Source organism: Gouania willdenowi, chromosome 12, assembly GCF_900634775.1.
Source record: "Gouania willdenowi chromosome 12, fGouWil2.1, whole genome shotgun sequence".
In the NCBI taxonomy this organism is placed as follows: domain Eukaryota; kingdom Metazoa; phylum Chordata; class Actinopteri; order Blenniiformes; family Gobiesocidae; genus Gouania; species Gouania willdenowi.
The window spans coordinates 29,910,366-29,982,454 of record NC_041055.1 but is presented as its reverse complement, the minus strand read 5'-3'; the positions used below and the strand labels follow the sequence as shown (position 1 = coordinate 29,982,454).

The 72,089-nt window shown below is 35.9% G+C and overlaps 1 protein-coding gene across 1 annotated transcript; it reads right to left on the bottom strand.

The window, feature by feature from the left end:
• Positions 1-13,677: 13,677 nt before the first annotated feature.
• Positions 13,678-42,873, bottom strand: LOC114472928 (disabled homolog 2-interacting protein-like). The gene is made up of 3 exons (XM_028462250.1): positions 42,243-42,873; positions 19,364-19,473; positions 13,678-13,791 (listed from the first exon to the last, which is right to left on the bottom strand). The coding sequence occupies exons 1-3, from the start codon at positions 42,364-42,366 to the stop codon at positions 13,726-13,728; spliced, it is 300 nt and encodes a 99-aa protein (XP_028318051.1). The 5' UTR covers positions 42,367-42,873; the 3' UTR covers positions 13,678-13,725.
• Between the last annotated feature and the right edge of the window lie 29,216 nt (positions 42,874-72,089).

Here is a 72,089-nt window from a genome sequence, read left to right as displayed (position 1 = left end):
TGTCATTTTCCCATTTTTTTTGTGTGTTTTTTGTCTCTATGTTTGTTATTTTGTGGTAATATTGGTAAATCTTTTCTCTCATTTGTCATTTGAGTCATTTTGTGGTTTTCTCTTGTTGTTTTGTGTGCTTTTGGAGGCTTATGTGTATATATATATTTTTTTTAAGTCATTTTGTGCTTTTACTTTGAAGGTTGCACAAAATTAGAACGAGGGCCGCATGTAGCCCCCAGGGACCACCATTTACTTATATCAACCCTAGAAAGTCACTGAACCCAAATCACATCAGATAATATTCTAAAGTTGCCCAATGTTAATTAATATAGAGGCATTACATTTTGGGATGTTATTGGATTTTTACGGGAATTATGCAGCGTGCCATTTTTATCTCTATGAAATGCACAGTGGTGGGCGAAGTCAGCTCCTAATAACACAAAACTACCCTGAGATCATGGTGCAGATGCATTGGAAAATGAGATGCTGAGAAGGGAAGGGTGCCAGAGAGAAAAGCAAAAAGAAGAAGCATCTCCCTAATTATATGGCTGCAATTAAAATGATTAAAACGCTGCTGTTGTTTTTTTTTTCCCACAAGATTGGCAAAAAAAATAAATATAAATGTGTGAGTACGCATACGAGAGTCTCCCTAGACAGGACCCAGTGTTCTATTATTACACTGTGCTAACGGAACGTGCAGATAAAACCATGAATAAATCTAATACACATGTGAGGATTATGGACTGATTATATAAATGCATCCAGTGTGCTAATGGCTTATTACACAGCTTAAAACTTAAAAGACCGGGTGTGAGTTAAGGTAATAAGCACAAATATGGTGATTTACAACAAGCATGGAGGTACTGCAGAAAGGAAGACAATGAACAGAATGTGTTATTTCCAATAGGATGAAAACTGCGATAGAAAATGTGCAAGGTAAGGCAAAATGCAGTGCTATTAAAAGACTGAAAGGAAAGGACTGATTTGATATTTTTAACATTTAGCTCATTTTTCTTTCATTTGAGACAGAATTTAATGTAAAACAGCAGGTTCAATATCATTGTTAAAAATGAGTAAATAAGACAAATAAATCTAAATGTAAGAGTTAAATATCACTGTTAAATGTAAATCTAAATGTTAGATGTAAATGTCATGTAAATCAAAATGTTAAAAGAAAAAATCTAAATGTTAAACCTAAATCTAAATGTTAATTTGGTGTAAAGCACAAAGCTCTTTAGAACTCTTTCGAGTGCGTCAATTTGGAGCAACCCCGCCATTATATTTACATTTAGATTTAACATTTACATTTTACATTTAGACTTACATTTTGATTTACATTTTACATTTATATTTATTTTTCATGTGTACACATACATTTCTCAAATGAAAGAAAACTAAGCTAAATGTTAAAATATGTAAACTATATGGGGACATTTATTAAGTATGCACGGTGGACACACTAGTCATACTCAACCGTCCCATGATGCATTGCAAGCAGAATGTAAAAATAGATCTGAAATTTCAAAAAAAGAAAAAGAAAATATATATTTTTAAAAAAAACAGACATTCCTAAAGGTTTACTAAAAGATTTTGATTCCAAAATGTCAGTAAATGAGTGAGAAAGGAAGGAACGGAGGATAGAGGAGCATTATTAGAGGTTAGATATTATAGTCAGATTACCAGGGGAATGTTTACAGAATTTAATAACTAAATGTCATGGCTTTATTGAATTTATGGATGAATGTTCCTCTTCCTCACTGTGCTGTAATCTTTCATCATTATCCATCGTCTCCACCTGTAACAACTGTGGAATGACACAGCATCATCTCCTGGGACAGACTCAATATATGATATAAAGATTTTTATAAACCAGGATATGGGTCGTCAGAAGGAAATGATCTAAGACATGTGTCAAACTCAAGGCCCGGGGGCCAAATCTGGCCCTTTAGAGCATCCAATGTTTTTCAGTTTAAATGTATGTATTTTTTTAGCACATTATTTTTCTGTCATTAAATAATTGCAATTAACATATTAAAGTCCCAGCTCTAAATATTATGAATTATGTGGCCTTATGTTTTGAGTATAAATGGAAACACTAAGTTTGAAAGTCTTGAACTTAGGAAGAAAAGATAATAAAAAATGGGTAAAAGTTAGAGATTAGTTATAGATGAGCTCCTTGATGTTTTTCTATATTTGTACGTTGAACTTCTCACAAAATATTGACTTGTTCCCTCATAGTTTTTCTTTATTGCTCCTAAAACTACACTGCAGTTTATTTGGGCACCAATTTAGAAATAATTAAGAAAACATGCTAGTTCATCTGTGTCAAACTCAAGGGCCAAATCAGGCCCTTTAGAGCATCAAATTCGACCCGCAAGACGAAGTCAAAAATACAGAAAACATAAATCATTGTGTAAAAATACCAAGTAATTAATTTGTAAATATCTCAGCCCTTACAAATACATAAATACAATGAATATCCTCATTATTTGCCAGGGTGTACAGTTATCCGACACTTTTAACTCATGACGGCAGTCATTTTATTTCGCAAATTGTTTAAAAATAAATATTTATCTTTTCCAGAATCGTGCAATTTTATAAAATAATTTTACACATTTTTCCCAAATTGATCACAAACTCAAGTAAATGTAAAAATTGGATATTGTCTGTAACTTCCATTATTTTACAGATATTAATAAGGCAGAATAATGTTGAATTTGCTTGTTTTCCTGCTTTCCCACTTGTGATCAAACTGGTCTGTATTTGGCCCTTGAACTAAAATATGTTTTACACCCCTGTCCTGGTTCATAATCATGCAATTATTGACTGTCTTCTTTATGGTTTGTAATACAAAGATTTATCAAGTTGTGACTAATATTAAACACTAAAATCTGAGTGCAGGGACTAGAATGTTGATTCTATTTGTCGTTTTGATCTCAGCGTTAACGTACGTATTAATCACCGTTCATTATTTACTTAACCATTCATTATTACATGACTTCTGACGCGTATGAGATCACTGTGTGTGCAGTAAATATGTATAATTCAGACTTTGAGTTGAGATGAAAAGGCTGCAACTCTGCACAAAGATGCATGAGTCATTGGTGGCACACACACACACACACACACACACACACACACACACACACACACACACACACACACACACACACACACACACACACACACACACACACACACACACACACACACACACACACGTACAAATATAAAAACAGAGAGCCACAGGAATGTGTGCGCTTAATATAATGGCTCAGAGGCCAAGGTTGCTGGGTGTGGTTAGATTTCCTCAGGTCAAAGAACCACATCCTGTTTGTGAACGTAACAGGTTCAAATATTCATTAAATAAATAAATAAATGATGCAGAGAAACTGAAAAAGTAGACGTTCAACCATTAGAACACACTAGAACCACTGGTTCTGCAGACTAACTGAGGTTTATTCACACAGGGCCATATAGCTTTGGACTATTTTATTCCTCATTAATAAAACCCTTCATTTAAAAACTGCATTTTGTGTTTATTTTTATGTTATCTTTGACCAACGTTTAAATTTGTTTGATGATCTGAAACATCTCAGTGTGGAAAACATGCAAAAAAAGTAAGAAATCAGGAGGGAATCAAACACTTTTTCACACCACTGTATATACAGTATTTATGGCTTGTTTTAGGAGTCGCTGCTTTCACTACTTCTCAGAACAGCATAAGTTAGATGGATTGTTGAGTGCGTTCTAACCCAGATCTTCATCTAAACAAGCTACACTACAGAACTCACTCACACATGCTGTCTCTTGGAGGAGAATAAGCCAAAATTGGCACATTTTGTGCAGCAGTTTTGAATTGTCTTTCTGGTCAGACTTTGAGGTAAAATGATCGTTTATATCATATATCGTCATTTTGAGAAGAAAATGTCAAGATATGAGTTTTTGTCCATATCGCCTAGCCCTAGTTACACCCCTAATATATGTACATACTGTATAAGCTAAGTTCATGGATGCATGTGAGCACCAGTAGATGCAGAGCTGAATAGTTGATATGAAATCTCACATTCAAGGCTGTGTATGAGAGTTCAGGGTATAGGAAATACCCCCACACCCCCTCATCCCCCCCATCCTGCATCTCATCATCTCATTTCCCTCCCCTGGTGATTCCCTGTCTTCTGCTGCACTGATTTCTGCCCCCATGGGGACAGCCTGTGTCTCCACTCACCCATTCTCATGCTTTTTCCCCTCATTCTTCACAGAAACAACTGTACATGTACAGCTATAATTATATCCATCACATGGACATGGAGATACAGCAGTCTGCTAGTTTCTACTGAGACTAAATATTCAGAAGCAAGAGAGCGATGGAGACAAAGCTCATTTTGTCCCGACGGCAGCGTGGGGACAGTTCACCATGTTCCACACTGAACAATAGGGAGTGTTCCTCCTGTGCTAGTCTGACAGTGACGCTAATGCCTCATTAAAAGTATGAAGAGAGCAAGTAACTCCGCTCCAACTTTTGAAATCAAAAGCTGTGGAGGATCTTTCTTTTTTTTTTTTTTTAAATAAAAGTGTCACAGATGGACAACCTGGCATTTGTCCCCACAGCGCAGATAATCAGGAGAAATGATCCGTGCAGAGGGTGATAGATGTAATCTGTGTGTGTGAACTCTGCAGGGATGGATCTAAAAGTAGGTACTGTTAAACAAAAGAGGATAGCACCTTTTTAATGGATACTCCAGGTTTCCTCAGTATTTCAAAAAAAATCACACCAAATCCCAACCACGTCTTATTTGCACTTTCATAAAAACAAAAATTCATCCCCCTCACTTTTTTACAGAGGGATTCATTGTTGAAAACATATTGGTTCAGTTAGATTGATTGAATGGTGATCGAGCCAATTGAGTAAACAAAGAGTGAACAGCGATGAGTAAAGTGTAAGTAAAATGACAAAAAATGAGTAACAGGTGGCAAAATATGGTCAAAAAGTGACAAAAGCAGGGCAAGAAAAGTGACTAAAATGGGCCAAAACAGTCAAGAGAGGCAAAAATATGGAACAAAAAGAGGCAAAATGTAGGGAAAAAGAAACAAGTGGTATTTTTTGGGCTAAAGGTAGCTTATTTGGTTGAAAACTGGTAAAAAAAAAATAAGAAATGAGCTCCTACCTGTCATTGTCGACGCTCCTGAAGCCAGGGAGGATGTGTCTGAAGCTGGAGTTACGGTCCAGCTTGGGTTGACTCTTGGTACGTTTTATTGAACCCTTCAACCGCCGACTCAGGAAGCCCTGATGAAGATGAAGGGAAAGAGTTAATGAGAGTTAATGTCACCTCTGGTTTGTAAATAGAAGCTCAGCTGTAGTCAAGATATAGAACAAAACATCTGGCTCCTCACCCTGATGTTAAAAAATGGCTCCAGCAAATTCATTATGTCTTATTTTTAAAAAAAATATATGTTAAGGTTACGTTTATTCAGACAATATTTGGTTTTTATTAAATAAAAAGCCAAACTAATTTATTTTTTCTTGCTTTTTCTTCAAAGCTATCCTAGAAAAAATTGAATACAGAGAAATACAAACTCTTGAGTTTTCCAGAATAATTAAAAAAAACAAGAAATTGCCTTTTTTTTGTTTAGTTTAGCAACAGTTTTTACAGTGTACCCAGACAGAACTCATAAAAACACATGAAAGGCATCAGAAAATGCTTTGATGCTTTCCTTATGACAGATCGGATACATCAAAGCAATCACCTCTGAGGAAGACTGGCAGCTGACAGTCGAAACATGTCAGAAGATAAAAATGTCCTGAAAAACCTTGTCTGAATAAACAAAACCTTAATATATATTTAAAAAATATGACTGTTGTTTATTGTTATTAAAACTCAGCAAACTAAGAACAAACACAAAACAGAGCTGAGAGAGATAAAAGTTAGCTACAATTTTCAAAAATATACATATATCAGTAGAAAATTATCACTACATACATCCCCCTTTTTTTGTTTAACACAAAACATATATTAGCAAAAATAAAATCAGATGCAAGCGGTGAGTTTTGGGGGAAATTCAGTATAAAATTTTATTTTAATGTAATTAATCAATAATTAATACATTTTAAAATCATCATATTTTAGGAAAACTGTTTTTTTTAATGTGATTTATGTATTTAAAACCATGGAAAATGCCTGCAAAGTGCATAATTCATTATGTCAGCAGCACGAAAACACATAACAGAAGTCTTAACAACTAAAAATAAATGACTTAATAATGGCTTATATTTAATATATATTTCTAGAAATGCATTTAATGGATGGAATGATTTTTCAATAAAGGACGCAGACAAAAGGGTGACAATAAAAAGCAAACATTTACAGTCAAAATAAATCTAATTATAAACATATGTTTATTTAAAAACATTATTGGCATTGTTGTGGTCATTATTATTATTATTATTATTATTATTATTATTATTATTATTAATCTTATTCTTATTGCTACAACTGTGATTTTTATTATTATATTTATTAGGGTTATTTTTATTTTATTCCATAAATATAATTTTAGTACTATTGTAATTGTTGCAATTTGTCCCAAAAATAATGCTATTTAAATCTATAAATATATAAAAATTCATTACAGACTGTGTAATTAATAAATCTTGATTAATCTAAATTAATCATATAATATCTGACACGCGAAGCAAAAGTTTTTCCAGTTTAAATGTATTTTGGTTTATGACTAAATCAAGGAAAACAATAAATGAGCTTGTGTTTATTAAATTGTGTTTATTATTTCCATCACTGAGAGCAAACAATGTGTAATATGAATAAAGAATATAATAATTGCATTGTTCACAAAGCACAAATTTAAATTTAACTAAGCTATATTCATGCTTCTCTGGATTTTTGTTGTAAACTTTCTAAAACAAATGTGTTTTTGTATTAAAATAATAAAAAAAATTATATATAAATTATACATTATATTTTGTAATAATACTAATTGGCTTATTATAAAACAAACAATAGAGAAAATGTGACTAATTCCAACTTCTTATGCCTTCACTTAAAGATGTGAACTTATGATGGTGGTGAATCCTGCAGGAAATAATAATAATTATTATTATAAAAGTGCTACACTAATTTGCAATGTTGATTACAAACAAACGTACATTATCCCGTGCACTAATTCAGAAGACGCACCCTACCATTAGGCTTCTCATCCTGTCTGATTTCGTGTGTTTTTGCCATTTCAAACATCTGCAAATCACACAATCCACCCCCCTCCCTAAAGCGGCCCGCTGTTGCCATGGCAACTGATGGCTGGCATTGAGAATATGAACAAATCAGACGAGGTGCAGAAAAAGGCAGGATGTTGCAAGCTTGAAAAAAAATTGCAGGAGAAAAAACACTCCCCAAAAAACACAGAGCTTGTCAGAAACACATTTAAGATGTCACGCAGTCACACGGCGGAGAAAACAAAAAAAACAAAACAAAAAAACTAGGAAACAAGTGGAGGTGGATTATAAAAATGTGAAGAAAACGCAAACAATAGTTTTCTGGTCCTGTTTTCATTCAGACTGTGGATGTTTTAGCTCGTATAAAGCTGCTCACCTTTTATTTTGTGGTGTTACGGTCCAAATAGCATCCAGATAACTGACTACCGATTGTAAGGCTGGTGTGAGGAACAATAGATGTTAGAACTTCTACCATTTGACACTTTTGCAAAAACAATTACAGATTATTTAAGGGCAGTAAAAATATATATAGTTTGCACGTTTTAATACCATTAGGCACTATTAGCAGACGTCAACACACATGGAAGTTGATCACAAGAAACAAGGAGCACCAGTAGATTCATTACACCACCTTTGGTTCCTTTAATTACATATCATGTACATGCTTTATGTAACATCCACGTTTTTTTTTTAAATTTATTTATGGATTAATGACAATTCTATTCACCAGTTCATCAGTAATGTGACTTATGCGTTGCTCTTTTTTTTTTGTCCAGGAGTAAAAGTCCGCCCCCCTGTGTGTCTCCTCTGTGTGGTGAGATTGAAACATGAAGCTCTCGTCCTAGTTTCCCTGTAAATATCCAAATATTTCACAAACAGAACAATATTTAATTTTAAAACAGAAAAATGTTGCTTGTCTGGTTTTTGATTTTTCTGTATTTATGTTTAAGTTTTAAGTCAGTAAAACAAAATAACCGCATCATTTTTTTTGTTGTTTGGTTGTAAAACGGAATAACCAAAGAACAAACAGTACACAAGTTGAATCTGCGCAAAAACAATAGGGCCTTCGGACTGAAATCTGTCACTTATTGCTTTAATATTATCAGTGTCATTCATATTTTCAATTTTCAATTCCATTAGTTTATAGGGGGACGTGCAAACTAGAGCACAATAATGATAAACATGCTCCGTATTTGGCCCCTGAACTAAACCAAGTTTGAACACCCCTGTTCTACCAGTAGCAACTCTTTATTTCCCAACTAATCCAGAAGAGTTCACACAAATCACCCAAACCTTTCCCCGTTATTCTACATCGTCCCGTAACAGCAGCAAACATGACTCATCAGTTTTAATAATAACTTTAAAGTGTGTGGCGGTGTGTAACATGGCAGAAAAGTGGGCTGTAAATGGCTCCACGATTACTACCTGCCACTGGTGGAGCGTTTCTCCAAATCAAAGAAGGTTGAGTCACTGCTGTGCGTCAGCCAAACGCCAACACCGACGCTGCTGCCAGCCTCACTTCCCAAATCAAACTTTCTCTTTTCACAATCCGCCTTTTTGCCATTTGCATAAAGACGACTGTGTATGGGCGTGTGTTTAAATATGCACAGATGCTCCAACAGAAATGATTGAGACTTTGTTCTGCTCGACTCCTTAGAAATGCTAAATAGAGACAGCAGTGCAGGGGGAAATCAATGATAGCCTAAAAATGTCAAAACAATAGCAATCAATTTTATTTGCACATATTCAATCTTCTTCTTAAGCATAATTCTGCTTTTTTCCCCCTATATATTAGAGAATTGGGGTTAATTACATGTCTCAATAATAATTACATGTTTAATTACAACTCACTTATAATTAGGGTGACCAGCATATTTTTCAATTAGGCCTACAATTAAAATCTAAATTATTACTGAAAGTCAATTACAAGTATGTTGTCAATTAAAGTTCAAATTCAATTCATCTCAAATACTTACTGCATTCAGAGATTAGATATAGTTCTTTTATGATTTGATGAGACAAAAATAAGTATATGGGAAACATTTTTTTATCTCATCAATTCAGAAAAACCGAAAACCATTTCCTGTAAATATTTACTTATTTTAATCTCATCCTTAAAAACAGAAAAACAGGGACAATTTTAATTATTTACTTATTTGTATCTCATCAATTTAGAAAAACTGAAAACATATTTCCTATAAAACAGAAAAATGAGACCAATTTTCATTATTTCTTTATTTTTATTTCATCAATTCAGAAAAAACTACAAATATTTCCTATAAACACAAAAAAACGAGACCAATTTTCTTTATTTACTTGTTTTTATCTCATCAATTAAAAAAAAAAACAAAAGTTGTTTTTCTTCACTGAATGCAATACATAATTATTGATCCCATCCCTAATATAAAATTTCTCCTCAAGGTGAAACGTGGGTTGATAAATGGCTGTAATTTCCTTTTTGTTCTGGTGATGAATGGATTTGAAACAATGACAGAGACAGAAATTCAACACCAAACCTTTTACTGAGCTTATTTCGTGCATTCTCCTGTTTTCACGTTGGAAACCTGTGTGACATTAAACACACTCCCATATAATTCAGTCAGCCTGTCAACGCTTCTGCAGAAATATTGGACAGTGTAAAGGTCAACGGATACAAACAAGCTATTTCTACACTCGCAGTCGGCCCGTCGGAGGAGTAAAAAAAAAAAGTCTGATATTAACATCTGATAAACAAGGTGCGAGACACAGCGAGAATGCAGAGAAAATGTTAGCACCTAATCCACCTTCAGCACTTCTTCATGTGAGATGATTGAGGAAAAAAATAGAAAATAAAGCAGGTTGAAGAAAAAGGAGACACAAATAGAAGACGAGGCCAGTGGAATAATTTAGACAATAAGAGTGAGGGAGGGGTGAGCTACAGCAGTAGATAGATGATGAATGCAGGGCATGGGTTGATAGAGCAGAGCTATGCCCACTCTAACAGTGATAGATAACTCTATGATCTTTATACCTACGGAAGTCATCAAAAATAACTAGAAAGAGTTAAAAAGCGAGAAAAAAAATATATCATTTTTATTTTTGCATGCTGCATGCTAGTTTGTACTTTAAAATCTCCTGATATAGAAATCAATCTATCTATTAATCAATCAATCATCTACATCTATCTATGTTGACATCTATCAATCTATTTATCTAAATGTATACATCTATACCTATCAACATATATCTATGTAGACAACATCTATCAAGTATACATCTATCTATATATCTGTGCATAAATCTATCTATTTATGTATACATCTACAGTATCTATCTATTTCTCTATCTATCAACATATCTATGTAGACAACAAAGCATCTACAGTATCTATCTATCTATACATCTATCTATTTATAGATCTATACATCTATCTATGTATACATCTATCTATCTATCTATCTATCTATAGATCTATACATCTATCTATCTATTTATAGATCTATACATCTATGTATACATCTATCTATCTATGGAAACTGGAGTTTGAACCTTCTTGTTATCAAACATCAAACCTACAAACTGCATCTACTGTCTGTGTTCCAGTATATTATTAAAAATCTATGATATTAATGTAAGTTGAGAGGTCTACAGTATGTTAAAGTAATGTCCTAATCAGCATTAAATAAGGCAGAAACCAGGAAGTAGATTATTATATAGACTTTAAAAGACAAATTAAAATGAAAAAAATGACCAAGTTTATAAAAGTGTCGTGAGTGTGATACAGGATGAACTTTGGTTCTTAATTTAACACTCTATAGTTCTCTGCAAGCTGTCAACACTGTATAATTAATATGTCTATTTTCTTTTAGATATATTTTGTTAAACAAGGTTTGAAAATGACTCGGGAAAGAGAAAAAAAAAACACACACACACACACCCGGTGGTTTCATCTTTACAAGTGTTTATTTTGCTCATGTTTATTAATGCTTTGATTCTACATTAAACTGTGGTACATGTGTTCTATACTGTAATGTCTACAATACTCCAGAGAGTTTAAGCATTAAAAAATGGGGTTTTATAATGTTTATTTTAGTTAAAAATGATAATCATCATAAGGATAGTGGAAATGATCTTGATTAGATTTATTTTCCAATAAAAAATAATTTAAGATTTAAATAAAATGTATTATTATTATTATTATTATTAATAATAATAATAAAATATGGAATTTTATAATGCTTATTTTCAGTCAAAAATGATAATCATACTATATAATACTGGCAACTCACAAAACGACAACAAAAAGGGAAAATTTACTGAAGAATAAAAAGAACAGACAAACAACAACAAAATACAAAATACATGAAATGACACCAAAAACACACAAAATGATAATAAAATGATATTGGTTAGAACATAAACTTAAAATGCAAAGGTCAGTCTGGGTCCCACATGAGGAGGTAAATGAACATAATAAAAAAAACTAAAGGAACGTCACGCCATCACGCCATCTGGAGCAGCCATCTTGACGGAATAGAAAATGCCAAACCATCTGTGATTCTACAACTTGTCGCAAGATATTCCAATCATGTCGGTGCTCCAGGAACGGGCGCGGTGGCTCGATCTTTCTGACGGGGAAAGAAGCGACATCCTGGACATGCACATAGTCCCGGAGGGGATCTTTGGCTCCACGCTGGCCTCCATGTGAGGCTAAAAATGACGACGCAGCCCTCCACCTCGGTCTTCCTGTCTCCACCTGTGCGACGGAAGGCGTTCCCACAAGGTGCTCCTCAGGGCCTGCAGTTCAGAACGCCGAGATCGTCCGATTCTCGGCCCGCCCCGTCACCTCAATGCGGTTCATCCGGCTGGCCGGCACAGCCCGCTCCTCGCACCCAGGCTAAGAAGAAGAAGAAGAAGAAGAGGAGGATGGCCTGACCGCTCTCCTCTCCTCAGGTGAAGCTGCTGGATGTTCCTCGTTCTCCAGCTCCACCTGTTCTGTAGTAGTCTCCCCGCTACGGCATGTTCTACAGGAAGTTTGGCTGTTGCCCCCCTCATGTCCACAAACACACACACACATACACGTTCCAATAAAAGTGATGTGTGCCCCACTGACGCACCCAGGAAGAAGACCAAGGGCACAACAATTGAAAGCAAAATCTGCCACAATAAGCAACGCGGTGACGGCACCTGCTGTCCCCCCTCAGTGCCCTCGGTGTTGTGTGACTATTTAGAAAAAGTAAACTGCTGGATGAGTGAAAACTTCCTTCAACTAAACCATGACAAGTTGGAGGTGATTGTCTTTGGTAACAAGGAAAAGAGGACTATCAGCAAGTATCTGAGTCTCGATCTTTAAAAGCTAAAGACCAGGTCAAAAACCTTGGTGTTCTGATTGACTCAGATCTGACATTCAGCATCAGATCAAATCTATCACAAAAACATCTTCTACCACCTAAAGAACATCTCCAGAGTGAAAGGTTTAATGACTCAGAAAGATCAGGAGAAACTGGTCCATGCTTTTATCTCCAGCAGACTGGACTATTGTAATGGTCTTCATCAAACATCTACAGCTGGTTCAGAACGCTGCAGCTCAGGTCTGAACCAGAACAAAGAGGTCAGAACACATTAGTCCAGTTTTAAAGTCTTTACACTGGCTCCCAGTCAGCCTCAGAATAGACTTTAAAGTTCTGCTGCTGCTGGTGTATAAATCTGTGAATGGGTTTGGTCCAGAATACATCAGTGACATGTTAGTCAGGTATGAACCCAGCAGGTCTCTCAGATCTATGGACACAGGTCAGATAGTGGAGCCCAGAGCTCTCAGTAACCATGGTGATGATGCGTTTAGTTGTTATGCTGCAAAGAAGTGGAACAAACTGCAGCAGAGCTGAAGTCAGCATCACATGTGACCATTTTTAAATCAAAGTTAAAGGAACTTTTTTCTCTGCTGCGTATGATTGAGAGGGAGATTATTGGTCATGTTGATGATGTCATGTGTTTGTTGATGATGTAATTTTACTGATGATTTTAAATGTTCTTGTTGATTTTAAACAGTTGAATGGTTTATCATGTAAAGCACATTGAGTTGCCTTGTGTATGAAATGCGCTATACAAATAAAGTGCGATGACATAACTTGACTCTGAGTCGCTGACAGACGTATTCCATCAAAATGGCTTCTTGCGGCTTGAGGTCACGTGACTGGGAGATCCCTATAGAAATAAATATTTCCACAAAATACTGTCTCATTTCACTTATTTATAAAATTAGATTCTTGATTATTCCATAATTATGCTCCATAGTTGTTTTTTCACAGAATTCTGAGTAAAATGTTGTCGTCGGACAAAGGGGGGACTTGGGCACACATGGTCAACAGTTTTCAATTAAAATGACATTAGAAGTTTAGCTCAGTTGTGGGCAAACTCAAACTTGTTTTAGCCATGAATTTAAAACAGATGTTTGTAACAGGTTGAGTTAAGTCTATTCCCCTCCCTCGGTCCCTTAATGGGAGCTGATAAAATCAGTGCCTTGGCAATCAGCGGGGCTTCTCGGCTGATGTGTTCCCGACTTCTACATCAACCTTGTCCTTCTCAAGCACACCCTGTTGAAAACAAGAGACATATCGGTTCAATTAGAGCCCCTGCTTTCAACCCAGCAGACGATAGGAGGCAGTGGATCAAGACCTGGATAAAGATCGACCAGCTTAGCTTCTGTGCGTTTTCAGCTAGAATTGGAAATGTCTGACCTTTCTTTATTGCTTAGAATATTCAGATCCAACTGAATTTACAAGGAAACATTGAGTATTGAGGATCTTTTTTTTATTCTTGGAAGTGTTGAGGACACGCTTGGGAGTGTGTGTGCACATGAAAACGACTCAGACTTTGCACCAAGTCTCTACAAAGACCGTGTGAGAGAAACATTTTGACAGATTTAGCTCAAGGCCTGGGAGGAGCCTTCACATGCCTCTTTCTGTTCAGACGAGGAAGAAAAATAAAGTGTGTGAGTGCATTGTTTGTCACGTCAGAAAACACAACGTGAAAAGGAATCAGAACCATTGCTCTTTGTCTTACCCAGCATCTATCTATCAGTGGAAGTATAACTTTATTCCATCTCTGAAGGTGGTTGAACACAGACATTAACATTGAAGAACAGTCATGTGGAGACAGGACCATCTATAAGGGGGAATAAAGGGGAGAGATTTTTGGGGTCCATCCTTAAAGTCAGCAAAATGATGGTCCATTGTTCTATGAATCTGTGATAACCACATTTATTTATTTATCTGAATAATATCCACTGTTATTCAAAAATTTTATTTTCGCCGCAGTATATAGACATTGTAAAGATGTAAATCTTTGTTTTAATCAGAAATAAAATGGGTTAAAAGGTACCAAAAATGGTGGAAAAGGTGGTGAAATGTGATTTTAAAAACCACAGAAATTGGTTAAAAGTTGAAAATTTAAGTGTCTAAAACAGGCAGAAAAAGTGATAAAAATGGTTCAAAGTGTCAATATTGGCTAATTTAAAAAAAAAAAAAAGGAACAATTAGTTTAAATTGGTAAATAATGGGCATTACAAATCGTGAATGTGGTTAAATTGGCAAAAATAAGCTTGAAACATGGTGAAAGGGGGTTGACAATAATGGGTCAATATATGCAACATTATGTGGGAAAAATGATGAAAATGTCTTAAAATTGGAAAAAAAAAATGTGCAGAAAAGACATTGAAATTTGATGGAGAAGTGGCATAAATTGAGTAATGTAGCAAAAATGATGGCAAGAAAAAGTGATGAAAATAGGTTAAAATACGGCAAGTTTGGAGTAGTTGCAGAAAAACGGTAAAAAAATGTGTACTTAACACGATGTATAAGTGATACATAAAGCATGTAAGGTCAGGTGTCAACAATACCCAGGCAATAAGTGACAGACTGATGTCTGTTTTCTCTTTTCATAAATTTTGTGACCAATTTTTATTTAATTTGCAGAGATTATGTGATATAATTTCAGGAAAATTTTAAATTTGAGATTTAAAATAACTGCAGTCATGTGATAAAAGCATGGGAAAAATTACAACCCTAACCCTTTAGATAACTGAGATATCTACAACTGAATTTTGTGGTGAATTGGACAATAATTATTTTTCTTCTGACTTTTTAACTTTCTCCTGCGGTACAAAATTGATGATCTAAAGGGCCGGATTTGTCCCCCGGGCCTTGAGTTTGACACGTGGGTTAAAATATGGCAAGTTTAGTTTAGTTGCAGAAAAAGCGTAGAAATAAGCAGCAAAAATGGGCTCAAATTGTAAAAAAAAAATATTCTTAGTTTCTTGAAAGCATCTGGCGACCCCTTCCTAGTGTCTCGCGACTCCAAATGTGGTCCTGACCCCAAGGTTGAGAACTGATCTACCAGACCCTAAACTGACTAAATGATTTTCTGCCTTTTATTATACAAAAAAACCCCATTATTTTTAAACATTTGATCAGGAATATTGAGTGTTCAGCTTGTGTTGTTATACATGTAGATTCCAGGAGGGGGCAGTAGAGGAAAAAGTGCAAACGACATAGATGCTATTGCATGCACTGGTTCTTCTTTGCATCCATTGATTATTAAACACAGGAAATAAACACTTGGATCACGTGACAGCGATTGAGAGACTTTGCCGCAGTGCTGCTCTTACCGTCTTTTCTTTTCCCTAAAGAGTGAAAGAGATGCTGAAGAGAAGCTCGATCAATATTTATCCCCCTCTATCTGACCCTCGCTGTCAGCTGTTGGCTCACACATCTTTTCTTCTTCTTCTCTATTATTCTCCCTCAATGCATCCTTGTTGAGTCATTACAAAGCACAACACCTGCTTGGCATAGTAATCACACTATGATCCTTACAGACCTCAGTAAGAGCTTAATAAAGGTCTATTCTATTCTAATAACTACAGCAAAAAAAGGTCATTATACAGTATACAGTCAGGGTTGGGGACAATTACATTTTTCAGTTACAATCAAATTACAATATTTGTTTTTATCCTTAGAAAATCAATTAAAATTATGTTCTCAATTACTAAAGTTCAATTCAAATTAATCGCAATTACTGAGCCTGAAATAAATAACCTAATAAAAGTTAACCTTCCTCTTGTGTTAGCTTTCTGTTAGCATCTCTAATGCTAACGGGTTCTAAATCAGCTGTAAAATACATTAAAATCAAATATCTATAATCTAATTTCTATTAATTACCTCATTAGTAGAGCTGCACAATTGATCTAATTTTAATCATGATCACGATTTCGGTTGCCACAATTAAATTTACCGGATCGTCAGCAATATTTATGTTTAAAATATCTGTAATAGTGTATTTAGCCTCTGGTACATTTAAAATTACTGGGTAAAGTTTTATTAAATATATTTTTTCAAATTTTAATTTCATTTTAAAGCTTAATTTTGCACTACGAACTGTACACGTTGTTTAAAATAGTGCAAAAAAACCAAAAAAACCCAAAACAAAACATATTTTTCCCTAATATGATAAATAATTGTGATTACAATATTGATAATAAATAATCGTGATTATCATTTTAACCATAATCGTGCAGCTCTACTTGTTAGGCTTCCTAATCTATGAAAATATAGGGTTTAATATTTTTGGTGTAGGCAGTATAGCCTTCGATTTATTTATTTTTCATGTAAAATGTGAGAAAGCATGATATAAAACATAATTTAATAATTAATAACTACATACCGTATGTGTAGAACTGTATATAGAACTGTAACATGGTTCCCCAGTTTTGCATTAAATTATAATTGGCAATTTTTTATGGAATTTTCATGGCAAATACAATTGCAAAGTCAATTTTTTTAACTCAATTACAATTGAATTACAATTATGAGAGCAACATATTTAAAAAAAAAATCCTAATTACAATTATAAATGACCCCCAACCCTGTATACAGCCTGTTTACAAGGTCATATCAGAACACACCCTGTAAACAGAAAGTTCTACACTTAAAATGAAAAGTGTTCAGACATAAATATAAACTTCCCTATAAGTTGCACATATGCTAAATATTGAAAAGTCCCCAGTTGTTTCCATTAATCATCCGGGGGAGAAAAAAATGCTTTGATCTTCTGCAAAACACAAGAACATTTGCATGATATCAGAGTTTTTGAGAGCAAAACACCCCCGAGGAACGTTTCCTGGTAAAGAAATCTAATTTAAGTGCTTTACATAGATTTCACCGTGGTGAAGTTAAAGTCGAAATATTAAAGTTTGTAAAAAGTAAAGTATGTAAAAGCCCATTTTTTGTTTGATAGAATAAAAAGGGTGTTTGCTTGTACCTTACCTGATGTACAGTATGTAACCAATGTTTTAGGTAGAAAAAAACAACCATAACAAAAGAAACATGCATATATTCCAACTGCAAATTTGCAAATAAAAACATGATATCTTGATCCAACATTCAATAATAAAAACATTATTTCTAATGGTTAATTATCAGAGAACTAAGATATTATTCAGCCATTTTGCACCACTGACAAACCATTAGTTGTGCAAAGTAAAACTGTTTAAATGAGCTCAGTTGCTTTATTTATTTGCTTTCCTGTTAGATCCACAGATCTTATGCAAAAAGTGTCAAACTCAAGGCCCGGGGACCAAATGGGGCCCAATAGATAATTCAATTTGGTCCACCTGGAGAAAGTAGAAACAATAACAAAAAAACAATAATAATACAAAGTGCAAAATAAAAAATACTTAAGTTTTAGTTTTCTCAACAACTCAATGACCAACATTAAAATACAGTAGAGTAGTAGGCGTAAGTAATCAATAAAAACAAGGCAGAGGTTGTATTTAACAAATATATTTAATATTGTTGGCCACTGTAACGTCATCATTGGCAAAACATCAACAATTCATATCTTGGTTCATAATTAACTGACCTTTATAAAATTGGACTCAGTTATGTTGGATTAGTTCTTCAATTACCCTACAGCAGACATAGGCAACTGGCGGCACGGGGGCTACATGAGGTCCTAGGCCTAATTTTTGCGGCCCACAAAGTAAACGGTAAAAATACACAAAACAAAAGCAAGAATACATAAAAAAATGCAAATAATTACAACAGGTTTAAAGAAAAGATGATGTAGAAGAAGAGTGAGTTTGAAACATGAGGTCGTTAATCAGTGATTGAATGACAGCGCTGTGTGTGCACTTTTAAAATAAGCTGAGTGTGTGAGATTCAATAAAACATCCTCAGGATGAAAGTCAGTAATGGGTGTCGGTGAGCTGAATATATAAAGCTGAGTTCTACAGACGTCAAACATCAAAGGCACTGTTTTAACATTTGATGTAATTGTGTTTCAGACTGACGAGGGTCCATATGGATACCAGGGCAGACACACTGAGGGGAAGACAAAGACAAAGTTGAAGGAAAGGACAATGATGGAGGGGAACATAGATGGAGTAAATATATAGACCGTCTCAAGGTTCACGCCAACCATAATGTGTGTAACATATCCAATGATGCAAAAATGATTAGTAACATAATGTTGACTTCAAATAATTGCGTCCACCGTCCTGAATGATGTTCTCACTCATTCACGTTCTTAAGGGATTATAATATCACATACTGTTTGAAAGCTTAAAATCTTCCCTTTTTAACCATATAAACCATCACAATGTCAAACTTGGGGGAAAAAAATAGCTACATAAGCAAGCCAGCACTTCTCACCTTTAAAGCGATGCCATGTTTGAATGAATCCATATATTCCACCAAAAGTGGTCTCAAAATATTCCTCAGACATTCAAAAATCCAATGAATTCCAGCATTTAATCCAAAAGGCTGAGCGTGTCGTTAAAAATCCTTATTTTTAGATCAATGTTGTAATGATCAATGCACCATTTACATTGTCAAAAAAAATTGTGCAACAGAAGAAGAACCAAGTCACATGACTCGAGCGCCAAAAAATTATCAATTATCATTTTCAAAAGAACAAAAGTGAATTAATATATGTTTTGTACAGTCATTGTGTTTTATGGCACTTAAAATGTGTATATTATGCACAATATATATATATATATATTTTTTGTGGGGGGGCACTGCCACTTGCCCCCCCGAAAACTCAGCATATGTAGGAGCTGACGGACAAAAACAAAGACAAACGATACATAGACACACTCACAGTACTCACGGTGACTCTGAAAGGCGTGGCAGCGGTGGGCGTTGGCTCCATGGTGGGCGTACCCTTGTCTGAGGACCCTGGCATGCTGCGTCGGCGTCCTGTCCTCTCTGGAGGGGACTCTGCAGACAGGACAAGGTCAGGTCACACTTTGTTACAACTATCATTAAAATAAGAACAAAAGGAACTTTTACTTCAATTTTTATACATAAGTTCTGTCATTAAGTGTTGTTCGCTAAATAATGACACCTTTGGAGCTATGTTGGCATCTAGTGGGGTTAGGTTTCGGGTAACGAACGACTTTTAATGACAGCCTTCATGACACCTTATTCATGACCAATATTTTTTAGGGCCGATGCCGATACCAATTTATTTTCCATCAGTCTTAGCCGATGATCGATACGGACTGACGATTTTCTTGAGCCGAAATTTGGAGCCGATAGTCTCAATTTTTAAAACAAGGAACATTTATTGAAATTAACAAAGGTGAGGTTGAACAAGAACAAGTAAAAAATATGTCTGCTCTCTGTAAATAACGCAGATCTGTGAACACAGGAGCCTGCATCGGCCGATGCCGATACGCATAAAAAACGCAAAAATTGACCGATAATATCGGCCGGCCGACGTATCGGTCTCTCACTAATGCTAATGACAAGTGTGATGTCATAATAATGACAGTGTAATGTCAGCCTTTATGTAGAAAACTTCAAGTGTTTCACAAAACACCTGAGCACTGTTAGTTAACCAATTAAATCAAGCATATGAGAGTTTATGTAGGCATCAACAATGGACAGACGGATGATAAAAATATTATAAAAATATTATAATATCTCTTTAAAGAATCTAATCTACTCTAACAAAGATGATTGATTCATGTAACACAGGGGCAGGCACTTCTTCAATGTTAAGGTTTCATTGATTCAGACATTTTTTTAGGAAGTTTACTTTGATCTCCTGACATAATAATAATAATAATAATAATAATAATAATAATAATAATAATAATAATAATAATAATAATGGCTTGGATTTATATAGAGGAGACTCAAAGCGCATTACAGAAACCATTATTCATTCACACCAGTCACTCACACAGTCATACCGGTGGTGGTAAGCTACAATGTAGCCACAGCCACCCTAGGGCAGACTGACAGAGGCGTGGCAGTCATTTCGCGCCTACATCCCCTCTTCATGCACAGTTCATACTCACTCATACAAGGCAATGTGGGTAAAGTGCCTTGCCCAAGGACACAACAACAATGACTCGGTTAGAGTGGGATTTGAACCGCCAACCCTTCGGTTACTGGACAACCCACTCTACCACTGAGCCATGGTTGCCTCCCTGACATGTTACGACTACTGAACTGCAGTCTTCCTCAGAGGTGTCTGCTGATTGCTTTGATGTGTTCTAATAAGTTGTTACTCATAAGCCAGGGGTGTCGAACTCACTTTAGTTCAGGGGCCAAATACGAGAGCAGTTTGATCTCAAGTGTTCCACAGATTTATAACGGGAACATTACATTTCAGTCTCACCTTAAATAAGTCAACTTTTCCCCACCACTTCAATTGTCCTACCCTGATTCCCTCTTCCCTGTTCGCTTCCCCCCTAACCTAGGTGTAACACTCCCCTCTCTTTTTATATCCTCCCTATAATTACGTGTTTCTTACACTTCCTTAGGGGAGGGCTGGTGATGGTCACAATTATGCAATAAAATAAATTCTTTTATTGAATTGCATTAAAAAAACATGCATTACTGTCTATAAAAAACAAGTAATTTCAACATTATAAAATACTAAATGTGTAAGAAACCAACATATCCAAGCAACAAGTCATAGATATCAGTCCCAACAGGATCTTCACTTTAAATGTTCTAGATTTTGTGACCAATTTACATTTCATTAAGGGAAATGCTATGTAATAATTTGAAAAAAATTCTAGAATTTTGTGTTTTTTTCAACAATTTAACATTTTTAAGAAACAAATCAACCAAAGTTTGACAAAAGCATTTGTTATGGGGAAGAGATCTGACCTGGTGCTAAAGTTCTGTACCTAATGAAAGAAGCTAAGTGCACTAGCCCACTGCTAAACTTCCAAACACTATCTTTGTTGTGTCGACAGCAGATCTGGGCTTGCCGAGAGGAATGTGAACGATGTGGAGAACACAAGTCCTTACAGGGATGGCCACTACCTGATCACATAAATGAGGGTTAACACACATTTTAAAGAATCTAACATTGTAAATAAAAGGGAAAAAATAGTATTCTGAGTAGATTTTTATCATTTCTGTTCATCAAGACTGACCTTTTTATTTTCAGTTCATGTTCTAATGAAAATAATTATCATCATCATTATTTCATTATCCTTTGAAACCAAAAATACACATTTTCCCCTTTATTTTTCATGCCTTTTTGTTAGTTTTCCACTCGAGTACCCCCTGTAGTACCATCGCGTACCACTAGTGGTACACGTAACCATGTTTGAGAAACTCTGCTCTGGCTCACAGTTTTACAGAACGACTCGCAACATTTTAATTGGAACTCACACAATGACAAGAAAAAAAAGCTACAAAACTTTGGGGAAAAGATGTAGAATCTAGGACATGATGAAACAATTGAAGTGCGTCTTTGGCAACAATGCTGATCTATTCTTAGCCCTTAAATGTAAGACGTTGTTAGGAACATTACTCAGTCTAGGCCATGTTACATCATTTAAATGAGCCTTTGGAGTTGTGTGGAACATTGAACTCAAACAGCATTAGAACTAAATGTAATGCTGTGTGACTCTAATTGGAATGAAACTGGGTTTTAAAGCAAATCTTCTTGGCAATCCGTCCGTCTCCTCACACACACACACAAGAAAGCACTCCGTGCGAAACGAGAGAGAGCAGAAAACAATTTGAACTCAGTACGGTGGCTATTTATGAAGGAACTTCCTTGAGTTACTTGATCTAATCTTCAAGATTTTGGAATGCAGCAACTAGGATATCAGAGTCGGACCATTTAAAAGAACAAAAACACAAACACACACAGTATAAAGCAGACATAGGAAACTGGAGGCCCTTGGACCCAAAAGTAAACGTACAAAATGACACAAATACACAAAACAAAAACAAGAACACATAAAAAAAATACAAAGAATTACAAAATTGCAGGGAAATATAACAAAAGACAAGAAAAACACAGAAAATCTTCCAAAAACACACAAATCTTCTACAAAAATTAACAAAAGGACAACAGTAACACACAAATTACTAAAAAGTAGACAAAAAAGTCAAGAAAAACACAAAATAAGGAAAACCAGAGGAAATGCAGGAAATACAATCATTATTCTACTCGGAAACATACACCAACCCATCAATGAACATTTTCAAATCATTAAAGATATTTATTTAGTTGTATTATATAATTATTTGTGAATTTATTATGTCATAGCCCAGACATGCAGCCCTCGGTCTAATTTTATGCAGCCCCCAAAGTAAACATACAAAATGACAGAAAAGAAACAAAACAAAAGCAAGAACACATTAAAAAAATACAAAAAATTAAAACATTGCAGAAAAATATACTATAGTAAACATGAATACACAAAATGACTCCAAATAACACAAAACGACAACAAAAATACACAAAATCACTCAAAAAAACTTACAAAAATACACAAAATTTAAATAAAATAAAAAGAAAAGACAAGAAAAACACAACAAAATGACCTACAGTACTAACAAACAAGCAAAATGGCAAGAGAAATACATAAAAATTACTACAAAAATACACAAAAGGACAACAGAAATGCACAAAAGTCAATCATAACAAGCAAGACAACAACAAACATACACAGAATGACAGAAAAACACAAATTCGATTAAAAAAACACTTTGTTTTCTGTCCTGTTAATGCTCATTATTCTAAATGCTGAAATTATGATGATGATAATAATAATAATAATAATAATAATAATGTTGATAATGTGGCCCTTCGCTGGTATAAAAGATAAGATATCTTTAGTCAGAGAAGAATGGAACATAATCAGTCCCATTGATCAATGAGCATTTTACATTTTGCATGTACAGAAAGCTGCATTTCCACAAAGAAGCGGTTGCCATGACTACCCATTAATAAAATATATGATGATGCATAATACTGCTGACTCGATGGTGAGCTAGCTAATTCGTATGAAAACACTATTAAACATTCTAGAGAGATTTCTGATTGACAGATTAGATAGAGGTGTGCATTGCCATGAATTTGACAAAATCATAAGATTCAGGATTTGGATGTAATACCTAAAGTATATTTTAAACTATTATTTTACTAAATCAACAAAAGGAAAGTAATCGGTAAATTTCTGCATTAAACAAACAGAACCCTAGGCCTAACTTTACAACCTGTATAACCAGTTTACCTCATGTTTTAGACCAAATATAGATAGAATCATTTTAATTTAAACATTTCTAAACAGAAATACCTTTATTTCTAAACATAAATACAAAAAAAATACTGTATTTTAAATACTTACACAATTGAGCCCTTTAAATAGATAAACAAACAAGCTAGTATTAAATTATTTTCATCTTTTCATATAAACAACTCAATAAATGAATTAAGAAATCAATTATAAAACAATTACGAAGCATGATAAAAAATTTTGAAATTTTGCCAATAACAAGAGATGAGGATTTTTCCATTCTTAAAACTGATCCACAATTACTGTAGAATGTTAATTCTGGATCAAGTCCAAAATGTAATGGAATCTTCCATGATGTAAAATATATCAGAAGTGCTTTAGACATAATCCTGCTAACAAACAAACACACGCTAGTAAAAATACTTCCTCCCTAGTGGAGGTAATAAAGAACAGAAAGGGAAGTGGTGACAAGCCGAGACTGGCCAACACATGGAGTTTTTAATGATTGTGGGTATTTAGGTTAGAAATAGTGCTTTGATATGAGTGTTTGTGTCACACACAGAAGTCAAAGTGGGGAAGATTTTCCTGTATTAGATGCTACAGTCAGATGTGAACATTTACAAGCGTGGATCATAGATTTATACAGCAGTTAGTCCTTAGATAACAGAGTAGTTTGTTGGATTCTACACATTTAAAGCAGCCGGCTGTGCATTAGAGCACTGGTTCTCAACCCCCAAAATAAAGGTCCCAGAGAGCGGGGACCCCCACTGTACCTGAAGGTGGTTGAACACAGACATGAACATTGAAGAACAGTCATGTGGAGACAGGACCATCTATAAGGGGAATAAAGGGGAGAGTTTTTTGGGGTCCATCCATAAAGTCAGTAAAATGATGGTTTATTGTTCTATGAATCTGTAATAACCACATTTATTTATTCATCTGAATAATATCCACTGTTATCCAGGAATGTTTAGTATTATTTGCACCATATTATATAGTCATCTTACAGATGGAAATCCTTGTTTTAATCAGAAATTAAAAAAAAGGCGGTTGCTGTATCAATATACCAACATTCTATCTGTATGCAACACCCCTATTTGGCCAGTTTAGGTCACATGATAGGTCAGTCATGGCCAGTTTAGGTTGCATGACTAACCCTAACCCTAAAAATTGTTGCGATATTGGGTTGTAACCTAACCCTAACCCCAATCCAAAACATGACGCTACATACTTGTACTTCGGTAACCGTACCAATAGCACCGGGGGTTGTCCGTTCGGAAACCGTACAAATAGACATTTTCAATAAATAATGGGTTAAAACTTTTAAAAACCACAGAAATGGGTTAAAAGTTACAAATTGAAGTGGCCAAAAACAGACAGAAAAGGTGGTTAAAAGGGTTCAAAGTGTCAATATTGGCTTAAAAGTAGCACAAATGGAGGAGGGGGGGTTTGGGGTAATGTAATTTAAAAAGTAGGAACAAGTAGTTTAAACTGGCAAATACTGGGCATGACAAATAGTGAATGGGGTTTAATTGTTAAAAAAATAAGCATTAAATATGGTGAAAAGAGGTGAAAAGTGACAATTATTGGTCAACATATGTGACATTAGGTGGAAAAAGTGGTGGAAAGGGTTTATAAGTGCTGAAAATGTCTTGTAAGTAGAGAAAAATGCGCAGAAAAGGCATAAAAATGGAGAAGTGGCAGAAATGGGAGGAATGTAGCAAAAATGCTTTAAAAGGAGCAAAAATAAGGTAAGAAAAAGTGATGAAAATAAGGTAAAATATGGGAAGTTTAGTGTAGTTGCAGAAAAAGTGTGAAAAAAAGCAAAAATGGGCTCAAACTGTTCTCGAGACCCCAAATGGAGTCCTGACCCCAAGATTGAGAACCCCTGCAATAGTAAAAAGCTTTCTGTAATGATTAGATAGTTAGTCTGGAACATTCTTATTGCAGACATGATTCTTACTGTGGGATATTTTCTCCCTCAAAGGCTCAAAGCACCTGTTTCCATGGCAGCAGTTATCTCTAAAGAAGTAGTACGGGGAAGATCGAGGCATCTAAAAAGACTCTGTCAATGTTTCACCCTGGAAGTAAATGGAGATGCTTTCCATGTTCCCTCATCTCCATAGCACTCACTTCCTGCAATCATCTGAAATCGTACATCGTGCTTGTGTGTGTTTTTGTTTTACCATTTTATTGTGTAACTCTTAACCTTGTAACTCGGACACTTGAAACTTGGCACTTAACAGACAGCTTTTAGTTCTAGGTTTGATGTTTTCTTTTCAGCGTGAATGGTTAATGCAGATGTTTGAAAGTGCTCTGCTTTAGGGATGAGTTAGTGTGAAATCAGCTCCTCATAGTGCGTTGTTCTGTAATCATTTCATTCAATCTTCAAATACAGACTATGCTTTTACAGCAAATCAGTCTTTTGAACAACAGAACACACTGCGTCACAAGGAATAAAGCTCTATTAATGTTGATTAAAACTTAATAATTGCCTGAGACATAAATAGTTAGATATAATACAGATATGAGACAGAGAGAGAACCAAGAAGGACTAAAAGTGCCAGTTTTCTTATTTCCTCTCATGGCTGCAGCACATGAAGCACCGCCAAATGGTCTATCACGGATAAAAGGTGCGTTTACTATTATCACTAGTCTGGAGGAGGCATGACTGGTTAGCTGACTGGTTAGCTAGCTGGTTGACTGGTTAGCTGACTGGTTAGCTAGCTGGTTGACTGGTTAGCTGACTTGTTGACTGGTTAGCTGACTGGTTAGCTAGCTGGTTGACTGGTTAGCTAACTGGTTAGCTAGCTGGTTGACTGGTTAGCCGACTGGTTAGCCGACTGGTTAGCTAGCTGGTTGACTGGTAAGCTGACTGGTTTACTGGTTAGCTGACTGGTTAGCTGACTTGTTGACTGGTTAGCTGACTGGTTAGCTAGCTGGTTGACTGGTTAGCTGACTTGTTGACTGGTTAGCTGACTGGTTAGCTAGCTGGTTGACTGGTTAGCTAACTGGTTAGCTAGCTGGTTGACTGGTTAGCCGACTGGTTAGCCGACTGGTTAGCTAGCTGGTTGACTGGTAAGCTGACTGGTTTACTGGTTAGCTGACTGGTTGACTGGTTATCTAGCTGGTTGACTAGTTAGCTGACTGGTTAGCTAGCTGGTTGACTGGCTAGCTGACTGGTTAGCTAGCTGGTTGACTGGTTAGCTGACTGATTAGCCGGCTGGTTGACTGATTAGCTGACTGGTTAGCTAGCTGGTTGACTGGTTAGCTGACTTGTTGACTGGTTAGCTGACTGGTTAGCTAGCTGGTTGACTGGTTAGCTGACTGGTTAGCTAGCTGGTTGACTGATTAGCTGACTGATTAGCTGACTGATTAGCTAGCTGGTTGACTGATTAGCTGACTGGTTAGCTAGCTGGTTGACTGATTAGCTGACTGGTTAGCTAGCTGGTTGACTGGTTAGCTGACTGGTTGACTGGTTAGCTGACTAGTTGACTGGTTAGCTGGCTGCAAACCTCTCGTAAGAGATGCAATCCGGGACTCGAGAGCGAGCGAGAAAACCACCAAAGCTAATGCGCTCAATGTATTTATACGCTCCAGCAGCAGGGGCGGATTTATGCTAATGATGGCTTCTTGACGTAACGCGGCTATGATTTCTGACCGACCCCCATTAAATCACAACCACAATTAAATTCTAAATGGTTGAATGGCTTTTTACATGTTTTAAGGAATACATTTATGACCTATTTATTGTGTTTAGAAGAAAAAAGCTGAATTCGCTTTACATTTTGTTTAATAATGCTGCAACGGGCATCATTTCTGACAGGCTTCACTGATTATTCAGGGTTTGTTTGGCAAATTCACACATAATAGGCTAGATATCACAGGGCTACATATGGCAGATTGTTAGTGCGCAAAATGTCACACGACAACAAAGTCACAGTTGTAAAGGTTGAAAGATTTGTTCCTAAGTCGACTACGGCACACAACACTGAACAGGATAACAATGCCTAATGATGATGGATTGATTTAGTCACAGAGATTAATATTGTCATTTAGTATAAGCAGGTTTAACAATAAGATGTGATCTGCCCAGGAAATGTCTTTACAAATAGCATAAAAGCTCAAAGGGTTAAAATACTTAATAATCAGAATCAACATTTTCTTTAACACTTTTGTAAATAGGGCTCTTGTTTTGAAGTTACCCGGAAGTTTTGTCAGCAGTACAATGTCTCCGACAATCTCCGAAATGTCGGAATGAAATGTCTATACGTAAGTAAGTAAGTAAGTTGTTTATTTATAAAGCGCTTTTTGCAGATAAAATCAGTGCTGTACAGAGTTGTGGTAAAAGTACAAGTGCAACACAATAGAATAATAAAACAAGAGTGCATAAATATCATAAGAACAGCAACATTAAAGGATAAATATAAATTAAAATCCAGTAACTAAAAGCTTTACTGTAAAGTGTAGTCTTCAGCAGTTTTTTAAAAGTGACCACACAGTTGAGCTCCCTGAGAGACTGGTGCAGGTTATTCCAGAGTCTGGGAGCTACAGCCTGGAACGCCAGGTGTCCTCTGGTTTTAAATTTAGTTTTTGGGGTCTTTAGGAGACCCTGACCTGAAGACCGAAGGCATCGCCCTGATGAGTAGGGGCACAACAAGTCCGAGATATATTAAAACTTATTAAAACAAGTAAAAACAAAATTACAGTAGTCAATACGAGATGATATAAATGTGTGTATGACCAGTTCCAGATCTGATTTTGATAAAAGATGCCTCACTTTAGAGATATTTCTCAGGTGGTAAAAACAGTTTTTAGTCAATTGACGACAATGTCCCTCCAAAGACATGGACTGATCAAAAACAACCCCAAGGTTTCTGAGGCTGGTTTTAACAGATGAGCTCAGATCACCAAGAGAGTTTTTAATTAGAGGATGTTTTTATCAGGAGCAATGATCAGAGTTTCTGTTTTGTTTGAATTTATCTGGAGATAATTTGATGACAGCCAGTTTTTGATACAGGACATACAGTCTAAGAACTCAGATAAAAAGTGAAATACGTGAGTTTTATGACTCAAATTATTCCACAAAAATTTCCCAAATTCTTAAATTCAGGGAAATTTAAGTGAAGATCATGCATGAACTGACAGTGCATGACGTTATTGTTGAATTTGCAACTAAAATCTGTGGCCCACTTAAGCTCAAACTGCCCCTGAACTACAATGAGTTTGACACGCCTGTTCGACTTGTTTCTGCCTCAGACATTTTTTCCCCAGTTTCTCCTAAAGAGGTTGAATAATTACAAACACAAGCACACGACGGGTCAAAGATCATGGTTCATGAGTATTTTATGAATACAAGCCTGAGTTTCATCATTAAACATTTGAAGAAACACGACAAAATCATCATTAAACAACATTTACAAGCTTGAGTCTACTCATTCAAAGCTTGGTTTCCCTTCCTTTTGTTCCAGTTCCTTCCTTCCATTTAGAACCAGTAATATTGGTCAGAGTGCATGTTTCCCCAGTCATTCCTATCTAGATGTCGTCTATGTAATAATCAGAAGCAGCTTCCCCTTCCCATCCTTCTCCTCGGTGCAGGATATTTGTTTGGTAACCCCTAACAAGGGTTAAAGCAGCACTTTCACAAGTGTGAAAACTCTGAAAGCCTAATGCACACTGAGCTCATAAGAGTTGATTAGAAAACAAAGTTGAATATTAAAGTGAGGATTGATTCATTAAGGCTGAAAACAGCAGAGCTAGCTGGCAGCCAGTGATGTGTCTCAAACGTTGCCAGACGAGCCACTGATAGGATGTAGTTAATCATCGCAAAGGGAGAGAAATAAACAAGCGTATTTGCATATAAACAGAACGCGTGCAGAAGTTTAGGCAGAAGTGAAACTATGATAAAAGTTGACTGTGCATGTTTTCCGGGTTATTAATTGTTGAATCATCTCATTGTAATGATGGAGCTGCAGGCAATTCTGCTTTGATTCAGGTCCAAGGTGTCTTATTGAATAAATCCATCAGAAAGAAAAGAACATTTTTGGCTGCCCATAACCCATTTTTTTTTTTTGACTCATGCACTATAGACACGAACCAACAGGCAGTGGAACCATAAGTCATTTCAAATTTAATGTGCTCTAGTTTGCACTTCCACTGTAAATGATATGTAAAGTATGTAAGGCACTGACAATATCTGAGCAATAAGTGACGGATATCAGCCCCGGCAGAATCTTAACTTGAAATTTCCTTGGTTTTGTGACCAATTTTGATTTAATTTGAGTGTCTTTTGTGCGATAATTTGAAGGAAAATTGCAGGATTTTGAATAATTTTTATTTTTTTTTCTTTGTGTTTAAAATTGACTTCCATCATGTGATATAAACATTAGAAAACTGTGAGCCTAGCAATTGGTAGTTTACACAATGATTCATGTTTTTTCAGTCATCTTCACTTTCTCCTGCGAGCCAAATTGGATGCTCTAAAGGACTGGATATGGCCCCCGGGCCTTGGATTTTAAACTTGTGTCTCACGCCATGGAAAATTTCATTAAACTTATTTTATCTGTCCATCTATTTTCCTACTTTTTGTGACCAGGTGAAGTTTCTAAACTTCTGCAAAAATAGCTTGACTACGATGATTTTTTTCTAATTTATTTACCTCAAATATTAAACAATTCCTGAGGAGTTGTTTTTTTTGTGAAGCCTATATTTAGTAATGATGTGACTTATTGTCTACATGGCAAAATAATTGGGTTGACACATTTATTTACTGTGTTAGATATCGTTAAACAAACAAAATTAAAGGATGTTGTTGCAAATTTCTTGCTTATTGCAGAGAAACACATAAATATATTGGTTTAGGAAAATGACACTGGAGTGTCAGCCTGTGAAATAGTAACTACTAACATGAGGATGAATGCTTGAAGACAACTGACAAGATACAAAGACAATGGAGACAATAGACAATGAAATACATGGCAAATCATACTAAGATGGAGAAATAAATGACTTGACTGACTGAACTATGGTAGCTGAGACATCAGTTCAACCCTTAGCAAGTAGTAGAGTATTAAAGGGGCAGTACTGTGAAAAAAAAAATCACTTTATAATGGTTTTGCTACAGTAAAGTTGAAGTTCTGTTTCCTCCCTCCCTTGTTATTCCACATTTTGTAAAAAGTCAACTCCATTATTAGTACCCGTTATATTGCCTCATATCGTCTTTGAGATGATCTCATGTGTTTGTGATAAGTAGTGGAGAGGATGATAATAAACCAACGCAGCAGCTCCGGTGAGTGTTTGAAGCAGCTGAAACAGCTGATTGACTCCGCACACGCACCCTGAAAGAGTGTTTGTCTGACTCACAATCACAATAGCCGCTTACATATTCATGTATTTTACTGCTATGTGCAGTGTTTTGGCTGAAAACTATAACACGACTGTGTGGATAGCAAAAGAAAATCGCAAGTGATCAGCTGTCGTGTGAAGTCAGAGTCTACAGACACGCCCACTCGTGAATACGCATGTCGGCCACAAAACGGCCCGTTTTAAGAACTACTCAGAAAGTCACTTTTCAGAGGCTAAAACTCTGGAAAACAGGCAAGTTTAGAAAAATAAACCTCAAATACTATGTTGTTGTTGGGGTTCTTAGAACAAATGGTGAAAAATATCATCATACTGGACCTTTATTACTGGTGCAGGGTTGCACTTCTTTGGTGGGAAACCACCATATGTGGTGCAAATACTTTAAATACTTTAATCTGTATGTAAAAACAAGATAAGAAATGAACTTATTCTGAGCTTGTTCGACAAACACAAAAGGTTGAATCCAGGATGTTGTTGACAACAGAGCATATGTTGGAATTTTAAGTAGACCATGACTGAAGAGTCCACACACACACACACACACACTGGGCAGATGACATGTGTATCAAAATTTGAAAGCTGTCAGGCTGTGTTTACTGTGTTGTGTTTTGTGTCAGACACACTCTCTCTCTTCTTGTTTCTTCAATAAATACATCACTTTTCTGCTTTTTTCTACTCACATCACTGAGGATGAGTTAGTTTGGCATGGTGTAAAAATGCTAAGTATAAGAAAGAAGAGCAACAATTTTACTTAGGACAGCAATAATATATAATATGTATATAATGGTATCAAATATATCAATACTTAAACATAATAAAAAGGTTTTTTATTAATTTATATATTGCCACACTAAATTTAATAGAATTTAAATTTGTGTAGTAGATATTAAATACTAAACTATTTATGTGTATGTATGCATGTGCGTATATGTGTGTATATGTGAAAAACTGTATATGTAAAAGTTGTGCAGGATATGTATTGAATGTGTATCGTAAAAATAGTAATATAAGTAAGACAAAGTGTGAGAACCTTGTTTTGTTTTGTTGTTATGGGGTATGTATAGATGTGTGCATATATGTATGTATGTATGTATAAGCTTTGCTTCAACCCTACACCAGAGGTAGGTAATTTGTATCACAGCGGGTTTTTTTTATGTGTTTGTTTGATCAGAGGGTCACATGATCAACAATCATTGTCAGCATTTAGAATAATGAGAGTTTTTATAGTAATTTTGTGTGTTTTTCTGTCATTCTGTGCATGTTTGTTGTTGTCTTGCTCGTTAGGAGGCCTTTTTTGCATTTCTGTAGTGCTTTTGTGTATTTTTTCTTTAAAATACATGTTTTTTGGAGTCATATTGTGTATTTGTACTGTCATTTTGCATTTTTTAGAGTATTTTTTTGTATGTATTTCTGTTTCATTTTGCTTGTTTGTGAGTAGTTTTTGTGTTTTTCTTGTTGTTTGTGTACTTTTGTTGTCATTTTCTGTAATTTTATATATTTTCTGAATAATTTTGTGTATTACTGTTGTCGTTTTGTTGTTGTAGTTTTGTGTTTTTTTGGAGTATTTTCCTGTGTTTTTCTCTTGTATTTTACTGTAATTTCTAAAATGTTATAATTCTTTGTATTTTTTAATGTATTCTTGCTTTTGTTTTGTGTATTTTTCTGTAATTTTGTACATTTACTCTGTGGGCCACCAGTTGTCTATGTCTGACCTACACCCTTTCGGCTGAAAAATTAGACAATTGAGTGTTGTCTTGTTTTTCTGAAGACTGCCGAATTCAAATTCAAATTTAAATTCAACAACCAAACAAAAGAAAATGTAAAAACACTCAACAAACCAAATGAATAATGCTCCATCTTTAGAATCCACCAGTAAAGAGTTTTTCTTAGTGTTTAGCAGAGGTCATGGCGGTTGCATTGTATACTAGCACAGCTTACAACTGCCTCTTTGTAAAGCACTTACTGGTGTGTGAAAGAGGAGAAAAATGGAGGGAAGAGAAGAAAGAATACCAGTGACTCCTGGTGTGTGTACAGAGAGACTGTGATGTGTTAGCAGAGAAGTGTTAGGACAGAGCTGGACTTTTGACCCCTGGGATACTGTGTTTACTCAGCACTAAGATGATGGGGTGATAAAGAGGTGCTGCCCCTTCCTTTTGGAGTGAAACCGTGAACACACAGAGTTAAAAGGGAATTACTCCACCTCACAAAATGTGCCGATGAAATGCCATCAGCAGTCTTTTAAACTTCCAGTAACCACGGAGACAGATTCAGTCTCTACAAGGCTTCCACTTCAGTCCTGAGCTCAAAACAGAACATTGAACACTGCATTAAATGGAAATTAACATACAAACAAGCTAACTTATTACCATTTAATAAATACACTCTTACATATTTCTTTATTCTATGTTCAGTCTGGTCACTTTTTATACAATAAATAACCCTAACTTTAATGTATAAGTAAAGTGTTACTTTTCCATTATTTGCACTCTCAATCAGAAACTGCCTCCTACAAACTGGAAAAACTTTTTCTCATATTATTGTGATATGTATAACTACTAATCCTGGTGATTTAATACAAAATGTAGCTAAAAATGCGGTGCTCTTTTCAGGGCAGCCATTTGTTGACAGACAGACTTTTTGGTTGCGTTCTATAGCAAAGCTCCAGTATAAATCTCTTGTTTGTAATCAGAGTTGATTTCCATGGCTTAGGAGGGATTAGCCTGCACCTGTCCCAGGGCTATTGGACACTTTCGGGTCCTCTGATGAATTGTGTCATCTGGCCCATGATTCACCATCGCCTCTGGGAAAAGACCGGGGATGAAGACCCGGATTTAAGAAAAGACTCAAAGATCTGAAGGTAATCCAAGGTTAAACATTGAGACGAAGCTAAGATATGACTTCTAATCTTTATTCTCATTTCAGTGATGAATGTAAGAAATCCACCCTTACATTGGATAAATGAATGGAGTATGAATCTTTAATGAAACCACATATCACATTCAGACCCCTAGCCTCCCGGGAAGATATTAGACTGCATATGTTGATTAGTGAATCCTTTGTTTACGTGCTCTTATTTGCTTAGTAACCAACTGATTAAAGAGATTGATGCGGCTCATCTTTAAACATTGAAATGAAAGCTTGCCTAGCGTCATTCGGCTCCATAAATCCATCAAATCTCATGGATGCTTATCGTGATTCTTGAACAGACCGGTGTGTTGCATTCCTCAATTGATTAAGTATGATTTAGAAGGCTGAGTCATCCTATAGTCTGTTCTTTGGAGTTAAGCTGTCAGTGAGCTATGTTCACTGCTTTCCTTTGCTATCCATCAAGCTAACACCCACAAGCACACACACGCACAATATGCAGCTGTAGTGAAAAATATAGGCCGACGAAATCCAGGGATGAAGCGGACCAAAGGTGCTTCTTGGAATGATTGAAATGAGAATAAAGGTAGTTGTTGATGAAACACATGAAAAGTGTGCTCTTTAGTGTTTTATTAAGTATAGTGTAGCAAAAAATTTGCATTAGGGTATTTAAAAACAAGGACAAAGGAACTGCACAGCCGTTTTTTGATGACAACTTAGAAATAACCTACATGGTTGTGTTTGACTTGTCGCCTAAGCACAGAGGACATAATTTAAGTCGCTCCCTTGCATTTACATTACAGGTTTTAACTGCAGCAACATTTCTCCGACCATAAGATGCCACAAAGGGTTAAACAGTTAATGCTAGGTTTATCGCTCACCAAGAAGTGCATTGTGTATTTACTTCCCTTAAACTACAAAGCAAATGGGCAATACAGGGAAAGATAAAGGAGGAAGTAAAAAAAAAAAGTTAGTGCATTGAGAAAGAAAAACAAAAACAACTGCAAATGGTTCCGAAACTTTAATAAGTTGGATTTCTGATATCCATGTGCAGGATCTTATGGCAAATCATGATCTTAACAAGATTAAATTAAAAAAGAAACAAAATCAACTTTTATTTATACCCATCTGCTTTTTCCTAGACATCATTTTGGTGCAAATATAAAATCTCCATGGGGACAAAAGTGTTTCATTGAGTTTTATGTAAGAAAAACTTTTTTATTCTACCATTTTAAATACTTCTTTACAAAAGTAAAAGCATTTAGATATTATCTATTATTATTAATCTATGGAAACACAATAATAAACAACAAGAACTGGGAGCTTTTAAAGTGATGATGTAAGGTTTTAAACAGTTTTTTACATCTGTTCAAAGAAAGTGGCAACAAAAACAAGACTAGGCTTGAATTAACATTGCTGGTTCACAACACAAGAACTGATTACATCAAAAGTAAGCAAAATCAAACTGAACATTCCTGTCATGCACTACTTTTTCCAGGCCTGTTACAGCTGGCATTATTACTTAAAACTCACAGCAACTCTTTGAAAAAAGAAGTCGCCACCGAATTAAACCGCACGACCATGTGCAAATGTACAGTGAGGGGTTAAATGACAAAGGCCATCTTTACCGCATAGATTCTCATATAAATATAGATCTCAGAATGAGGGCAACACAACACACAATTAAAATGTAGCAGTGACCATTTGAATATTTAATCCTACAGTCATCCAAACTAAATGCACCATTTGGGTTTAGGTCACGTGCCATCTCAGCACCGACTGAAGAAGGATAACATACGGCGTATTTCCATTAGGGACAATAGAATTTGTAACTGAGGACTTTCACCGGATCTGGTTTTGTTTTAACTGCTGGAACAAGGGTGTTTAACCAGATTCCGGGACACTTATCCAGGGCCGAAGCAGGCACATTCTAAGGAGGTAGGACTTAGAATGTCTGTCTACTGATAATTGGCTATGATCTAGCCACAGCCAGGTTCAATAACGACTGATGTCATTTCTTCTGTCATTATCCTGTATGAATATGGATGCAAAGTCGATCAATGATCAGATAGCAAGGTTCAGACAAAGAAAAGGTTCAGGCTTCTGGATTCATCTATCTGCAATGACAAAATCTCTGCAGGTATTTCAACAGTGACTGGTAAGAGTCTTGGGAAAAGTTCAAGAAACTTAAACAACATTATTACAAAGGAAGGACCAAATAAGGACAAGGTTCAGATTGCCAATACAGCAAGCTGTACCACCTTTTGGAAAAACTTCTCAACCGATACACAAGAACAATTCGGTACCACCACCAGGAGAAACGTTTTTAAGCAGCAAAGAACCTCAGGCAGTGGTTCTAGGAGGTCACGATGAGAAAGCCTTTAGTATATTTTCAAAACAGTTTTTTTTTTCATTGTCAACTCATCTGAAGTATCAGAACTCTAGCTTACACCTTTAGGGGTAGTGCGCCAAGAAACTTGAGCTGGCTGCAAAAACAACAAAGCAAGAATCTCTCGACTATAATTTGTCTCTTGGTAAAGCTATAAGCAAACATCCAAACTGCTTAGCAATGAGAAGAGTTTGAGAAGTTCTGATGACAAACAATGACAATACAAGATTTAGCATTAAATAAACAATAATAATAATATAATCAATAGTTTCTTTAGAGAAAAGCTGTAGTTCTTGTGTGTAAATGTGAGCAAACCCTGGCAAAGAAGGGGAAACGGAACCTGATCTCGGTCTGTAGTGTACTGATATTTGCTTTTCCATTTTACAGATAACACACACACATGCAGGGGGAACAATAACACATGAGCTCACGCAGCTAACATCTGATCTGTGCCACCGACAGTGTCCTCGTTGAGCCAGGCAACAGTGACTTCCTTGAGATAACCTTGCACATCTGTGCAAAGCTGTGAACACAACTACTCCATTATTTTCGGATGTTTAGCATTTTTATGCATCATGCTTCAGGAAAGTTGAACCTTTTTACTAAAAATAGTGATCTTACCCCAACAAAAGCACATTTCAATACACTATAGAATAATAAATAGTTCTTAGATGGTTTACTGTTATGGAAAATGGTAATTTTGGTCAAAGCGAATGCATTTTTGAGGTTGTGTCCATAAAACTTACCATTTGAATTGACTGTACTTTACTACACTAAACTTAAAGGGACAATTATGGATAAGCAGAATAAAGCAAAACATAAATAGTTCATTTCAATCAATGAATAGCTTTTTAATGAGAAGGTTTTAAGTGATTTTAAATTCTGCTGTTAAAAAGCCGAATACAAAAGTGGAGTAAAGAGATTTACTCATTATATCCTCATATGCATATTGGAAATCTCATCAGAAAGGATTAAGCCCTCAGACCTGAGGTCAGCTGGCTTAAATTAAACTGTCAATAGTGAAACATTTTACAAACGGCCCTGTTTTACCCCATTGATTGTTGGTGAAACCGTAGGACGGCTTGACGCCAAACTCCAAATGAAAGTATCATCAAGAGTAAGAAACTACTCTGTAAGTATTGTATTTATTTTGATCTCCATTAGCTGTCATAAGTACAGATACTCATCCTGGAGCCATAACAACTGTCAGAAAATACAACCCCCTGTAGAAAAACATTAGCTAAAGGATCCACAACCCATTATTTTGAAATATCAGTACCATAGTATGAAATTACAGTAGGTAAGAAACTTCATGTCTTAGATGTACCATGACTATGATTGAAGATATCGCGTGACAAGACCACGTCATGCCACGTTCTTGTTCCACACTGACTAAAACTGGGAACAGGAACAAAACCAGTTTAGTGTCACCATGAACAAACATTCTTTAAACATATGTTGAGCATCTGTCAACATAAAGAATGCTACCAAAATCCTTTAAGACTGAACCAACTGGGCAACGGCACAAACAAAAGAACCAAGTGATTGTGACAGCATTGCAAAGAGAATGACATAAAACATATAAAATACTCAAAAGAATAAAATAATCAAATTAAGAACTTTATCTTGAGGTCTCGTTCAGTCTGGGTTTAAGGTCTTTAGCTGATGGACATGTGCAATGTCTCTTTGTGGTAAGTGCTTCTATGTAACATTATCCATGTTAAAAGAAGCTTAAGAAGTAATACTATTTTTAAGTATACTACGCCCTTATTGTTCGGATATTGTGACCAGATGAAAGCCACATTTTCAAAGCTCTGGCCAATTAAAATCTGTAACACTTTACTTAAACTTTCATACATAAGGCTGACATTACAATGTCATTATCTGTCATTAGTATGAATAAGGTGTCATGAAGGCTGTAATTAAATGTCGTTTGCTAAATTATGACACATTTTTAGCTATGTTGGCATTTTTTGGGTGAGGTGAAGGGATCTAGTGGGGTTAGGTAAAGTTAGGGTTAGGGTTAAGGTTACGGTTAGGTAGGGTTGTTAGGGGTTAGGGGGTTAGGGTTAAGGTTAGGGGTTAAGGTTAGGGTAAGGCAGGGTTAAGGTTAGTAGGATTAGGGTTAGCTTATTATCAATGCAACACATTAGTTTCAACCAGATGTGTTGGAGCACGGAGACATCTAAAAGTCTCAGGAATCGGGCCCTCGAGGACTGGAGTTGAATACCCCTGGGTTAGGGTAACAACCAGAACTTAATGACAGCCTTCATGACACCTTAATCATGCTAATAACAGGTGTCATGTCATAATAATGACAGCGTAATGTCATTCATTATGTATAGAACTTGAAGTAAAATGCTTACCTTTAAATCAAATGTGGTTGTACGTATTTCATAGCATTTTATTTGTTTATTGTGCACAGATCATGCAGAAAAAACATTTAACTCTATTAAGTCAAAATGGATCGATCATAGCTGCTAAACTAGCTTTCATTCAGCAGCCCTTAACAGGTTGCTGTTGTTTTGGTAATTTTCTTCTCTAAAATGGAAGAAGTTGGACAAAATCTTCAAACTATTTTATCCAGACAACTTTAAAAATCAGAATGCGTATCACTCCTGGTAGTCAGTGGTGGTTCTCTCCTTCATCTGGCTACAAGCTGCCCTTCCTGTTCAATGTGCTACTCTGATGTTGTGCAGTCACTGTGAAAAAGTTTGGTGAGTGTGTGTGGGGCTTGCACTTAGCTACGAAGATCAAGGCTGAGAGTTTGCGAGTGTGTCTTTGTACTTAAGTATGAATGCATGAGTGTGTGTGTGTGTGTGTGTGTGTGTGTGTGTGTGTGTGTGTGTGTGTGTGTGTGTGAGAGGCAATGATACAGAGGGAAAGACATCAAAGTGACTCTTTCATCAGCTTGAGTGAAGACATAGAAACCCAACTCGTGAAAAGTTTTGTTTGTGTGTCTCTCTCTCTCATGACAATTCTACCTTTGTCAGCCTTTTAATGTAGAAACTTGAATGGAAGTTACTGAAAAAAAAAGTTCAACAGGCACCTGCATCAATAGCAGAGGAAAGTAGTGTTGTCCAACTTTAGAAGAAGCTTTAGATCTGCACAGCGAGATGAATAGAAAACTAAACATCCTAGAAGGCAAGCAGGGTTGGGGTCAATTATAATTTATAATTAATTACAAACATGGCATAATTATAATTTAAATTTAAAAATAGGCTGCTGTCATAATTCAATTGTAATTGAGTTCAGATCATTTACTTGATAATTGCCATGAAAATTCCATAAAATTTGCCAATTATAGATTAACAAAAAACCGGGGAACCATGTTATGTTCTATGTACAGTTCTACACATACAGTATGTAGTCAACAATTATTAAAATATGTTTCAAATCAAGTTTTTCCACATTTTATCATTTAAAGAAAATATAAATCTAGGGGTGTATTGACACAAAAAAGCTCAGACGCCCACACTAAAATTATTAAAACCTATATTTTCATTGATTAGGAAGCCTAACAAGGTAAACCAATAGAGCTTCTCTAGATTTTACTCAATTAGCAAACCTTCATCTTTTATCACAATATTGCATTTTGAGTTTATTTTTTGAAAATGCGACTTTAATCTAGACATTACATTTAACCTTTATTCTAGAACTTTCAACTTAAACCTCGACATTTCGACCTTTGTCAGCCTTTTAATGTAAAAACTTCATAAAGTTCAACAGGCACCTGCATCAATAGCAGAAGAAAGTAGCATTGTCCAACTTTGGGAGGAGGTTTACAACAGCACCACAAACTAAACATCCGTAGATGGCGAGCTCCAGTGGCTCAGCAGAAGAAGAAAAATCAACAGTCTTCAGATTTGACAAATAACAGCTCCTCTTCCCAATGTGAGTCACTATGGCAAAGCCTTGGGGGTCGAATTATTGCTGTAACCTTGCAGTTTAAACAATGTTGCCCGCAGTCATTGCTGCAATACTGAGACGGAAAGTGAACAATCATGCTGCCGGAGGACACACTTACAAAAACAAAAAACAAAAAAAGCACCAGGCGCACCTAAAAACATTTCCCAGGAAAGATGGAATGTTGTGACACGTATCAAGTGCTGATGGTGCAAGACGACGAACGTAGCAGGAAATTGTCAAAAATGACGCCCAACTGTCATCGTTCTATTTCCAGATGGATTTTCTAAAACATCTGGTAAGACGTTCGGCCAATGGTCTACAACCCATGGTCTCTGGGCCATGTGTGGCTCTTTCATCCCTCTGCTGTGGCTATGTGGACACAAATAAGTCAGGTATATGTGTATTTATTCACCAAGGGGGATTCAGACTTAAACTATAACCTAAACCAACTCTCTACTACAGATATTTTGATACTGAATTTTAACTTAACTAGATTTATATTAGAGAAAGTTTAAGTACAGGAGTTATACAGTTATTTGATATTTATTGTTTGTGATGTGCATTTGAAAAAAAAAAAATAGTAAATAAATAAAAAATAAAATTTGAATCCATTTTTAGCAGTTTTTTTCTTTCTTTTTCAATTACTAAATATCTCAGGCAACCACATTTTAATTCCAGGTGACCCCACACGGGGTCGCAACCCCAAGGTTGAAAAACCCTGTGCTAGGCATTTTATATTACAATGAAACTGTACTCTTGGTAAACATGAAACATTGAGTTTCCCAATAATAAGATGGAAAGATCTTTTAAAAAATATTATATATATTTTAACACATTTTAACTCATTGTCTGCCAATGTCGTCTTTTTTTCTCAGCTTTTTGACACAAACTGGTGATTTGAAACTTGCCTCTATTCAACTGCTCATTATGGAAGAACGAAACAAGCTAGAAACACATGAAAGTAGAGAGTCTAATCTTTCAGAATCTGGTTTCAGATTTCAGATTGTCATAGTACAAAATATTTTGTAGGCCTTGAAAGATCAGTGAAAATCATCTAGAATGCACGGCAATATGTGGTTGCTGCTCTGAAAATGGCTGGTAGTGAATGGGTTAAGAAAAGAAAAACAACACTTTTTGTTCATCTAATGCCTGAATATGTTCAGAGGTGACGTTTCAACACTTAACTTACACAAGCCATTTAGCAAAGACTGTTGTATGAGTTAAAATACCATGCAGTGTTTATCATTATTCATTATATTTATTTGTTTGTTTGTCATTGTTCCATTTCAGAACAAGATTTTACCAGTGGCTAGGTGTTTTATATCTTCCAAAAGTAGTCTGTAACTGTACTTTTGGTAAACATTTAACATATTAAGGTTATTTTCTATATTTTGAGAAAAAAAAAATTAAAAGACATTTTGGGTGTATTTAAAAAATAAAAAGAGAAATATTTTGCAGGGTTCCCACACTTTTTTCCACAATGATTTTCCAAAAATATTTGACCAAATTTCCAGTTCTGAGGCGCTTAGATATTTTTTTTTTGCGTATGAATTTCCTGGTTTTTAACGTACGCCAGCTGAAGTGATTTGACCGATGCACAGTTTTATAAATGAGGCAAATCTCGTGATTCCCGCTTAATTACTTTTACTTTGAGATAATGCTTTAACATCTTTTAAACATTAAAATAAAATAAATAAATAAAACAATAAAATAAAATAATAAAATAGGCTATATTTCAAAACTATTCTAACACAATTTTTGTTCTAACACCTGAACATGTTCAAAGGTGATATTTCAATACTTCAACACAAGCCATTTAGCAAAGACTGTTATATGTGTGAAAAACCCTAACAAACAGCTGCAGTATTTAGTAAAAACTGTATCGTACTAGCTTGTGCTTGTCTAATAAGAAGAATGCTGCATAATAACAACTTTTTAAAAACTTGAGTGGTATTTATTACCCCTGCTGGCTGACGGCCTGGTGCGGCTGCGGGACCGGCTTCGCTGACGCTGCAGTCGAGATTTGCCCAAGAATCTGTAGTAGTAGGAACGTCTTCCAGAACCTTTCCTAGAAATCCCAGCCATGGTGGTGGTGGTGGTGGTGGTGGTTCCCACTGACTTACACTAAAAAGCAAATCCTTTCTCAAGTGCTATCAGTGAAGATAAACAGCCAGCCACGTTTGTAGTCTCTTTATCGCATATTAAAGTACTTGTGAGTCTGTCTGCTGTCATCCATTTCCACTTAAGTCACAGAAACCTTGAGTGACTTTAGATAAAATGGATTAAAGCATCAAACATCGACTTCTGCTCAATTCTCCTGATTCCCTTAAGCTCTGATTGCTGCTGAAGCTCTAAAACACTCCCACACAAAAGTTTCCCGCAGTGAAATCCCACAAGCATGACGTCCACAATACAGTGTGAGTTTGTATCCTGAATGACAGGAAAGCTCTTCCTGTTCCCAATGAAGCAATTGTAGGAAGAAAAAAAAAAAAAAAAACTCATAAAAGCTAGATTTCTAAGTTTCCCCAGGTGTGGTTTGGTTAGAGAAGTTTCTGAAAACTTACAAGTGCACGTGCACAAGCACTAGTTATCTCCTCCTCTTCTGTGTTTTAAGAGAGAGAGAGAGAGAGCGAGAGAGAGAGAGAGAGAGAGAGAGAGAGAGAGAGAGAGAGAGAGAGAGAGAGAGAGAGAGAGAGCGAGAGAGAGAGCACGTGCTTTGTGTTTGAGAACAACAGGAGAAAAGTAAAACTCCTCAGTGGAATGGAGTTAAAACTCTCAACACTTCCCCATTAGCTATGAAATATGTCCAAGACTCCCAGTTAAGAAAAAAAAAAACAGTGCAGGCGCAGGGGCGGAGCAGAGATTTTAAAAGTATAGGGCAACCATCGACTCCCAATTTAGTTTATTAAATTATTGACTAAAACCATGACAAAGCTGTAATTAAGTCAGTCATATTCAACATGTCTCTTTACGTCTTAATTTTAGTTATTATTACCCCAGAAAACCTTAAAAGCAGGAAATGTTTTTAACCCCTTTTTACATTTTCCTTTGTCCATTTTCGCAATTTCCTTTTGTCCCATTTTTGAACTTTTCAAAAAAAAAAAAGACACTTTTTTGTTTTTTCAGACTTTAACTTCCTTTTGCCAATAAATATCCCTTTTTGTGATTTTTTGTTCATTTTTGCAAGTTCTTTTTGACATTTTAATTCATTTTTTGTCCTTTCTTTAACCATTTTTTTTTTGCCACTTTTCATCCAAATAAGTTAACTTTTGCCCAATGAATACCACTTGTTTCCTCTTTCCCTACATTTTTCCTGTTTTTCACTCATTGTTGGCCACATTTTGCATATTTAAACTACCTTTTACCATTACATACCACCTCATGACTGCTTTGGGCCCATTTTAGTCACTTTTCACTCTTTCCTTGCCATGTTTTTGCCACTTTTGAACCATTTTCTGTCACCTGTTATTTTTGGTCACTTTGTTTACCTTCTCGGAACAGCGGCTTCGTCAAATGTCTGGCTGTGATTGACTTGATCACCATTTAACTGGACCAATACGTACAACATTTCCCTCTGTAAAAAGTAAGGGGGATGAATTTTAGTTTTTTCTGAAAGTGTGTCGCATCCCCCACGGGTGAGACGTGCCTGTGCAGGGGTGTTCAAGTCATTTTAGTTCAGGGGCCAAATATGGATAAGTTTGATCTGAAGTGGGCCACAAAGGTGGGAAATCGAACAATTTAATCATTTAAAAATGCTACTTAGCATTTCCATGTATAAAGTATATAAAGTATGTAGTACATAATGCACTGACAACATTAAAGCAATAGATGACAGGTAGTGACTATATCTATTTAATTTGGGGAAATTTTGTCAAATATTTTGTGGATTGAGCAGGATTTTGGAAAAAAAAAATCCTGCTTTATTTCACAATTTAAAAGAGTAAAAATGATTTCCATGGTGTTATATAAGCATGAGAAAACTGCCAAGCCCAGCAAATATTGTAGAGTTTCATTGAATTTGTGACAAATTCAATAAAACTTCACTTGAATAATTGTAAAGTTCTACTTCCAAATAAATCAGTTTAAATGTTGTGTTTTTTTTTTTTTTTTTTTTTTTTTTTTTTTTAAGTGTATTGTTTTGCATGGATGCCAATATTTATGTTTGGATATGCTTAATTTCAATAAATAATTCCCATGAAAATTTTAAATTTGTTGAATATTGACAAAATTTCTGAGCTTACGTTCCCGTGGAAATGTGCCAGATATTTTACGCCCCTTTGCAACCCTACTGAGATATTTACAATTAAATTATATGGTCATTTAAAAACAAAAAATAAAATAAAAAAATATTAATTAAATAAATACATTTTAAAAATTCAATAAATGAAAAAAAAAAAAAAAACAACTCAGACATTTTCTGTTTGCCCGCAGGCCGATTTGGATGTTTTAAAGGGATGGATTTGGCCCCTGGTCCTTGAGTTTGACACACGTGATCTAGTGGGACTGTCGGTTCAACCGCCCCTGACTCCTGATCCAGTCACTCTTACATTCCAGGTTTTACAAAGCAGTTCCTTTCATTATCCTCCCAGGGAAAAAAACCAGTCCTGACTGGGAGTGACAGCCAATCAGAAGCAGATGTCAAAGGGCTGTAAAGAGTGGTGAACAGCCAATGACTGGTGCTCAGAGTGAAAAAAGAAAAGGGTCAGACAAACAGAGCATAGTTCACCAGAGTAGACAATAGCACACTCTCTAGCTCTGCCTTGACTATCGCCGTCTGTTCTGATGCTTGTTGCTAGTGAGCGCAGTGGGAACCATAACACCAGTATTTATCATTACCATTACCTCAGCCCCATAAACTCCCAGTGACCCAACACAGTGGTTTGTATTCCTGCTTCTGTCACCCAAACATAGAGCTCCACTGTTCTGTGGATCCCGTGGAGAGTATTTAGCGCGACCATTAGCAGGTACACATCAGTTACCACATCCAGCTATGAGTTTTCACTGTCGGAGTTAGATGGATGTATAGGAATCCCTATAGCAGCACGTTAACGTGTAAGCAGGGGTGGAATGGGACAAAAAATCCACTATATTATTAGAGGACACCATGAAGAAGCCGTTATTAAGTCAGTGATGCTCAACATGTGGCTCTTTATGTCTTCATTTTAATTAGGGAAACATTTTAACATCAATTATTTGGCCATTTTGCAATTTCCTTTGTCCCATTTTCAGTTCAAGTTTCCGACACTTTTTTCATATTTTATCTACCTTTTGTCAATAAATATCTTTTTTTTAAAAAATGTTTTATTTTCTTTTTGACACTTATCCAATTTTTGTCCTTTCTTTAATTTTTTGGCCACATTTCATCCAAATAAATTAACTTTTGCCCAATAAACACCACTGTTTCCTTTTTTCCTACATTTTGCCTGTTTTTGTTTCACATTGTTACCCTTTTTCACTATTATTTGCCCCATTTTAGACACTTAAGCTACCCTTTGCTATTAAATACCACCTGGTTCCTCTTTATTCGCCCATTTTTTGGCCACTCTTAACTGCTTTTGGACCACTTTGTCATGTTTTTAGCACATTTGGATCATTTTTGTCAATTTTTGCTAGTTCTTTTTGGCACTTCTATCCAATTTGTGTCCTTTCTTTAGTTTTTTTGGCCACTTTTCATCCAAATAAGCTATAAATACCAAATGTTTCCTTTTCCTCGATTATTTGCCACATTTTTCCCATTAAAGCTACAGTACCCATTGCTATTACATACCACCTGGTTCCTCTTTATTTGCCCATTTTTCGACCACTCGTGTCTGCTTTTGGCCTATTTTAGTCACTTCACACTATTTTTTTTTTGCCACATTTGAATCATTTTTAGCCACTTGCTACCATGTCTGCATCCACTCGCTCATATGAAAAAAAAAATTAAAAAATAATGTAGTGGACTTACTTCGGGTCGACGGCCCACCGGGATGATGCCCCGGTATGCCGGATATAAATGGGCAAAAAAGCTGAACTCAAGCTAAAGTACACTGACTGTGTTGGCAGTTTATTGGCCACAGTGGGAACAGTTATAGTGAGTTCTTGTTTGGCCAGGGCAGGAGTTTAAAGACGAGGCAGAGAAGGAGAAACAGGTTTTTGTTTGTCTAGTTGGCTTTAGGACAAAGATACCTATCCAGCAAAGTGAAAAGGCCATTGGACTCAAGGAAAAGTGAATTCAGCAAGTTTTCTTTCTTTTTAACAAAGAAAAACTCATATTTAGTTGCAATAATACTGACATTTCCAAGGTTCCAGAAGACAAGAACAAAATGTATTGACCAGTAGGAACGTCACGGTATTGAAAATATCACAATACCGTGGTATTACAAGTGCTTCGATATCGTGTTTTTGTTATTATATAATTTATAGTTACGAGGCAGTTTCTATACCCGTGTTGCCTTTAACTGAGTGATTAGAATTATTGATCTTTAGCTAAATAATCTCTGTTAGTTGGCAGTATTCAGTTTAGAATGTCATAAATCTAATAGTATGACAATAAATACTGAACAGACAATTTCTCAAAGGTCATTATTCTTGTTATTGTTAGCATTGCTGCAAACTGTGTGCCTTCTTGTGAAATCATGAACTTTTGTACAATATTGCAATAAATATCGTACTGTGAATATACTGAACCGTAATATTTAGACATCGTTACATCCCTATTGACCAGTAACACAAACCCTTCACTCAAGCAGAGGTGCTTCATACTTAACTTTGGACTTTTTCATTAAATCCAATCATTAGGACTACTAGTACAGTGTCCACCAAACTATGTATTCATATAGTGGGAGGAGCTTAAGTAGAGTTGTCAATTATGGCCACATGAGTATGTGTTTGAAGGTTGGATGTACAAAGAGGTGTACATACTCTGTACTCTGTAGTGTGATAAAGGGGTTTATTTGTGAGTGCAAATTAAAATAGCGTGTGCGATTACCCAGGTTTAATTCTATGTGTGACATGCGCATGATTAATTTATAAATGAAATTTGCACCGACGTTCATTGGTCCTTAGATCCTCCTTCGGCAAGGAAAACGTCAAAAACCCAGTGGGAAAATTAATTACATACAAATATGTCATGTACATCCAAGGTGCGCCCTAGGTTATAAACGTGTGGTGAAAATATCAGAGTTTATAATGCTGTGTTAGTGGAGAAATGTGCATGTTTTCGGTTCAAGCCTCACCTGGGCCATCACTGTGGGATGTTGAGCAAGTCCCTTAACCCCGAACTGCTCCCCAGGCACCGCAAAATGGCTGCCGACTGCTCCCCAGGGATGGGTTAAATTGCAGAGGACAAATTTCAACATATATACATGACGAATAAAGGCTTAAAGCCCAGTTTAATTTAATTTAATAACTTTCAGGAACTATTTGAGTTTATTTTGAACTTCCGTTGTCGCAACTCTCTCTCTAAACGGCTCTAGACGTCTCTCCCCCCTCTCATGTCCCGTCAATGTCGTTATTAACGACAAAGTACCTAAAATCCCAGTTATGTCACTCGGAATCAAAGGATTCAAATTGCCAAACCCGCCAATAACTTCCGGGAACTGTTGTGTGCTCTCCTAACCCGTGTTCAAAATAAAATGAAATGAATCATTGTGATTAATCATCACTTACAGTAAATAACTTTTAGCAGTCCAAAAAACGTTTTTAATATTGACCTTTTTTACACACAGTGTAACACAGTGACGTCTTAAACGGGAACCGGAAGTACCGTGACGTGATCAAAATTGGGAAACGTAATCTCAAAATGAAATGAAAATAAATGTTTTGCAACACCGAATAAATCCAAAATAATGGATGCACACACTTGGATTATGTGCAAGCTGTTAAAAAAATTTCAGCTCAATGAGACACCGTGTCGGGGAGATATGCACACACACACGCACACACACACATGTTCCTTGCTTTTTTAGAGAGATGAATTTCTTACCAATACAAAAACTACCAGGTAATCAATACATGCATAATAAATACATCCACTCTCCAGTTTAATAAAAATGGGTGAATTTCCCTTTCAAAGTAAAAGAAACCTATAATACCAATTATGTCAAGTGAAGGTGAATTAATATTATTGTGGTTTTCATTGCAGATGTTTAAGCACAGATAATAAACACAAGCACATTCAATTGCACAGCCATTCAATACAGTATTTCATTCAATTCACTACATAAATATGACAAGCTATTAGAGAAAATCTGTTTTTTACATGATAATCTACATTATTTCAAACAAACAAAAAGCTTCAGACTGGTGGTCCTATCTTTCTAAAAGGCAAATCTACTACTGTTCATTATTACAGTTGTGTTTTCAGCTGCTTCAGTCGTCTTTGGTAAACAATACTTTGCCCTCTAAACAACTGCTAGACATTTTAATAATGTAAGACACAGAAATAATTTGCCGTAAGCAACAACAGCAACAAAGCGAAACGCAAAGTGTCTTTTCAACGTTGCAGTAAATAGAGATAAAGAGAAGTGAACGATCTGGTTCAACCATATTTGTATTTTTTTCCCCTTGTTTGCTTGCATACAACAGATAAAAGACAATTGTATGACTTGCGTCACAGTCACTGTGTTGGTTGGAGGCAAAAAGAAGAGCAGCTGTAAGCAAATGCAATAATTTACGAAGACAAACAAAGCCTAAAGGTTTGACTGGATTTACACCAGATAAAAAAACAACAACGAGTAGAATATTTTTACCCTTCTTCTGTAACTACACCAAACTTGCCATATTTTAACCTATTTTCATCACTTTCTGCTCCTTTTAATGCATTTTTTCTACATTACTCCCATTTCTGACACTCCTACATCACATTTCAATGACTTTTCTGCACATTGTTTCCACTTTCAAGACATGTTCAGCACTTATAAACCCTTTCCACCACTTTTTCACCTAAAGTCACACAAGTTGACCCATTACTGGCCACGTTTACATGGGAGCTTTAATTCCTCTTTAAAGAAGAATACAAGTTAATTCCTCTTTAACCTGACCTTGTAAACACTTAATTCCTAATACTAATTTAATTCTGAATTAAACTTAGTTCCGAACTAGGTGGCTGGTTTATTCAGTTTTTAAATCCGAATTAAATAATTTATCTTTCTGGTAAACAGTTAACAACACTTAACGCTGCTTTAAGTTAGTTCCAGTTGTTGTGCGCATGCGCGACTTGCGGCGATGGCGCGTTGGGTGACGATGGCGGCCCGGAATAGAGCTGAAGCTATTTAATAAGAGCCTTAAAAGACATGGATATAATGAAAGACGGGGATGAACGGAGGCATAAACATGCAGACATTCACACGGACACATGGACGTATTACACACAGAGATCAGCAAATGGAGCTGGCGTCACCGAACGGATGATACTAAGACCCGGAGACGGAGTAATTGCGTCCCCATACTACTGCATAGGCTGTAATATCACCAAGTTAATCACTGTAACGGTTGTTAGAGCTACTATCTTTACCAGGGAGAAACTATTTATTTCTGGTTGTTGTTTTCCGGAGTTTTACTGGGTTTTATTTACCGATGATTAGTTCATATCTCCTTTATTGTTGAGCTGCTGCTTCAAAACTACAATCAAAATAAAAGTGAAAACAGTCATCACGTGTGGTCTTCTGTGTTATAGCCGACAATAAAATGTTTGTTGTGTGTTTTTTCCGATAGACGTGATACGTCACGTTTGCCCACTATCCAATCAGAGCCTTCCCAACCCCCAGACCTAAAACGGAATTACCTAAAGATGAAAAAAAAACGGTTTTCCATGTAAACCTCAGTTTGGGAATTACTATTTCCATGTAAACATGAAGCAAAACACTTTAATTCCGAATGACTGAATTCCGACTAACTAATTCTGAATTAAAAAAAACATGTAACCATTGCCATGGTCACTTTTAACCTCTTTTCACCATATTTCATGCTTATTTTTTTTGCCAATTTAACCACATTCACTATTTCTCATGAAATTCCATTACCCCAACTTCCCACATTACCCATTTCTGCCACTTTTAAGCCAATATTGACACGTCTGTTTTTTAGCCACTCTATTATGCAACTTTTAACCAATTTCTGTGGCTTTTAAAATCCCATTTCACCACTTTTTCCACCATTTTTGGTCACTTTAATCCATTTTATTTCTAATAAAACAAGGACTCCAATTATTTTCACTCAGAAAATAAATTTAAAAAAAATAAATAAATATTTATTTTTTTTTTATATAAAAAACTAAAATGTTGAAAGAGAGATGATTTGAATTTCTTCTATAACTATATATATATAATTTCTTTGCTAAAGGTGATGTGACTGAACCAGTCAAACAGGAAATAAGAATCACTTCAACACTGACCTCTACTGGAGCTTCTGGTAAAGTACAAGTTGACTGTGATTCTCAGTCAATTTCACACTCAACAACTTTCCTCCAAAAAAAAGGCTTGATAGTTATTTAACAATCTGTTAAAAACAAACTTAATCCACAATGATAATGGTCATCGTGAAAAAAAAAAAAAAAAACCTTGTCTCTTTCTCTGCTCGAACCATTCTAACCAGTATGTCTGCTGCTATGGTGACAGTCTAGTCCCATCTCATGTGGCCTTTTCTTCTTTCTTTTATTTGTGCCTCCCACTCCCTCTTGGCCTCGGAGTAAAGGCCAAACTGCAGAATGTCCTGCCCCACCGAGCAGCGCTCAGAGAGGGTGAGAGAACAGAGAAGTGTGTGTGAAAGTGTTGGTCAGAGACAAACACGATGGATGTGATTAAAAGAATAAAAAGCACGAAGAGATGAGAGAGATCAGACAGTATTAGTGGTTCCATGTAGAAAACCAATGAATTTAAATAGTTACAAGGTTATTTTGGCATTTTATTTTATTAAGGTCACTAACAGTTCAATGGATGCTTAAAGCTGCGTGGGACAATAACTGACTTCTTTTTTTTTTTTTTTTTTTAACTGGACACATATTTCATTCAAACGTTGTTCTCATCCACTAAAAAAACTGCCAAAGTGACATTTCTGCTGCTTTCATTGACTGAAAGTTGTACCAAAACAATGACAGAGGTTGATTTTGTGGCTTTGCACCAAAACATTTGAATATGGCAGAGAAATAATGTCTCGCGCAGTGACGTAAACTAACCAGAAAAAAGTAACTGTAAAAAAATCTCAGTAAAAATGGAGAATAAAACACTTCTACGCCATCTTTACACCCTTCTACCGGGTTCCCAGTCCCACAATGCAATGCGTAAAACCTTTCTCACGTGACCATTTGTCAACAAACCCATTGTTTGTGATGGAGTCGACAACAATTTTTCAAATTTATTTAATTGTAATTATTCTTATTTTAAATAAAAATAAAAATGTATTAAAAAAACAACTATTTTTGAAGTGATCATTTTAAATGCGTTAATTATTTTGTTTATGCAAAAATCCTCTTGTTTTTCCAAAAGAAATACCTTTTGATTATTATGTTACATTACATTATGTCATTATCTGTTACATTTAAAGCTGCCTTACGTGGCAGCTTTTAAAGCGACAAAAGTTATTTAACTGTTCTTTGCAGAAAAAGTGAATTATGTGCTCTGATTAACCAATTTCTATTCATTAATGTTTACTATTCTTATAACTGTTATAGTTTAATTATTCATGTCGACATTCTGCACATTTTTTGGTTTCTGATTCGAATAAAAGGTCAAAACACTAAACTTTCAACAGATTAATTTTTGGGTTTCAATGAGAAATTTGGTGGCTTTTTATTAACACAGAAAAACACAGAAAAGCACAAGTGGAAAAAAGACCTAATAACAAACAACCTCTCTTCTTCTTCGTTCTCTATGGATTAAGCAATAATTTTCTTTTTTTTTTCTAGCAGAATAATTTTATCACTAAATTAAATATCTGACAGGATCACACGCACACGCACACACACACACACACACACACACACTCTAAACAAACCAAATTGCACATTTTCGTGTTTGACAAGCAGGCGAATGCTTACTTTGGTAAATCTGTTCCAATAAAACATCCACAGATCAAACTGCATTGGTACGATGAGTCAGAACCAAAGATTATAACGTAAACAGCGAGACAGTGCACACACACACACACACACACACACACACACACACACACACAATCGCCTTGTTGGATGAATATGTTTACATTTAATTATTGGCAGTATGAAGAGATGCTAATTCTAACAGGCACATTCTCAGACACCTTATAATTAGACATTCCTGTTCATCTTTTCTCATTAATTCTGCTTTTATGTAAGTGAAATAAAACACAGGCTTCCATTTTGGAATAATTAACACATTTTGTGCCTGATAGAAGTGATTATTTATCATTGGATTATAATAGCGGTATTTAAAAAAATGCACTTGATGCTCTGGAAATTCAGTAAGAAACTTGTTCAAATAAATACACTAAACCAGTCTAGGCAAAACAAAATAATAAAATTAAATTCAGTATTTAGGCTTTCATTATGGCAATTAATTTTTTAAAGGCAATTTAAAAAAATTGCTGACTCATATCTATTGCCATCTAACCTCGCAGAAGATATTTTCCACCTCCAAAATGTAACACTTCACTTGTAAAACAGCAAAAAAAGTTCAAGGCTATAATATATTTTCCTTAAATGTTCAATTACTTCTATAATATCCAAACAAATATATTTTATTTTATTATTATTATTATTATTATTATTATTATTATTATTATTTTATTTATTTATTTATTTATTTTTTTTTAGGTATAACTCATAAAAGCAACACAATACAAATAAATATCACGTTATCAAAAAATAAAATCTTTTATTTTTTAACGCTTGGATGATGACCTAGCAATACCTAAACTCTTCCATGGGTGGGGTCAAACAGACCCCACTCAGAATCACTGCATTTCTGTAGCAAACTTAAGGAATATCTTCAATTTTGGTTAAAGACAATGACTTTCATTGTATTTTGGTCAACTAAAGAATGATTAATTTCAATGTGCATATTATGTTTTAGATTTTATTAGTTGTCATAATTTCATTTAGTTTTTGTTTACGCAAACATTTTATTTATTTTTTTAAAGAAGCCGACGAAAACAAATGTGACACAGGTGAAACATTTCTTAATTTTTCCCTTAAAAATGTAAATTGCCTTACGTCACAAATATGTTTAATGCCTAAAAAATGGAAAAACAAAAACTTTTAATGCCTCGGGGGTCATTATGACACCACTTATGCATGTTAGCATTAAAGCAACAATCCTTCCAGTAAAGGCATCTGTAATTGCCAGTGTTCGAACAGGAATGTTAGTAAAAAACACCAAAAGAAAAGAATTGGAGGACAGTGAAACCAGAAGGTCTGTTTTATAGGTGAGAAAACATGTCATTACAGAAGTTTCCTCTTCTAGTTCATTCCTCTGCTTTTTATTGATGCTGTTTTTACATTCTCCTTGGTGTTTACATGGGTAAAACGAAGGAAAGAAACCACATTTCTACCCCCACGACTTACTTTTACTACGTGTAACAAAACAGATCAGATTAAGAGCATCTGATTGTGTGCAATCAGACAATTTCATCCCATTATTTAACCACAGAGGTTCACACGTCATCTCATCATGGTGTCTCCAGGTTTAGCAGAGACAAAATAAGTTGATTTATTTTCTCGTCAGTGAAGTCTTTGGAGCGTGGGAATCCACCTCTGTGATCTAAACACTCATTTCACAGTTTGTTTGTTTTAACACTGATCCAAACTGTAGACACGTCTGTGCATCTGTGTCATTCCTCAAAAGAAAATGTGATTGAGGGAAAGGGCAAAACCAAGAGAAATGGATACAATATATTTATCTGAATAATATCCATTGTTGTCCAGGAAGTTGATTATAATTTGCTCCATAGCATATAGTCATCTGAAAGATGTACATCCTTGTTTTAATCAGAAATAAAATGGGTTAAAAGTGACCAAAAATGGTGGTGAAATTAGATTTTAAGAGTGGGCAAAAATGGACAGAAAAAGTGGTAAAGGGGTTCAAAGTGTCAATATTGAGTTAAAAGTGGCAGAAACTAGGTAATTTAATGTAATATTGCCATTTCATTGTCATGAAAGTGGAAAAATGTCCAGAAATGCATTGAAATTTGATGGAAAAGCAGCAGAAATGTAGAGTACTGTAGCAAAAATGCATTAAAAGGAGAAAAAACACGGCAAGGAAAAGTGATTAAAATAGTTTAAAATATGGCTAGAAGAAAAAAAAAAGTGCAGAAAAGGCATTAAAATTTGATGAAGTAGCAGAAATAGGAGTAATGTTGCAAAAATGCATTAAAATGTGGCACGTTTGGTGTAGTTGCAGGACAAAGGTAAAAATAAGCAAAACATTGACAATAATGGGTCACACATATGTGACATTAGGTGGGAAAAGGGACAAAAATGTATTGAAAGTAGAAAAAACGTGCATAAAAAGCCATTGCAGTGGCAGAAATGGGAGTAATGTAGCAAAAATGCATTAAAAGAGCAAAAATATGGCAAAAAAATGTCATTAAAATAAGTTAAAATATGGCATGTTTGGTGTAGTTGCAGTAAAAGGGTAAAAATAAGCAAAAATGGGTTCAAATTGTTCAAAGAAATATTCCTAGTTTCACTAGGTCTCTTAGTGTCTCACGACCAGTGTTTGGAATAACGGCGTTTGTTTTTCAGTAACGGGGTAATCTAACTAATTACTTTTCACGCCGTTACAACGCCGTTATCGTTACTGAACGTTAAATACGGTGCGTTACATGTAATGATTAAATAAACTGCTATCCGAAAGCATCCCTGGCTTCTTACTCAATGTAATGAGGAGGCGGTCTAAGAACAAGGTGAGCGATTATGATTGGCTAAGGCCACGTGCCAGCACACGCAACACACACACACACACACACACACTACAGATTTGATGAAGCAGCAGAGATGGTGAGCGTGGAGCAGTCTGATGAAAAGTTGTCATTTTTAAGGTGACGATACAAACACTACTTTATATTAATTGTGGTCAAAGACAAAAACGTACATGTGAAGTGTTCATTATATACAGGAGTGAAGACTTGGTCCACATCCGTTGTAAGAAACTCAAAATTAATGAAGCACCTCACAACGACACACGCATCTAAAAAATCTGAATTATTTGACATATAGAAACTTTTTTTTTTTTTTAACAGTAACACAAATAGTTACTTTCCTTGGTAATGAGTTACTTTTATTATAGAGTAATTCAATTACTAACTCAGTTACTTTTTGGAACAAGTAGTGAGTAACTATAACTAATTACTTTTTTAAAGTAACGTTCCCAACACTGCTCACGACCCCAAATGGGGTCCTGACTCCAAGGTTGAGAACACATGTTGTAAGAGCCTGCATCTATGCATTGTTGCTATGTAGATGTCGTTATGTGGGACAAACAGCATCAAAATACTCTAAAGTTAGGCTGTTATTATGTAAACTAGCATCATTTCTTAGCTTGTTTGTGTTTTCCTGTCTACACGCACACACAAGTGTGTGTGTGTGTGTGTGTGAAGGAGGGGTGATGGGTAGGTATGTGACAGGAAGTGAGGTGCGACGGTGGGAAAGGGGAACCACTGGGAGTGGAGTTCATTTTAACCCTCTTTCCTGTTTTGCCCTCAACAAACACGACTAGTGTCTCACATTATTCACCTTCCAAGCCCTCGATCAAAGAACAGAGGATCATTAATATTCCAGAATTAATAAGTGAATAATATTTAACAAAGATTTGTTTCACTTTTCTAAGAGGCTGTGTGGATTTTTTTTAAACATTTGGAAATGTCTTTTAATTCTTTTAAGAACTATAAACACATTTCACGGGATTGAATTTCTATATATCCTGGTGAAATATATATATCCATTCACCAAACTTCATTTTGACACAAAAATACAGAAACAAAAAAACAGAAAATAAATCCTGTAACCAGATTTCCCAATAGGAGGTACATTAAACTGGAAAATGGAATAAAAGAAAAACAAAAAGATAATTTAATAGTTTTTAGATGAACTCTGACTGGATATGTAAACCCATATTTTCTTTCATATGTTGTTTTAAATGTGTAATTATTCTGTAACTAGATTTTTGTCGATACCAAAGTCCTTCTATTGTGACTGCGTCTTGGTTTTGACATTTATTTTGTGCTTTCCTTGAACTATTCATTTATTATCAGGACGATAGGGAACTTGAAGACACAGCACCACTTGTCACTCATGATAAACAAGTTTCTGTCTCAAAGATATTTCACTTTATTATATATATATATATATAATAAAAAAAAGTCCTCAGAATCCTGATCCTCAAGGTCCTTTTTCTTAAAGGACCTTAAATTAGCATTCAGGGCTAGTTTTAGTCAACAGTGAGTCAGCTCTTTTTTTCTTTTATTCATTCTTTATGGAACAAGAAGAGAATCAAGGTCTTGCTACTTGAGAAAAACCTTTCGTCAAGTGAAACATGTGAATAGTTTGTTGCTATTTATGATAAGGATATCTTAGCTCACAAGCGTTTAAATAAAAATGACATGATAATTAAAAAAAAATCCTTACTCAAGTATTGTTGGATAAGCATCACCTTTTATCTGTGGTTGTGTCAAGTTGAGAGAGATATGAACATCTAAAAGTGACTACGCACAATTTTGTTTGCATTATCCTCTGTCAGTGTCTCATTTCTGCTCATTTAAAATAGGAATAGATGACATAAAAAAAATGTCAAAAATGCTGATGAGAAAAACCATTAATCCCTCCAAAATTCATATGTCAATATTTTTCTCAAAAAGCCAATATCAGAATTAGTTTTATTCTCCAAGAACAGTTTAAAAACCATAAAAGGAATTTAACTTGGAGGGAAAAAAAAAAAAAATATATATATATATATATATATATATATATATATATATATATATATATATACACAGTACATAATACAGATATTAAATATAATCCTTAATATTTTTAACTCAAAGTCTTACCAGAAAAACAATTCTAGGTTAAATTTACCAATCCAAAATGCCACAGTCACATTTATTAAAAAACAGCTGGACAATATGTCACTTTTGGCCTTTTCTCCAATAGGGGACAGCACATGTGAGTGAGTTCTGTAGTGTGGCTCGCTGAGGGAAAGGTCTGGGTTAGGATGCACTCAGAATTCAATTTAACTAACTAAAGTATTTTAGAACAAAACAAAAAGACAATCATTAACATCCCCCACCAGATTAGTTGTCATTATAGATTTCCTAAATCTAACAGATGTATACATAAGAAATTATTACCTCATCAGAATATAAAATTACTATCTATCTTAAACGGTTTTTAAGAAAACCGTCCCCTTTGAAGATACCTCGTACAGAGTTTTTAAAAAAAAATGGCACAAGGGCAATAACTGGAAAAAACATTTGTGCACTTCTGATTTTCGAACTCCATCAAGGTATTGATACCTTTAAGCCACACACTGAATTTGGTTATCGTATCTTAAACGGTTTCTGAGAAAAGCTGTCCCCTTTGAAGATACCTCGAACAGAGTAAAAAAAACGTCACAAGGGCAATAACTCCAAAAAAAATAATTGCACGCTTTTCATTTTCGAACTTCATCAAGATATTTATACCCTGAAGCCACACACCAAATTTGGTTATCGTATCTTAAACAGTTTCTGAAAAAAGCTGTACCCTTTAACCTGGACGGACGGATGGAGCTCAAACCTATATCACGCTTCACACTTTGTGACGGGGAATAAGCTATAAAACATATATAGATATCAGCAATATTGTATGTTTCGATATTGTCAAAACAGAATACTCAATGTACAGTATCTTGAATCTCGATATATCGCCCAGGTCTCGTCTCCTTTCCTCAGTCCTTCCAATATTTATGACTATTATTTAAAGTTGAGATATAGATTGATAAGTAAACACAGAGCACAGTTCACTGCAGTTCACACAATACGTAGGGGCTCCAACTTTCCGTGATCGTGAAAAACGTTGGGGAAAAAACTGAACTCAGGTCCTGAAAGGGAAATTGTTACCGTTGTTTATTTAATAATGAAAATCTTTGGAAAAGCAGAAATTACTTAACGACAGGGAATGTGCCCTCGTATGAATGTTTTGGGACAATATCATCATAGAGACACGGAAATATCAATTCTTGCACAAATTAAGTTAACCATCTGAAATGCAAACAGCTGTAAGACACGACTAAACCCTCACTGACTTATTTTGGGACAATATCAAACAATTTTTCCACTGCAAACCAGGTGGCCTAATGTGTAGCAACTTTTGCAAACGTACAAACATCAAATCTCACGGAAAATATGACATGATTTTAGCAAATGCATTTGGCAAAAATACAGCAGAGGAATATGAAATTAAAGACAATAGTTAACTCAATTTACTCTGTTTGACATGATTTTGGGAAAGAGTAAACTGACGCAGATGTGAGTAAACTGTGAAACGGAATTGGTGAAATGTTGTAACTAAGGTGCAGTTAATATTCTTTGGCTTCATCCACCCATGATTCATCCACTAGACCAATAAAAATGATTGAGTTCAACTCCCAAGGGTAAATTATCAAGGACTCTGTGGATGCCAACTGTTTTAAATGTTGGAGCATGACAGTGCAGAAAGCCTCACTGCTAATGCAAACGTACCAATCTATGACTGTGTTGGAAATGTTGAACTAATGTACTAATCATACAAAGTTTGATGGCAAAATCATTATGTAGTGCATTCACATTAGATGTATGCACAGTTGGCACACTAGTCATACTCAACCGCCCCAAGATGCATTGCAAACGGAATCTAAAATGGTCCGAGAACCGGCTTCAAGCAAAGAGTGGTCAAAAACGGACAGAAAAAGTGGTAAAAATGGTTCAAAGAGTAAATATTGGCTTAAAAGTGGCAGAAATGGGGGTGGGGGGGTTTAATGTTAATTAAAAAGTAGGAACGTTTAGTTTAAACTTGCAAATAATGGGCATGATAAATCATGAATGTGGTTAAATTGGCAAAAATAAGCACTAAATATGGTGAAAAGAGGTTAAAAGTGACAAAATATGTGACATTAGGTGTCGAAAATGTCTTGAAAGTGGATGAAATGTGGAGAAAAGGCATTGAAATTTGATGTAAAAGTGGCAGAAATGGGAGCAATGTAGCAAAAAATGTAATAAAAGGAGCAAAAATATGGCAAGAAAAAGTGAAGAGTTTGGTGTAGTTGCAGAAAAAGGGTAAAAATAAGCATAAACGGGCTCAAATTGATCAAAAAATATTCCTAGTTTCTTGAAGGCATCTGGCGACCCCCTCCCAGTATCTCAGGAACCCAAATGGGGTCCTCACCCAGAGGTTGAGAATCCCTAGTGTATAGTATGGATACATGCCATTTCCAACACAGCCAATGTCTGCAAAGGCAAAGGCCCTCCCATGCAAAGGAAAACACAAATCAAACCAATAATGCTAAGTATCAACAGCCGACCATATATTATTATTTATTAGATTTATAACATGCACTGACAAAAACGCCCTCAGGGTTAAACATCTGCTGGCAGCATGGTGGCACACAGCGTATATCCGGTTAAAGAATGTGCTTAGTCAAAGTCTGAAACTACGTCAACACAAGCAGACCCACTGTGAGCACAGGCATCAGTTCTGATGAAAAGCATGACTTAAGGTTTAGTGAAGGGTGGGGGGGAAGTCAGTTACATATGGAGTCCAGCTGGATTAATAACAGTTGCTTTGATGTTTATATTTGATGCTTATATAGGGTGACCAAAGTCACTTTTTACAAGCTAAAACTTTAAAATTATGACACATCATTTGAGGTTTTTAGGTGGTTAAAGCTGCTGGAGACAATAGTTTTTAATATCAGATAATAAAGATCAATAAATCAAAGATCATTTGCTTAAAAATGAAATTGCAACGTTTTGTTTTGATCTCCACTGTAAACACTCTCTTATTGTTTTGTGCATTGCATTGTGGGATATAGAGTCCCAACAGATGCATAGAAGTGTTTTTACTTTATTCTTACATTGATTTCTTGTGTTTCTTTACCAGACAAAAAAGACAGGGATTCTTTTTACACTATTTTTCTTCTACTTTGTTCCCGGTATTACCCGTGATATCGCCTCACTCCATGTGACAGTGAATTTTGGTCGGATTCGGATATTTCCGTGTAAATCCCCAAAATAATCATCCATCATTGCTTTGTCACAACTTTGAGTGAAAACACCAGAAATGCGTCAGGAAGTCTCTTTGGAAGAGTTGTTTTTGAGGCAAACACAAGAAATAAATATTAATACCAAAAAAAAAAAAAAACACTTCCAAGCATCCGTCTACGGAACTCCACCTCCCACAATGCATAGCACAAAACTTTCCTGACGAATTAAATGTTTGCAGTAGAAATAAAAACCAATTTTCGAGCAACAATTTCAATGTTTTACATCTTTTTTCGAGCAAATAATCCTCTATTTATTGATCTATGAGGCCTACACTATGGCTTTGTTGTAAACTAAATACTACAAACTCAATAAGTATATATTGTCTACTATATACTTTAAGTATGTTTGGTGTAATACATTTGGAACCTACAAGGACAAAAACCTAAATCACACTGAGGCTAAATATCTCTGTTGATTCTCCACCTTTACTTTGAAAGTTCTGAAAACATTTGAAGTGAGAAAGTGACCAAGTAGAATATCAACATGTGCTCATTTCATCCATAAAACCCACGTAGACACATTTCATTCAGACGTTTCAGAGATTTTTTTGGAGACCCTCCAATGTGCTAATGACTAAACTTCCTGTTAACTTCAAAACAAGAGCCCTATTTACAAAATGGTTAAAAAACTAATGGAAGACAAGAAGAGATGCTTTTATTTTGAAAATGGGTTTGATTTTTAGCTTGAAGTCGGTCCCAGAACCACTTTACATTCCATTTGCAATGCATCATGGGACGGTTGAGAATGACTAGTGTTCCCACTAAAAAATATCTCCATATAATGTACATCCTGGTATTTCTCATGTACTCAATCTTTTCATACATCTAATGTGAACGCACTACATACTCATTTTGACGTCAAACTTAGTATGAGTAGTACGTTAGTACGACATTTTGAACATGGCCAATGTCTTTACTTGATGAAAACGTTGAGTCTCCAGCAGCTTTAAGTTAGCGTGTGTAGCAAAAACAATGCAAAGAGAGAACACTCTCGCATTTAAATCATCTCTTAACCTTTTGCATGTATACTTTTCTATTAATATACTACTTTTCTAAGGAGAATGGATGCTCTTATTCTATACGGTGGACTATTGTCCACTGGTTGTGTTGCAATAAAACCACAGAGCAAGAATAAAAACACCAGTTGAGCCACTTCATCCATTGTTAATGTTCATGGTCGTATCCTAGCAAAACGGGCTCACAGAACGTCACTTAGTGGACACAGCTGAGAACAAGGGGGATTGTTTATTGGTGGGAAACCAGTAGCCTGATAAACAGGACCATGTGGTTTGGTACTACCAATGGAAAAGTGCCATAATATTCCAAATATTCCTGCTATTGGGTACAGTCTACAGTCCTTTCTTTTCCTAAAGGAGTAAATTAAAGTTATTGTTTCACACAGGTTTACGTGTTTTGTTTTTAATAATTAAAGTATTTATAGAATAGTTCCTAAATACTTAAAGGCCATTTTTAAAACATTTCGAGACGCTACTCAGACAACACGTTCTGTTCCCACTTAACTCACTGGTGAAATAGAGCTGATATATTTTCTTTGGTTTTACTCGGATCCAAATAATCAAAATCTTTTAAGCCTTTGGGTTCAAGTTGTCGTAAATGTTTTTTTTCCCCCACGAATCATCATCTGTTTTTTTTTTTTTAAGTAGTTGCAAATAAAAATACATGACAGTTTTATAACTGGTGGGTTTTTTTTGTCAAAGAAACATGTTTTTTTTTTTTTCAACTTCCCATTAGTTATTCACAAAACAAAAGCGATATTTCAAAATTTTCTGAAGTTGTAATTCATCTACTTGTTAATTTTCTCCTAACTAAACACAATCTACATGAAAAAGGCACCGAAAGATCATTATTTATAAAGAATCAGTTTTGGCTGACATGATACAAGGGGAGAATATTAAAAAAATGCCTTGATTATGGGCGGGGCTCATGGAGCAGATAAGACACGCCCATTTGATTCTATAAAATCTCCAAAAAACAATCTATGCTATGCTAACTAGTTACTCAATACTGACTATACCTCTCTATTTACAATTCTCTATATCCAACCAACTCGCCACAAATTGCTGAATCAACCGGTGATAGTTTTTATAAAAGGGGCGGGGCCAATAGTGACATAAGAAGCCACCAAAACATCACAAACCTCTATTTCCTCTACTGTTTTAACAAGTTTGGCCCAAAATCTTTGTTATGTACTTATTAGAAGGTCTATGCCTAACGAAACACATTATTATGCACCATATTCATTTAATTGCCTTTTAAATATAGGACTATTTTACAGTTTTAGAGCCTGTGTTCCTCCATCTTGAAATCATGTGATTGATGATGTCACACGGCCCCACTGCCTGTAAACATCCCATTGTTTCTATTAGAGTGAAGCATTTAGCCTGACTTTTAGATCATTTAGCAGCTTTTTCACTCAAAATGACAACTTGTGCTGCTTTTGGTTTCTCTAAATAATCAGGAAAAGTTAAAGTTGTTGATGTAAACCATTTTTTTTTTTTTTTTTTTTTAACCGAAAGAGGATGAAAACAATTGTGACCCAAAAAAAAAATGTAACCGCAGGGTAGCGTCGTCAAAAAGTGAGTATCGGATACGATGAGTAGGAGTGTGACAATACCAGAGTTAGTCAAAAATGAGAAGGGAAAAGGTGGCGTATGGAAGTATTTTGCACATCGAGCAAATTCCGAAGGGAACACAATGGATAACGACAGGCCTGTATGCAAGCAATGCTTCAAAATGATGGCTACAAAGTCCAGTAGCGCTGTGAAGGATATGAAAGACCGACATCCCGGTCTTTATTAGGAATTTTAAAAGGTCCGTAAAGCTCCCGTTTCAGCAACATTGAAGTATTACACAGATATCATAAACGTTAACCCACACGTTAACGTTAGACGTTTAACAAATAGCCGATAGCCACGTTAGCCATTTCGTATATTAAGCTAGCGGCTATGCCTAATAATAAAATGACCAACGTTACTGTGGGAGCGAGGCAGCAAACATTAACAGTCCTGCCCGTCTGTAACATAAACACACTGTTTAATTAAAGCACAATACAATTATTTTTGTCTGAAAGTGTTACGTTTCTCTTAAAGTCCCAGAATGTCGACCAGCAGCTACTAGACAGAAACCATGGCAACCTGAGACTCAGCCTACCCTACCAGCCAAGTCACCAGACGCACAAAAAATAAACAGGGCTGGAGCCAAACACTTGAGGATACTCATTTTTGAGCCTATTTTAATACCTTTAATATGATCAGAACAGTTGTTTTTAAATTTGGCACATTGTTTTTTAAATGTTTAATAGTTAGTATTTGTTTTGCACTATGTACAGTACTTAAAAAAATGTTATTTAAGCTTTAATTGTTAAGATGTGCTACTAAATTTTGTTATACTTTCACAAAAAAGTGTAATAGTTGCACTAGATTTCACTTCATTTAAAAATATTTTGCATGTTCATAGTTTGTGTTCTCAACTTTATTAAAAAAAATTATGCTTCTAAACAAGTTTTTTTTCCTGAGTATTGGTATCAAGCTTGAAATTCTAGTATCGTGACAACCCTTACATCGGCATCTTTAACTTTTCCTGATTATTTACAGCAACCAAATGATCTAAAAAGCTGTTAAATGATCTAAAAAGCTGTTAAATGATCTAAAAAGCAGTTTGAATGCTTCACTCATGGATGTTTACAGGCAGTGGGGCTGTGTGACATCATCAATCACATGATTTCAAGATGGCCAAAAACAGGCTCTAAAAGTTGTACCATATTTAAAGGTTAATAAAACAAATATGTTGCATAATAATGCGTTTTCTGGGGCATAGATCTACCAATAAGAACATTTAAATGATTTTAGGCCAAACTTTTAAAAGCAGCGGAGGATCCTTTTAAGGACAAATAGTGTTGAAAGTTTACAGTGTTGTGGAGAAGCAAACAGCAGACATACAGTATGTGTGAGTAATGCAGCGATTGTGTTATCGCGTTAGCCAGTACAACAGCTTTTTATCACCACAGCCAATCACTGAGTAATCACCGTCTGCACCAAACTCCTTCAACTTTACTTTCACTGCCTGAGAAGAACACTGAGTCAGCTTTCACATGTCAGAAGATCCACCAAAGGCAGATTGGCTGTTCAACCTTTAATCAAACTAAATGTGATTAAAGGTTAGTCTTTGTATAATCATGTGGTTGCTGAATAAAAAAAGCAAAAGTGGTGGATCTTTGTAAGAGTCTCGACATGTCTACTTAATCATCTTATTGAGGCATGAAAACGGATAAACAGCAAGAAACATCTAACAAACAAAATAAAATAAAATTGACAGTTTTAATATGATTTTGGGGGGAAAAATCCTAATGTTTGGATCCAGAGTGGTAGTAAAAAATAATCACAATAATTATTTTTAAAAAAGCAATCAAAAGTAGAGAGTCAGTGGCTGAAAATGACTTTCAAATGATTTTCAAAATAAAATTAAATGCTGTAAAATTGTTTCAGCAAAAATTCTAAAAAAAAAAAAAAAAAAAAAAACCCACCCAAAACAAACAGATTACCTATTTTTTCTGCAAAATCATCAACAACCCGGCAACACAAACTAAATTAACAACAAATACATCATAGAAAATTATAAAATGACTTTGTCCCCCAGTTTGAACCAAAATAGCAGTAACCAACATTTTAGGAGCAAACAAAAGTTTGATTCAAAGAAAGAAAAGGCTTGAAAAAGTGTTTGTCATTTGTAAACACAACAACCTCTTTTTAAATTTCACAAATTCCAAAAAAGCCTAGGTTTCAGAGAAACATAATTTGAATGTATTGAGCAAAATGTCATTTTATTCTGGTTTGTTTGTATATTTTTCATTTAGTCATTAAAACAAAGGCTTTACATTGAAAAGAAAAAAGCAAAAAGAATATCTATAAATAATGACTGAAGGGGTCAAGGCTTAAGTACACCACTTATTCACTAGTCATACATTAAGTCCAATAAAGCAAAAATAAAATAGATTTATATGTGCAACAAACCAGCGTTTATAATCAGAGCTGCAATAATCTGCAGATTGCAGCAGATTACGATGGTCCAGACAAGAAGTGACCTCCAACCTCTGTGTCTGTCCCAGTAAAGATTCACACTGATCCGCGTCTGCCGCTCTTTGGCTAACTCGTATTACCCCTCCGATGACTCTGCCACTTTAGGAATGCTATTCCAGCAGTCGGTCCCGTAACTCCTGCTCAGCGCTCCCAGTAATCCCACTTCTCCGGCTGCTCTGAGCCTACTTCCTTCCCCACAGCTGCCGGCCTAGCCGGCATGCTCTAATAATAGTACAACAATGCCTCTCCCACAGTAGAACACACAACACGGCGTTGCTGTCTTATACCAACGTGTATTTGTATATAATCTTATCTTATATTTCAAATAACAAACATACGGTTTCTAAAAAAGCAGCTTTTTCTGTCACTGTTGTTACCTTGTCCTCTGGTTTATGGCAGTAGTTCTCAACCTTTTCAGCCCACGACCCCTAAAATAAAGGTTCCAGAGACCGGGGACCCCCACTGTACCTGAAGGTGGTTGAGTATATAGAGACAGGACCATCTATAAGGAGGAATAAAGGGGAGAGATTTTTGGGGTCCATCCATAAAGTCAGTAAAATGATGGTCCATTGTTCTATGAATCTGTGATAACCACATTTATTTATTCATCTGAATAATATCCACTGTTATCCAGGAAGTTTAATATTATTTGGCCATAGTATATAGCCATCTTAAAGATGTAAATCCTTGTTTTAATCAGAAACAAAAAGGGTTAAAAGTGACCAAAAACAGTGGAAAAGATGGTAAAATGGTATTTTAAAAACCACAGAAATTGGTTAAAAGTTGCAAATTAGAGTGGAGAAAGTGATAAAAAGGGGTCAAAGTGTCAATTAGTAGGAATAATTTGTTGAAACTGGCAAATAATGGGCATGACAAAATGGGAATGTGGTTAAATTAGCAAAAATAAGCATGAAATATGATGAAAAGCAGTTAAAAAGTGACAAGAATTGGTCAACATATGCGACAATAGGTGGGAAAAGTGGTGGAAATGGTTTGAAAGTGACCAAAAATAGAAAAGAGAATAGAAAAGAAAAGAAATTGATTAAACGTTGCCAATTAGAGCAGCCAAATAGGGACAAAAAAGGTGGTAAGAAAGGGTTTAAAGTGTCAATATTGGCTTAAAAGTTGCAGAAATGGCAGGAGGGGGGGTTGGGGTAATGTCATTTAAAAAAGTAGGAACAATTATGCACAAATAATGTGCCTGCCAAATCTTAAATGAGGTTAAATTGGCAAAAATAAGCATGAAATATGGTGAAAAGAGGTTCAAAGTGACAATAATGGGTCAACATATGCGACATTATGTGGAAAAGTGGTGGAAAGGTGTTTATAAGTGCTGAAAATATCTTAAAAAAGGAAGAAAAAAGTGATTAAAATGTCTTGAAAGTGGAAAAAATGTGAGGAAAAGGCATTGGAATTTGATGGAGAAGTGTCAGAAACGGGAGTAATGTAGCAAAAAATGCATTAAAATAAGTTCGGCAAGTTTGGTGTAGTTGCAGAAAAAGGATAAAAAATAAACAAAAATGGGTTTAAAGTCAAATTCCTCAGAAAATATTCTTAAGTTTCTAGAAGGCATCTGGCGACCCCCTCCCAGTGTCTCACGACCCAAAATGGGGGTCCTAACCTCAAGGTTGAGAACACCTAGTGTATGGGATACAGAACGCAGCGTGTAAACATGTTGGTGTTGGAATGATGATGATGATGATGATGATGATGATGATGATGGTGCTGCTATTTCCCAACACACTATAATCACACCGGTCCTGATAAATGAAGAGTGTAGCGCTAAAGTAGCTAAACACTACCTTGTGTCTTTGCCACAAAGTGTAGGAACACACACACACACACACACACACACACACACACACACACACACACACACACACACACACACACACACACACACACACACACACACACACACACACACACACACACACAAACAACAGATAAGGTACATGAAGGTGACAAATGTGTTGCATTCTTGGAGGTTTCAAATAACTTCTTTTGTTAAGCCATTCAGTGCAGAATAAAGGGTCTTTGTGTCTTGGAATTCAGAACTTTCTCGCTGGGCTCGTTCCCACAAAAGCAACGACATCATCACAACAACTAAAGCTTCGCTCGCCTTCACCGACAGATCAGTCGGTGGGTTTAAGTCCCTTAGGATCAGGAATAATAAAAACCTCCTCCTCGTACCCCCACACCGCCATTCCTCCCCCAAAAAGAAGAAAAGAGCAGTCAAACACAGCCCCAGATTAACTCAGCATGCAGTGAAAGCACAAACCAGATGGTTCCCTCACCTCACCTCAGACCATGTCCCACGGCCGCTGGACGAGCACAAGGAAAACCATCTCCAGTCCACTCAGAAAACTCCAAGAGCAACAAGTAGCAGCACCAGAGAGTTCCCTCCTCCCCCCTTTCTCTCCCACACACTCCGGCTTCCTTTGCTGGGCTTTCTTTCTCCCTCTGCTGTGCACTCATTCCCTCTGCAGTGGACTGGACATGTCTGCTAGTGGCGTGTGTGTGTGCGCGTGTGTGCGTGTGTGTGAACTTCTGCAGAGGACTCAGGTCCTCCCCCCGAGAAAAAAAAAACACCTCATCCACACACACGGAGCTCTTCCTTTTTTGTCACTGCTTTCCCTCACTTTCTTGCCCATGTTCTGCAGTTTAACACTCGTATTAGATACTTAGCAACAGAGTGTGTGTGTGTGTGTGTGTGTGTGTGTGTGGACTCCTGCAAAGGTATTAACTCTTAATAGGACTCAGGTCCTCCCCCCAAGAGAAAAAACACCTCATCCACACAGACTCCTTTCTTTCTTTCTTTCTTTCTTTGTCACTTCTTTCCCTCACTTTCCTGTCCATGTTCTGCACTTTAACACTCGTATTAGATACATAGCAACAGTGGAATTCTCTGCACGTGTGTTTGTCTGTGATTGCGTGTGTGTGTAAGTGTGTGCGCGTGTGTGTGTCTGTGATTGTGTGTGTGTGCGTGCACAGGGAATGCCGTCGTGCCTCAACGCTCGGGGCTGGAAGGAGGAAGAGGACTGGGAGGAGGGAAAAGGGGGGAGGGGGAGGAGTTACAATCTCAGAGAGCTAAATTCCTACCACGAGCCCAGCCAATCAGAGGCCTCGTCCAAGCTGACCAAAAACCGCGGGACCATGAGGCCGGGCCTCAGTCAGTAGCTTTGAAGTTTTGAGGCATGAGCTGAAGTTTGCAACGTATACATGACGAAGGCGACCTTCCAAACTGATGAGCAACATTTTAACCAAAACTAAGATGGAAAAAAACGAGGCATTTTCACATAAAAAGCTCCACATTTTCTATTTTACATTTAAAGCACAGAATCGTTTGAAAGTGAGAGTTCTTCTCTTTAAAATCCAAATGTTCACTTATAACTTCATCTATTCAGAACCAGGTTGAAAATGTAGTTGAGGTAAACTAGAAACCAAAGTCAGTGCTAAAGGATGTTCTTTGCACATTTCTCTTTCCTTCCTGATAAAGAAGCTCAGTCTCAGGTTTCTGCTCTGGTCCAGAGGTTTGTCAAGCAGGACATTTGTCTCCAAAAGTGACAGCAACCCCCCCCCCCCCTCACCTATTCCACTTCCTGTGATTCACACTTTTCCCAGGGTTACTTTTTTTTTTTTTAACTCATCACATCTCACCCAGCGGATGCCTTAGAGTGAACAAACCAAACATCTAAACAACACATGCAGGTGCTAATCCAGATGTTCTCCAGGTTTTGTGTTTGGGTGGTTTTTAGAAATGTGTTGAAAGTATAAAAATAACAAGAAAAGAAATCTTAGAATGAGAATAACTTTATATCAGCATAACTAGATTAGCTGGTCTACATGAGTCAGAGTACAATGTGATTTCTAATAACTAATTAAATCAGTGGATATCTAAGTATGAATCTCATTGTCTGTAGAGATAAGACGAAGGATTTTCTGTTTAAATTGATTTCCGATGGTCTTTGTTTTAAAATTCTGAAGCATCTACAAGGACTGTTTATTGAACAGGAATGATACACATAATAATAATTAGGAAAATGTCATATTTTAGAATTTTACTTTTTATTTACATATGGGCTTTTAGACATTTTTAATATTTTGAAAGAAAGCTTGGATGTAAATTTGTTATTCTGCCAGAAATGAAAAGACAAATGTGTTTGATCGCTAAGTCGTCCATGTAATTTGAGCACATAGGGAACAAATGGTTAAATTCTAGAGAGTCTGTGGCTGAAAAATACTTTTTGGCTTTTTCAAAATAAAATGATTTGCTTTAAAAGTAGTGTTTACCAACAACAAAACACATTTTGACATTTTTCAACATCATCAACAGCCCTACAACACAAACTTTAGGGAAATTAACTACAAATATGTCATAGAAACAAATTTAAAATGACTTTTCTTTTTGAAAAGTCATTTTAAAGGTAGGGTAGGTAATTTTCTCCAGATACACTTTTAAAGTTTTTGGTTGAAATTGTCTTCATGTCCTGACAGAAATTAAGATCTTATGTGCTCTGAAAAAGGAAAATCCGTCATCTGTAGCAGCTGTAGATCTGTAAAAACTTTGACCAATGAAAAAAGACGCTTGGTTTTTTTTTCTAACCAATCACGTCTCCCTGTCTCCCTGCTCGTTCTCGACCCCTTGCGTGCACAAGCCCACACTCAAAGCGCGTCACCGGTGACAGAGTAAAAACAGAGATTTTAGTCACATTTTTTTAACATATATAATGGTAAAGTTTAGTGTTTACTTACTGCTGAATGAGACATGAGTTTCTACTAGGGATGTAACGATTAATCGTAAGACAGTTAAAAATCAATTCATAGGTATCACGGTTCATATCGATTCTCTGAAAATTGAATCGCAGTACTTTTTTAAACAGCAGAGGGCGCCATATATTTATCCTTCTCTTGTCCAAATGCTGAGGTGGCGGGCATAATCTGCTACTACTTTCTTTCTGGCCGCCTTCTACTCTTAAACATGTTCATAAATGATTCCTTGCCCCTTTAGCACCGAAAGAATATTTGTTTTGAATAGTTTATCAAGGGATTTTTTATAAAGGCGGAGTCCTCGGAGGATGCTACTTCCAAAATCATGCAAGCTCTCGAAAATTACCTACCCTGCCTTTAAGTCAAGGATTGGCTGAGAACTAATCATTCATCAAACAATTACCTGAAAAAAACAGAGGGAGACTGTGTGTAAACATGGAAAACCTGAAGCATAAAGTGACTCACGGAGTTAGAATCCTGGTATTCCAACAATCTAGTGTGAAGTGAAAAAGTGAAGCACTGAATTTCAATCATGTGGTCATCTCTCTCTCTCTCTCTCTTTGTCTCCCACTCACACTCTAATCCCTGATCCCACGTCTCTGTTTGTTTTCCTGAGTCGGGATGAATGTTTTTTTAAAACCTGTACAAAAAGTTAAGAACATGAATGTTTCGGAGTTTTCTAGACTGGGGGAACATGTTGGGGGGATTTCTGCCTCTGGAAGTTACAGTCCTGGGAAATTATGTAACAAAGATGTTGGAGGAAAGAAAAAAAAAAACCCAACCACTTTTGGAAAAACAAGCAGAAAAGGAAAAAGAATGAAATATACAGCTATTAAAGTGATAGTGATGATAAAGTGGAAAATTGAATGAGGAGAAAAAATAGAATGAAATTACATCTTATCACAGCCAGAGCTCTATGTGTAACCTAAGAAAGGTCTGTTGTTGAATTAAAAGAAACAAATATCAAATAAGACAATACGTTACAGAGTTTCTTCTGCAAAAATAAATGTGTGCAATACAAATACTTAAGAGGATAATAGCATATTCTACCATTAGGGACACAAAGGCACTTGTGTGCAGACGCAGGGTCAAACTGGTGCTACACCAACCACAGCAACAGGTGCTTTTTATGGAGAGATTCCAGAGGGAATTCAACTTGTAAAAAGCTCAACCTGGGCCGAGGTTTTGAATTTTACAAACAATACGCGCTAACAAGCTAACTAAGGCTAAATCAAACAACCTGCCTGTAGCAATCAAGTTGTCAATCTTCACTGATGCTATGCTATCATGCTTTTGTTTATTTGTTCATTGGAACCCCATTAACTTCAACCATGGTGGTTGCTAATCTTCCTGGGGTTCATAAAGAAAAAAAAAAAAAAAAATCAAGATTCTAGTACATATAAGAGCAGAAAAAAAAGACAGTTAAAAAATATACAGAAACATTATATAAAAAGGTACAAGACGTACACATACAAATACATTAGTTGAGCTTTCTCCTCTCCTACGATCTGTGACTGACCTGCTGCCAACGCCAAGAAACCTGAAGATCTGGGGTGGAGAGGAAGATCAGTCACCTGTACACTGAACCACATACTGAGCGGCATTGGCAGAAGGGCGGTACAGATGGAGGCACGACAAGGTCCTCACAGAAATTGCTAAATGGGTGGAACAGCAGCGAGTCATAGCCAACAACAGACAGGCCCAACCGCCT

What these genes read in the sequence shown, in the direction of transcription:
- LOC114472928 (XM_028462250.1), bottom strand. Translation starts at nt 42,366, where the DNA reads ATGGCTGGGATTTCTAGGAAAGGTTCTGGAAGACGTTCCTACTACTAC. An exon ending in CAGGCCGTCAGCCAGCAGGG is followed by an intron (nt 19,474 to 42,242) that starts GTAATAAATACC and finishes TCCTGTCTGCAG; the next exon opens with AGTCCCCTCCAGAGAGGACA. An exon ending in CCACGCCTTTCAGAGTCACC is followed by an intron (nt 13,792 to 19,363) that starts GTGAGTACTGTG and finishes TGTTTTCAACAG; the next exon opens with GGTGTGCTTGAGAAGGACAA.